The 72,089-nt window shown below is 47.8% G+C and overlaps 1 protein-coding gene across 1 annotated transcript; it reads left to right on the top strand.

Moving 5' to 3' along the window:
* Positions 1–48,672: 48,672 nt before the first annotated feature.
* Positions 48,673–54,570, top strand: LOC148161659 (epididymal-specific lipocalin-10-like). Its single transcript, XM_088020653.1, has 7 exons — positions 48,673–48,712; positions 49,632–49,819; positions 51,612–51,653; positions 52,308–52,447; positions 52,794–52,864; positions 53,155–53,262; positions 54,407–54,570. The coding sequence occupies exons 1-7, from the start codon at positions 48,673–48,675 to the stop codon at positions 54,568–54,570; spliced, it is 753 nt and encodes a 250-aa protein (XP_087876779.1).
* Positions 54,571–72,089: the final 17,519 nt, after the last annotated feature.

Genomic DNA, 72,089 nt, shown 5'->3' with positions numbered 1-72,089 from the left:
AATGTTTTAGTTGATAGTATCCAACAAAAATCTTTACTATAAAATTAGAAGTCAGAATCTTAAAACTCATGTAGTTTTCTATGATTTGAGTTTGTCATTATTAATGGTAATAAGGAAGATTCTCTTCGACCAGTCTAAACCATTTAGATACCACTGCCTCAATACTTCATAATTATTGTGCAAGTTATAGAGTGGAAAGTATCAAGTTCTGTATCTCTTACAAGTAGCAGATACCCTCTGCCCCAATGCTCGCTCACCTCCTCTACCTCTCCCTCATGGCTGCTCGCCTTCTCTCTGTCCTCCCACATAAATTTACCAGCTAAAGAAAGTCTGATCCAATTACAAGAATATTGAACAGCACCCCCTGGCCCCTCCTTCTCCTCAATACCTAACTGGGGTTGTCCTCAAAGGCTCTCTCTCTAAGTCTCTGTAATTATGAGTGTCCACCTGCTTCCGTGTCAATGGTTTATTTGAGCCATTCTCTTACTCCAATCTCCATTCTTAATTATGGGCTGCCCAAAATAGCTTTACAACCAAAAGGACCATAAAATAACAGTCACAATTTTTATACTGTTGTACACACCCCCAATTAACCATCCACTACTGAAGAACGTTTTAATAGCTTCATATAAATTTCAATTCTTCTCCCTACACTCTACTAAAGTCCAGGGTATTCATCACCTCTCCCTGCCATTACTTTAAAAATCATCTGATAAGGGTGCCCAGGTGGCTCAGTCAGTTGAGTATCCAGGTCTTGATTTCCACTGGGGTCATGTCTCGGGATCATGGATCAGGCCCTGCGTCAGGCTCCGGCTGACTGAAGGGGTCAGGGGAGTCTGCTTGGGGCTCTCTCTCCTCCTCTGTCTCTGCCCCCCACCCCTGCTCACTCTCTCTCAAAATAAATAAATACTTAAAAATCATCTAAATCATCTAATAAATCTCTAATTTTCCTGCTCGTCATCCCCTAATTTCCCCTAAAATGATGCATTTATATTCATTAATTCTCCCCCCACCTTCTATGTCCATAATCATTAAAACCTGATGCCAAAACAACTTTAAAAATAGCTAACATGCTGTGTTGAATCTGCAGGTCTTCAAATTTTTGAGAGATTATAGATTCTAGGAAGTATTTTAGTGTAATCATAGAGCCAAACTAAAACACTAGAGAGCAAGCATTTACTGACTGCTTTCAAAAGTCTAACAAGTTTAATATTATGACATAAAGAGTCCCTATTATATGGAATCCTTAAGTATTCATATGGTACCTACTATTAGCCCAGCATCACAGGTAGAAAATCCTGTGATTTATAGAAAATAGCTGAGATTTAACAGAAGGCAGTAAGGCAACTGTTTAGGTCCTTACAAAACCCTGGCACAAAAATCTGTGAATGAATTAGCACAAAGTTCATTTTTAAAAAAAGAATAGGGGATGGGATGCATGGGTGGCTCAGTCAGTTAAGAATGTGCCTTCAGCTCAGATCACGATCCCAGGGTCCTGGGATCAAGTCTCACATCAGGCTCCCTGCTCAGTGGGGAGCCTGCTTCTCCCTCTGCCTGCCGCTCCCCCTGCTTGGATTCACTCTCTCTCCCTCTCTCTACAAATAAATAAAATCTTTAAAAAAAAAAAAAGAACAGGTGCCTGGGTGGCTCAGTCAGTTAAGTGTCTGCCTTCAGCTCAGGTCATGATCTCAGGGTCCTGGGATCGAGCCCCACACCAGGCTCCCTGCTCAGCAGGAAGTCTGCTTGTCCCCCTCCCTGTCCCTCTGCTCCTCTACCTGTTCGTGCACATGCACATTCGCTCCCTCTCTCTCTCAAAAATATAAAATCTTTAAAAATAATAATAACAATGCTGGAGTGGTGGGGGGTGGGAGGGATGGGGTGGCTGGGTGATGGACATTGGGGAGGGTATGTGCTACGGTGAGCACTGTGAATTGTGCAAGACTGTTGAATCACAGACCTGTACCTCTGAAACAAATAATGCAATATATGTTAAAAAAAAAAAAAAAGAAGATCATAGGAAGGGAAAAATGAAGGGGGGGATTCAGAGGGGGAGACGAACCATGAGAGACGATGGACTCTGAGAAACAAACTGAGGTTCTAGAGGGGAGGGCGGTGGGGGGATGGGTCAGCCTGGTGATGGGTACTAAAGAGGGCACGTTCTGCATGGAGCACTGGGTGTTAAACGCACACAATGAATCACGGAACACTACATCAAAAACTGATGATGTAATGTATGGTGATTAACATAACATAATAATAAAAAATATGAATAAAAATAAAAATAATTTTTTTAATAAAAAAAGAACAAAGATTTAGTGGTCCCTCTGGTAGACACGATATATATGAAATAATAAAAAGAATAATATATGATTGAACCCTAAATTGATACTAAATGGTATCATGGAGACTCTACATTCTGTATTACTTTAGAGAAAGAAAAGATAGTCTAGTAGTCAGAGAAAAGATGGGATAGGGTATGCATGTTCAAACTCAGAGCCAGTCACAAGAACTCATATATCCTTATAAACTCTAGAATTTCCCAGATACTGAGCAGCCCCACACTGTTCTTGGTTGGACATAAGAACGGTAGTAAACGAGGGCTCAGGTCTGAGAATGACGACCCTGCAAGCAGTCAGATTCCCTGAAGGTTACTGTTTACTCTTACTACCAGGCTATCGTGTCCTTCAATCATGGCCATACTGAATATATATACTCCCACACTGACAGGCACAGTATACAGCCCAAATACCACAGACCAGCGGACATGATGATCTAAGTTTTAACTACAATGTTTCTACTTGCCTGATTTTCTCTTGTATCTTGTGATGATGAAGTAGGAAACAATGTAGAGAATGGCAAAAAGAAGGAAACATATCTGGAAAAAAATTAACAGTTCATTTACATTTGTGGCATATTTTTTTAATAAATTATAGAAGATACATCTTTGGTATTTATATGCAAGAAGGATTTGATCTATTAAAAAAGTAAAAATTTTTAGGTATTTTGCTAATATAAAGTTTTGATAAAATACTAACTTATATGAACTAATAACTCAAATAGCCCAGTGTTTAATATCATTGCAGAAGAAAAAGCCCAAGGAAGATCTTTCTTTTCATAACTTAACTGAATTGTTTTCAAAATCATATGGAAGTGTAAAGAGCAAGACCAACACCAACAATTCTGAAAACCAAAGTCAATGAGACGCTACTATCCCTTCCAAATATCAAACACACTATAAAGCTTCAGTAACATTTAAAGAGTGTGATGGCACCAAAACTTGACAAATGAAACATCTACTACACAAAATTTATATAATTTGGTTCTACATATAGAAAGCATCACAAATCAATGTGGGGGGAATAATCATTCAATAAATAAACCACATATCAAAATAAACAGCAGTTGAATGAGAAACTTCTTAAATATTAAATTCAAATTAAATTCCATTTAATTTCATGGGAACGATAGGTAAAAGAGGGTGGGTCAAAGAACGGGAGACCTCGTCCCTGTCAAAGACCAAGTGTGCAGAAATACAGTCTCACTAGAGCTATGAACCAGGGTAAAAATAATGTGAAGACTCTCAAATGAAACAATTCAAAGTGACGATAGTCTAGGGAGCACCCCTATGCATAGATTTCTGAAGGACTGTTGGCCACATGACTAAAAAGGACCTTAGATCTAGGTGTGAACAGCCACTGTGAAATGTCATCTAGGAAATGACAAACTAAGAGTGGACAGGAAGACCACAAGCCTCATGTTCTTCCAATACCAGTGGAGTGGGAAAGTGACAATGAACCATAATGACAGTGACCAAAAAGGAGCCAAGAGTCAAAAGCATCAAACTGGCCTACTGCTGGGAGCCCACTAAGAACTCCAGATGGATAAGAGAATGTTAGCACCATCACTACTTCCTCCCAAAATCCTATGAGTAGGGGAAATGGGTCAATAAAGGAAACCAGTTATTGGTGAAGAAATGTAAACGGAGGGGGTCTCCTAAGAAGATGTTGAGGGCGCCTGGGTGCCTCAGTCGGTTAAGTGACTGCCTTCGGCTCAGGTCATGATCCTGGAGTCCCGGGATCGAGTCCCACATTGGGCTCCCTGCTCAGCGAGGAGCCTGCTTCTCCCTCTAACCCTCCCCCATTTCATGTACTCTCTCTCTCTCTCATTCTCACTCTCTCAAAATAAATAAATAAATCTTTAAAAAAAAAAAAAAAAGAAGATGTTGAGTGTCAGGGGAGACTGTTTATAATGGAATGGTGAAGTCTGAGTAGGGCTGCAAGAGCACTAGAAACAGGGTAACTGGGCAGAAACTCCATGACTTACAAGGTTAAAGTCAGAGGGATCGAATGACCAAGGCAATTAATATTTATTACAGAAGCTAAATGAAATTCAATTCATTCAACAATTACTTCTCATGAGCTTACTGTACACCAGGCATTCTTTTCAGAACTGAGAACACAGCAGTGAACAAAACAAAACTCCCACCCTCACTGAGCTTACACTCCACTAAGAAAACAGCCCATCAATAAACAGGCAACGGGGCAAATGACAATTGGTGCAGGATTACGGGAACAGGGAGTGCGAGCTCAGGTGAGGGGGCACGCTTCACTAATAAGGTGACATCTGAGGAAGGACTTATGGGAGAAGAGAGAGCAAGACATGCAGAAATCTGGAGGGAGGGTATTCTGTTCTCAAGGGACAGAGAACAGTCACACCAAGGGTCTGAGACAGGAAAAGCTCTGGTGTGTTCAAACAGCAAGAGAGAAGTAAGAGATGAGGTCATACAGGAGTTCGTACTAAGCGTCAGTTCTCACAAACAGTGAAGAGTTGGTTTTTACCCTGAGTGAGACAGGAATCCGTGCGACGAGACTCTGAGCAGAAGGGTGACAGGATCTGACAGAGGGCAAAAGGCTCACTCTAGGTACAATGTGGAAAGTAACTTAGAAGGGACAGGTCAGAAGCAGAGAGACCAGTTAGGAGACAGAAGACAGGTCACTTGGACCTGTGTAGTAGAAATATCAAAAATTATTAAGTTCTAGGTATGTTTTGAAAACAGAAGACAGGTCACTTGGACCTGTGTAGTAGAAATATCAAAAATTATTAAGTTCTAGGTATGTTTTGAAAACAGACTTGAGAGGGCTTGCAGGCATTAAGGCTTGGCCGAAGAAACTGGAAAGAGAGAGTGGCCATTTCCTGAGTCAGGAAAGATTATGAGTAAAGTTATTTTGTGCTGGAAATAAAAAGTACAGTTTACACTGATGAATGTGAAATACTTATTATTCACTCAGGTGGAGAGGGTGGATGAGCTGTTGGATATACAAATCTGTACAGTCCAAGGAAAGGAGCCTGGCTAGAATTTTTTTTTAAGCTGAGGAGCAGGGGGGACATAAGCAGATAGATAGCTAAAGCCCTGAGACCAGATGAGATTTCCACCCCAGGGAGTGAGTACAACCAGAGAAGTCGGAGAACCAAGCCCCGGAGCTCTCAAATATTTAGAAGTCAACTTGACAGAAGGAACCAGGAAGAGCTAACTGAGAAGCAGCAGTCAGCAGGTAGGAGGCAAACAACAGACTGTGATGTCCCAAAAGTCAAATGAAGAAAGTTCATGTAGGAAAAGGGAATTATCAGCTGTGTCAAATGCTGCTGACAGGCCAAGTTAGACGAGCACTGAGAATTGACAACTGGATTTAGCAACATGGAGGTCATCGGTGACCTTGACCAGAGCTGTTTTTCTGAAGCAGTGAACGTAAAACCCTGACTGAAGTAAATTAAGACAGAAGAAGCACTGAAAATAAAATGTACATAGACAGTTCTTTCCAGGAATTTTAAGGTAAAGGGAAGCAAAAGAAATGGGATGGGAACTATGAAGAGGGCTTTTTTTTTTTTTAAGATGAGAAAAGTTACACATTGCAATAATAATCAGGTAGAGAGAAAAATTATTGATGCAAGAAAGAAAAAGGAGAAGTGCTAAAGCAATGCATTCAAGGTGAGGAGCTAGAAATAAATGTATCCCTAGTCAGAAGGAGGAGGAGCAGAGGACAGAACATTTGAGTTCCACTGCAGCTAGATAAACAGATGCGGGGTAAAAGCACAAAAACATTCCCTTTAGATGGTTTCTATTTTCTTAGTAAAATACAAGCCAAGTTCCTCAAATAAGAGTTACACATGGAGACAGAATGCACACAGGAGGAGGACACCGTAAATGGAGTAGAGAATATGAGGGAATCCTGAGAGCGACGGCAAGATGAAATGGACTTCACAGCTCCAGGCAAGCCCAAGCTGAACCTCCGAGCCAGGCAGGAGGCCTACTGCTGCTCTACAACACGACGGCCTAGCTCTTAGGTGCTGGGGAAGCTGCAGGTACACCAAGCAGAGCTTTGAGGATTCTAACAACGACCCTATTCTCTCCTCCCCTGTACAGCCTACACTGGCAGACTTGTGCTAGGTACCGCTCACTCACTCCTCCAGTCACAGATCTGACTTCATGCCCGCTGACCAACTCCAAGTGCTCTGGCAGTGGTCAGTCAAGACCCAGCATCCGAATTCCACTCTCACAATTTCACCTGATCTCTGAGCAGCCCCTCCTATTTCAGCAATCATCCTCCTTCTCTGATTATTCACCCATTTTCCATCACTAGCTTCCCTTTTCCTGCCAGTCTTTAAACATTATTCTTCTAAAACAAACAAAACAAAACACAGCACACTATTTTTCTTCTCCATGATTTCAGGGCTGAGCCAGAAATCTGTTCTCAATCCACAAACTCTTCACAGGTAACCTAATCTGCTCCCAGGGTTTTAACCATCAACCCCAGAAATCCCTGGACAACAGTGTGAAAACCACTGGATTAGGGTATTAGCAAAAGTAAGTAAAGGGCACCTGGGTGGCTCAATCGATTGGGTGTTTCCCTTAGGCTCATGCTGCAATACGCTGGGATTGATCCCTGCGTCAGGCTCCCTATTCATAAGGGAGTCTGCTTCTCCCTCTCCCTCTGCCCCTCCCCCACACAGCTTGTGCTCGCTCTCTCGCACGCTCTCTCTAAAACATAAATAAAATCTTTAAAAAAAAAAAGTGAAATGAATGGCCATAAATCCTAAGTAGATTGGGGAGGAAAAAAAGAAACCAAGTACAGAATGATGGATAAGTGGAGATGTCTATCAACTGAGGCTCCCAGTAGAACTGCAGGAGACCAAGGAACGTGGAAGAAGAAAAGGTTATGATTAAAGAATGTTTATAGATTTTTAAACTTAGTATTTGAATTTAGAGAACAAAAGTGTCAGGAATTCCAGAAAGTTCATGCAGAAGCAGAAGATGAGAAGGCATGAGAGGTAATGAACAAAATGAAATTAAGAAACCAAAATGCATGGCATAAAATGAAAAGACTAATGGAAAGCGATTCATTTAAGAATGGAAATAAGGCTAACAATTATAAAAACAAATATAAGTATTACTAATTTAAATATAAAAGCCACGCATTAGGAAAATAAAAATACAACTATAACGGATTAGAAAACTCACAGAATGGGTTAGACTATTTTTCTAGTTCCAAAAGTGAGACTAGGAGCAAATGCCTCCCCTAAATGAGTGCATCTTCAACAGAAAGCAACCCAGAGATGAGTGAAATGAAAGCAAGCTGTCGTGATGCCTTTTATTGTCCCTATATCTGGTGGGAACAAAAGGAAATTCCTAACCAAAAAAGGAGAAAGGCGGGGCACCCTGGGTGGCTTAGCTGGTTCCGCACCTGCCTTTGGCTCAGGTCATGATCCCAGGGTCCTGGGATCTAGCCCCGCATGGGGCTCCCTGCTCAGTGGGGAGTCAGCTTCTCCCTCTCCCTCTGCCACTCCCCCTGCTTATGCTCTCTCTCTCTCTAATAAATAAATAAAATCTTAAAAAAAAAAAGAAGAAGAAAGTGATTACAGCTCCTCACCATTAACAGTGAGTAAGATACAGCTGATAAAAAGGGAGAGGAACAGGCTCTCATGGTTCTCTAAGAAGACTGAGCTCTTCCCTCCTGGTCAGGGAGGAAGAGCAAGGTTACTGAAACTCAAGCAGAAACAATACCAGTTGCATGTCTTCTATGCCAGCTAAACTAGACAGCAGAAAATTCAGCCCTCTCGGGGGCCACATGGCTTTAGTCCTGATGATGATCAAGGATGGCTATCCTAGAAACATACACTCTTCCAAAACTGAAACAAGAAGAAATAGAAAATTTGAACAGACCGATTTCTAGTAATAAAACTGAATGGGTAACGAAAAACCACCAACAAACAAAAGTCCAGGACCTGATGGCTTCACAGGTGAATCTACCAAACATTTAAAGAATGGTTAATACCTATTCTTCTCAAACTATTCCAAAAAGATAGAAGATGGAGAAAAACTTCCAAATTCATCTTATAAGACCAGCATTACCCTGATACCAAAACCAGACAAAAACCTGAGGGGAAAAAAAAACAAGCTGATATCTCTGCTGAACACAGAGGCAAAAACTCTTCAACAAAATACTAGCAAACCCAATCCAACAATACATGAAAAAAATCATTCACCACAATCAAGTGGGATTTATTCCAGGGATTCAAACATGGTTCAATAGTCACAAACCAATCAATGTGATACATCATACTAACAAGAGGCAGGATAAAAACCATATGATCATTTCGTAGATGCAGAAAAAGCAACTGACAACATCCATTCATGATAAAAACACTCAACAAAGTGAGTTTAGAGGGAGTAATACCTCAACATAATAAAGGTCATATATGAAAAATCTACAGTTAACATCATACTCAATGATGTAAAACTGAAAGCTTTTTCTCTATGATCAGGAACAAGGCAAGGATGTTCACTCTCACCACTTTTATTCAACAAAGTACTAGAAGTCCTAGCTGCAACAATCAGGCAAGAAAAAGAAATAAAAGACATATATTGCTGAGGAAGTGGGGTGCCTGGGTGGCTCACTCGATAAGTTTCCAGCTCTTGATCTCAGATCAGGTCTTGATCTCAGGGTCGTGAGTTCAAGCCCCACATTGGACTCCATGCTAGGCATGGAGCCTACATTTAAAAAAAAAAAATTGCTAAGGAAGAAGTAAAACTACTACTGTTTGCAGATGACATGACACAATATACAGAAAACACTAGAGACTCCACCAAAAAACTATTAGAACTGATACTGAATTCAGTAAAGTTGCAGGACACAAAATTAATATTCAGAAAACTTGCATTTCTATACACTGATAACAAAGTAGCAGAAAGAGAAATGAAAGTATCAATCCCATTTACGATTGTACCAAAAATAATAAAATACCTAGGAATAAACTCATCAAAAAGGTAAAACACCCATATTCTGAAAACTATAAGACATTCATGAAATAAAGATGACACAAACAGAAAGATACACCATGCTCATGGACTGGAAGAATATTATTAAAATGTCCATACTAAAGCTATCTACAGATGCACTGCAATCCCTACCAAAATACCAATAGCATTTTTCCCAGAACTAGAACAAATAATCCTAAAATTTGTAGAGAACCACAAAAGACCTTGAATAACCAAAGCAATCTTGAGAAAGAAGAACAAAACTGGAGGTATCACAATCCCAGATTTAAAAATATACTACAAAGCTAAAGTAATCAAAATAGTACAGTACTGGCACAAAAACAAGAAACACGGGTCAACAGAACAGGACAGAGAGACCAGAAACAAACCCATATCTATATGGTTAATTAATCTACAACAAAGGAGGCAAGCATATACAATGGGGAAAAGACAGTCTTCTCAATAAATGGTGCTGGGAAAACTGGACAGCTACATGCACAAGAATGAAACTGGACCATTTTCTTACAACATACCCCAAAATAAATTCAAAACAGATCAAAGACCTAAATATGAGACCTGAAATCATAAAACTCCAGAAGCAAACAGAGCTAGCAACCTCTTGGAAATCACCTTAGCAACATAGTTGTGGATATGTCTCCTGAAGCAAGAGATACAAAAGTAAAAATAAACCATTGGGACTACACCGAAACAAAAAGCTTTTTGCACAGCAAAGAAAACCATCCACAAAACAAACAGTCAACTTAATGACTGGGAGAAGATATTTGGAGCAAATATCCAAAATACATAAAGAACTTACACAACTCAATACCAAAAAAACAAACACTCCAATTTAAAAATGGGCAGAGGACCTGAATAGACATTTTTCCAAAAAACACATACAGATAAGCCTCTGTGAAAAGATGTGCAACATCAGGGAAATGCAAATCAGAACCACCTTACACCAAAAACAAACAAACAAATAAATACGACCTCACACCAGTCAGAATGGTTAGTATCAAAAAGACAAAAAATAACAAGTGTTGGTGAAGATGTGGAGAAAGAGGACCCCTTGTGCACTGTTAGTGGGAATGCAAATCAGTGCAGCCACTCTGTGAAACAGTATAGACGATCCTCAAAACATTAAAAAAAGAAATACCATATGATCCAATATTTGCACTACGGGGTATTTACCCAAAGAAAACAAAAACATTAATTTGAAAAGATGTATATACTCATGTGTATTGCAGCATTTTCTACAACAGCCAAGATACAGAGACAACCCAAGTGTCTACCAATAGATGAATGAGTAAAGAATATGTGGCACATATATATAAATAAAATAGAGTATTACTCAGCCATAAAAGAGAATGATATCTTGCCATTTGCAACAACATGGATGGACCTAAGGGTATTATGCTGAGTGAAATAAGTCAGACAAAGAAAGACAAAATACCATATGATTTCACTTACATGTGGAATCTAAAAAAAATGAAAAGCAAACAACCAAACAAAATGGACTCTTAAATACAGAAAATAAACTGGTGGTTGCCAGAGGGAAGGTGGGTAGGAGGATGGGTGAAACAGATAAAGGGCATTAAGAGGTACAAACTTCCAGTTATAAAGTAAGTCAGTCACTGAGATGAAAAGTACAGCATAGGAAATATAGTCAATAATATTGTAAAAATGTTATATGGTGACAAATGGTGACTACATTTATTGTCGTGAGCACTGGGTAATGTACAAAATTGTTGAATCAATAGGTTGTACACCTAAAACTAATATAACATTGTATGTTAACTATACTTAAATTATAATTTTTTAATTAAAAAAAGGGCTAGGCATTTGGGAACTGAATGACCCGGTCACAAATAATCTAATAATGCTTTCAAAATACAATGTTAAAAGCTAAAACTCTTAAATTCCAGGTATAAGATTTGAACCTAAATTCAAACTGGTACATTATAATCAAATGGTACTATCTAGTAGCTTTTCATTCAAGGCCGATAGGCTTCAACTATTTTAGGGTAACCAGAAGGAATGAGTATCATAAAAGAGTCATGGGTGCAAAGACGCTCAAGGACTGTTACCGTGAACACATTTCTGACAAAATCTTGGCAGAGAAATGAGGAAACTATAATTGAGCCAATAATCTCATACCACAGCTGAGAGCCAATAGACACTGCTTTATTTTAAGGTCACTAAATCAAAAAATAGAGATGTTAAGTATCCTTTAACATTACAAGCTAACCACTAAAATAAAATTAAAATTCTTCAAGTTACCCTAAGAGCCAGGAAAACAACAATAAAACAAAGAAAAATCCAGACTATGTAGTAAAAGACAGGAAGACACCAACATTATGAAAATAATAATACAACAGATTAAAGATGAAACACTAAAACCAAAATTGTAAATGAGACAAATGATTAAAAGAAAACGCTCACAGATACAGACATATCTACAATAAAGTGACTCATGCGCTTGGGTGGCTCAGCTGGTTGAGCGCCTGCCTCCGGCTCAGGTCCCTGACCCCAGACTTCTGGGGTGGAGCCCCGCACCGGGCTCCCTGCCCCGCGGGAAGCCTGCTTCTCCCTCTCTTCCTTGCTCTCGCTCTCACTCTTCCTCTCAAAAAATCTTTTAAAAAAATGAAATAAAATAAAGTGACTCAAAAAGATTGAAAACAAAAGGATAAACAGAGACAAACCAGGCAGATGCTAACAAAGAAGCTGTCGTTTTTTTTTTTAATAAGGTGTGAAGACAAAATAGGGGTACTTTATGAACAACAGTATCGCCCACAATGAAGAAAGAATCCTCATGTACCAAAAACACCAAGATAATTTTTCAAAACTGAGTATGAAAGGGAAAATGTAAACCACTACTTTAGTTGGGAGTCTTCAACTCACCATCAAAGAAAAAGCAAATGCAAACCAAATACATAATAATAAATATGAAATTTTTTACAGTAATAATATTGCTCCAGTAAATACATGGCTTTATCATACTCAATGGTATATACCTATAAATCCATGTCCTGCCACCCCAATGTCCTAGCCCCTCACAACTACTGCTTTCTGTTTCTATGGATTTGCCTATTCCGGATATTTCATATAAATGAAAACATAATATGCGCCTTTTTGTGTCTGTCTTCTTTCCTTAGCATAATGTTTTCAAGGTTCATCCATGCTATAGCATGTACCAATACATCGTTCTTCCAGACTTTTTACAAGAAAAATAAAACACTATGTAATTAAAAACACAGTGAATATTTTGTTGCTAGCAGCTGCAAGCATTCCTTTCAGATACATTTGCATATGTTCATTGTTTATAACTGCAACAAACCACCTTTTAAAGAGATAAGAAAACAAAATTAGCAATATTCTATCTCCCAAACAATTAACATGACCTTGAAACACAAGCGGATATCCACTATTCTGTTATCGGCACCATCATAATAAATTGCCCTGTGTCCATCAACTTGTGCTTCAATAAAGGTAAAACAGTATTTCCTCATAAACATCTAACAGAGACCTTTAACAAGGAGTAAATATTCTGTTTTTCAAGATTATCACAGTAAATGTCAAATTCAGTAATGTCATCTACAATATTACACTTTATTACTTATTGAGATTTTTCAGATTCTGTCTAATCTTACATTGTCACCAGCCAAAAGTTCTCTAAAAGAACTTTTAGAGACCCAGAGCATTTGACAAAATCCAATACCCATTTATGATAAAAGCTTCTGAGACCCAGACTCCAGCAAAACGTAAACGAAAGACAGCTTTACCTGAGAGAAGCTGCCACCAGAGCCAGCTGTCACTCACTTTGTCCTTCGTGTTCTACATCCCAAGCACAGCTATTCTACCCACAAAGCCCCCCCCTTCTGAACCCTCACAATACTCCTAGTTCACAGTATTTCAGCACAACCACTGATTTCCATTAAATGTTTCATGTAAATAAAATGTGTCTCCTAAAATTCTTATTATATATAGTTTAGGCACATTAAAGGTACTAATACAAACAGGAACCACCTTATACATCTCTTGAATCTTCCTGAGTGCCTAGATAAATAATTTTAAAATAAACAGAGTAAATTACTATCCTTCCCACTTCTGGTTCCTTAACCTCCATGAGGCCCAGTCACGGCAAAGGGGAGACACTTTGAATAGGATGAAAGACAGAACTTTAAAATCGACTGGACTTGATTTTTCAATATGTGAGAGTGACCATAAAACTATTAGATGAGCCAAAGTTGTCACCAAAGGAAGGGAACAGAGACCCAACAAAGGATCCTTGCAAGCAGCAGTGGGAGAAAATGAAACTGCTTTACAACTATTTCCTACCAAGTTTACCCACACAATAACCAGTTAAGTACGACCTCTGAACGATACTAAGTCTTCCTTCCAGGAGAGGAACAGCTCTCCACTAATTATCTTCTTTGATTTTTTTAAATCAGAGTAGTTTTCCTCATATAGATCAGGTACATGTTTTGTTAGCTTTATACCTAAGCACTTTTTTCTTCATGCTAATGTTAACGGTGTATTTTTAATTTCAAATTCCAATTTTTCATCCCGGTATACAGGACAGCAACGGACTTTTGTGTATTAACGTTGTATCTTAATGTCTTGCTATAATCTATTAGTCCCAGGAGTTCTATTGTTGTTATTAACTTTCTGGGATTGTCTACCTAGACTATCGTGTCATCTCTGAATGAAGACAATTTGCTTTTTCTCTCCCCAATTTGTAAACCTATCAGTTCCTTTCCTTTTCTCACTGCATTAGCTAGGACTTCCACAAAAAAGCAGTGATAAAAGGGGACATCCTTGCCTTGTTTCGGATCTTAGTTGGAAAGCTTTTGGTTTCTTCATTAGTGTGATATTAGCTGTAGATATTTTGTGGATGTTCTTTATCAAGCTGAGGAAGTTCCCCTCTATTCTTGGTTTATTGAGAGCTTTTATCATAAATGGGTATTGGATTTTGTCAAATGCTCTCTCCGATAGGATATTAATAGGATTATATGCTATTTCTTCTTGAGTCTGTTGATGTGATGGATTACACCAAGTGATTTCTGAATGTAGAACCAGCCTTGCATATTTGGAATAAATCCCACTTGGTCGTGGTGTATAATAATTCTTTTGATATGCTACTGGATTTAGTTTGCTAATATTTTCTTGCAGAACTGTGCATTTATGCTCACAACAGATACTGGTCTGTAGTTTTCCTTTATTGCAATGTTTTTGTCCAATTTTAGTATTAAGGTAATGCTGGCGTCCTAGAATGAGCTAGAAGTGTTCGCTCTGCTTCTATTTTCTGTTTGAGATTACAGAGAATTGGTATCACATCTTCCTTAACCATTTGGTAGAATTCACCGGTGAAACCATCTAGGACTGTTTGGAAGGTCAATTGCTGATTCAATTTCTTTAAAAGATACAGGCCTACTCAGATTATCTGTTTCTCATTCTATTACACTTTATTTGATTTCTACCATTCCTTCGTTCTTAAAGTTTCCATCTCTTTGCTTACATTATCCATCTGTTCTTGCATATTGTGCACTATTTCCATTACCACCCTTGGCATATTAAGTAGTTATTTCAAATTCGGGCTTTATAAACCCCAAGTCTCTGTCATATCTAAATCTGCTTCTGATGCTTGCTTTGTATCTTTCAACTGTAAATTTTGCCTTTTGGTTTTTAAATTTTTTCATTAAAAGTCAAGGCATTATAGGGGCACCTGGGTGACTCAGTCAGTTAAGCATGTGCCTTTGGCTCAGGTAAGATCCCAGGGTTCTGGGACCGAGCCCCACATCGGGCTACCAGCTCAGCGGGGAGCCTGCTTCTCCCTCTCCCTCTGGTGCTCCCCCTGCTTGTACTTTCTCTAACTGCCAAATAAATAAATAAACTATTTTTTAAAAAAGACATTATACTAGAGGAGCTAGGGAAAAAACAGCAAATAAAGCCTAAACCCAGCAGGAGAAGAGAAATAATAAAGATCAGAGCAGAAGTCAATGAAATAGAAACCAAAAGAACAGTAGAACACATCAACGAAACTAGGAGCTGGTTCTTTGAAAGAATTAACAAGATTGATAAACCCCAGGCCAGACTGATCAAAAAGAAAAGAGAAATGACCCAAATCAACAAAATCATGAATGAAAGAGGAGAGATCACAAGCAACACCAAAGAAATACAAACAATTATAAGAACATATTATGAGCAACTATACGACAGCAAATTAGATAACCTGGAAGAAATGGATGCATTCCTAGAGATGTATCAACTACCAAAACTGAACCAGGAAGAAATAGAAAACCTGAACAGACCTATAACCACTACAGAAATTGAAGTAGTCATCAAATATCTCCCAACAAACAAAAGCCCAGGGCCAGATGGCTTCCCAGGGGAATTTACCAAACATTTAAAGAAGAATTAATACCTATTCTCCTGAAACTGTTCCAAAAAATAGAAATGGAAGGAAAACTTCCAAACCCATTTTATGTGACCACCATTACCTTGATCCCAAAACCAAAGACCCCATCAAAAAGGAGAATTACAGACCAATATCCTTGATGAACACAGATGCAAAAATTCTCACCAAAATACTAGCCAATAGGATCCAACAGTACATTAAAAGGATTATTCACCATGACCAAGAGGGATTTATCCCTGGGCTGCAAGGTTGGTTCAACATCCACAAACCAATCAATGTGATATAACATATTAACAAAAGAAAGAACAAGAATCATTTGATCCTCTCAATAGATGCAGAGAAAGTATTTCACAAAGTACAGCATCCCTTCTCGATCCAAACTCTTCAGAGTATAGGGATAAAGGGTACATACCTCAATATCATAAAAGCCATCTATGAAAAACCTACAGCGAATATCATTCTCAATGGGGAAAAATTGAGAGCTTTCCCCCTAAGGTCAGGAACGTGGCAGGGATGTCCACTATCACCACTGCTTTTCAACATATTACTAGAAGTCCTAAACACGGCAATCAGACAACAAAATCAAAGGCATCCAAAACAGCAAAGAGGAAGTCAAACTCTCACTCTTTGCAGATGATATGATACTGTATGTGGAAAACCCAAAAGACTCCACCCCAACACTGCTAGAACTCATACAGGAATTCAGTAAAGTGGCAGGATATAAAATCAATGCACAGAAATCAGTGGCATTCCTATACACCAACAAGACAGAAGAGAGACAAATCAAGGAGTCGATCCCATTTACAATTGCACCCAAAACCATAAGATACCCAGGAATAAATTTAACCAAAGAGGCAAAGGATCTGTACTCAGAAAACTATAAAATACTCAGGAAAGAAATTGAAGAAGACACAAAGAAATGGAAAAACGTTCCATGCTCATGGATTGGAAGAACAAATATTGTGAAGATGTCAATGCTACCTAGAGCAATCTACACATTCAATGCAATCCCCATCCAAATACCATCCACTTTTTTCAAAGAAATGGAATAAATAATCCTAAAATTTGTATGGAACCAGAAGAGACCCCGAACAGCCAGAGGAATATTGAAAAAGAAAAGCAAAGCTGGCGGCATCACAATTCCGGACTTCCAGCTCTATTACAAAGCTGTCATCATCAAGACAGTATGGTCCTGGCACAAAAACAGACACATAGATCAATGGAACAGAATCGAGAGCCCAGAAATGGACCTTCAACTCTATGGTCAACTCATCTTGGGCAAAGCAGGAAAGAATGTCCAATGGAAAAAGGACAGTCTCTTCAACAAATGGTGTTGGTAAAATTGGACAGCTGCATGCAGAAGAATGAAACTGGACCATTTCCTTACACCACACACAAAAATAGACTCCAAATGGTTGAAAGACCTAAATGTGAGACAGGAGTCCATCAATATCCTAAAGGAGAACACAGGTAGCAACCTCTTCAACCTCAGCTTCTTCCTAGCAACATCGCCAAAGGCAAGGGAAGCAAGGGCAAAAATGAACTATTGGGATTTCATCAAGATAAAAAGCTTTTGCACAGCAAAAGAAACAGTCCACAAAACCAAGACAACCGACAGAATGGGAGAAAATATTTGCAAATGACATATCAGGTAAAGGGCTAGTATCCAAAATCTATAAAGAACTCATCAAACTCAACACCAAAAGAACAAATAATCCAATCAAGAAATGGGCAGAAGACATGAACAGACATTTTTCCAAAGAAGACATCCAAATGGCCAACAGACACATGAAAAAGTGCTCAACATTGCTCAGCATCAGGGAAATCCAAGTCAAAACCTCAATGAGATACCACCTCACACCAGTCAGAATGGCTAAAATTAACAAGTCAGGAAACGACAGATGTTGGAGGGGATACGGAGAAAGGGGAACCCTCCTACACTGTTGGTGGGAATGCAAGCTGGTGCAACCACCCTGGAAAACAGTGTGGAGGTTCCTAAAAAAGTTGAAAATGGAGCTACCATACGATCCAGCAATTGCACTACTGGGTATTTACCCCAAGGCTACAAATGGAGGGATCCGAAGGGGTACGTGCACCCCGATGTGTATAGCAGCAATGTCCACAATAGCCAAACTGTGGAAAGAGCCAAGATGTCCATCGACAGATGAATGGATAAAGAAGATGTGGTATATATACACGATGGAATATTATGCAGCCATCAAAAGGAATGAGATCTTGCCATTTGCAACGACGTGGATGGAACCGGAGGTTGTTATGCTGAGTGAAATAAGTCAATCAGAGAAAGACATGTATCATATGACCTCACTGATATGAGGAATTCTTAATCTCAGGAAACAAACTGAGGGTTGCTGGAGGGGTGGGGGGTGGGAGGGGTGGGGTGGCTGGGTGATAGGCATTGGGGAGGGTACGTTCTATGGTGAGCGCTGTGAATTGTGCAAGACTGTTGAATCACAGATCTGTACCTCTGAAACAAATAATGCAATATATGTTAAGAAAAAAAAAAGAAGATAGCAGCAGGGGAAGAATGAAGGGGAGTAAATCGGGGGAGACGAACCATGAGAGATGATGGACGCTGAAAAACAAATTGGGGGTTCTGGAGGGGAGGGAGGTGGAGGAATGGGTTAGCCTGGTGATGGGTATTAAAGAGGGCACGTTCTGCGTGGAGCACTGGGTGTTATGCACAAACAATGAGTCATGGAACACTACATCAAAAGCTAATGATGTGATGTATGGTGATTAACATGATAAAAAAAAAGAGTATATGAGGATTCACCATGCTATTTTTGCAATGTTTCTATCACTCTGAATTAATTTTAAAAAATCAAAAAAAGGATTTTATTTATTTGTCAGAAAGAGAGAGAGCACACAAGCAGGGGGAGCAGCAGGCTCCCCGCTGAGCAGGGAGCCCAATGCAGGACTCGATCCCAGGACCCTGGGATCATGATCTGAGCCAACAGCAGATGCTTAACCAACTGAGCCACCCAGGCATCCCTAAGGTAGGTGTTATAATTCCTATTTTCACAGACAAGAAAAGAAACATTAAGGTTCCAAGAGATTAAGGAACTCACCCAGTAGCACACAGCTAGTAAATAGCAAATATATGACTGGAACCTACACTGCCCCAATCCAAACCCAACAAATCTACCTCCTTGTTCAGCTTTCAGCACTGTTGTGCAATAAAGAGAAGCTCAGGCTCTCAATAAAATAGTTAAAATTTGGAGTTTTGAAAGAAAGTATTACACTATGAATAACAACGGTATAGGCCTCAATAATACATCTGATATTCAAATATACAACATCAATAAACTCATCCATGAATCCCATAGAATCACTATAGAATCATGAATTAGCATGCTAGTGAAACAATCCTGCTTGCAGTCCTGGATGGCCAGCTTTTTGTCAAATTCCATATTTAGTTATGGTGCTCTTTGAAAAATACACAGATTTGAGAAAAATTAAAATAATGTTAGATGAATGACTTCTAAAGGCCAAAAACTGTAGTTTAAAGACTATGTGGGGCAGGTGGCACCTAGGTGGCTCAATCGGTTAAGCATCTGACTCTTGGTTTCGGGTAAGGTCATGATATCAGGGTCATGAGATCAAGCCCTGTATCAGGCTCTGTGCTGGGAGCCTGCTTAAGATTCTTTCCCTCTGCCTCTGCCCCTCCCCCCCCACTCTCTCCTTCTCTCTCTAAAAAAAATTAATTTATTAAAGGATATGTGGAATGTTCCTGAAGCCTAAGCCCCGAAGACATGTGAAAAACTGATATTAAGTATCAGAATACTTTAACAATTCTATCTAGAGAATCTATGGCCTACGCAACTGAAACACAAGTTTTATTATGAGTACTGCCACAAAAAGACCCACAAAGAAAAGAAAATGATATTTTATTCCCTCTCCAACTTCAAGTTCCCCTCACACAATTTGAAGTCCATGCAAATTTAATTATACAAAGCTTTTTTTAAAAAAAAAAAAAATTTCTGGCACCACCAAATTTCAAGTCACTCCTGGTGGCGATGGGTCAGCAATGGAAAGACAAGTAAAGTGGGATGACAGAGAAGTAGTTTTTACAATGTCACCTCGGGAAGGCAAATCCGAGCTGCAGAAGGGACCCCACTACCATCTGTGGGGGCAGGAGAAAAACAGGAACATAAAAGATAACAAGTGCTCTGACACAGAGCTAGGGTTCTCCACGCAGCAATCGGGAAAAGTCACCCAAAGCATCCCCCACCTCCAGCACACAAGTTCTTCTGTGCCAGTGGAATGATAGTGAGGAGTTGGGTCCCAGGAGTCAACAACTCTGAGCCAAAAATCAGAAAGACATCTGGATGAAAGAACAGACATAAGGAAATACTTCTCATAATGCATATTATTCAAAACAATCCAAAATGCATCACAAGGATCCCACTGAAATTCTAGGGAAGGGGATTCTGAAAATTCTAACATACAACAGATAACAGATATTAACTGTAAAATTAGAATTTATTGTCTTTATTGTGTACCCTTTTTGAACTGTTTCATCTTAAGTGTTAAAACATTTACAAGGGCTTTCAAAGATAAATTCTGAACTTTATCACCTCATGTGTGTTTTTTCTTATGATGTCTTAAGTTCTTTGAATTATCTTACCACCAAGGTTTTCAGAAAATTAACCTATATTACTATATTTGTATATAATCTTCAAAACCATATCATGAGTAAATATCTACAATTACCTTCTACAAATACAGTGCAGAATAAAACAAAAGCATACAGCTCTCAGAGTATATTCTATCCTACTGTATAAAATTAGCTTGGAAACAAAAGGAAAACTAACACTAGAAATCGTCCTGAAATGATACGGCATTCTTTGGATGCCTATACCTCTCAGGAAATGTACTTCCAACTATCACTTAAGATGGAAAGAATAAAAAGAAAAAAAAAAATCTTACACGCAATCAGAAATGCCTCAGTCTCCTTCAACCCCAAGTAAAAAACTAGAGAGAAGTGAAGTATACTCACAAGGAGAGCGGTGAAGGTCAAAGCCTCCTGATAAAGGATTCTGAGTGGCTGCTGTAACCAACTACCGCAACTGAGCACCTAACATAAATTTATTACCTCATAGTTCTAAAGGTCACAAATCCAACATGGGTATCACTGGCTAAAATCAAGATGTCAGCAAGGCTAGTTCCTTCCGTGATGTGGACTCTAGGGAGAATCCATTTTCTTGACTTTTCCAGCTGCTAGAGGCTATTCAATTTCCTTACCTTCAGAGTGCTTCACTCCACCCTCTGCTTGTTGTCACATCTCCTTCTCTGACTCTGACTCTCCCACCTCCCTCTTAAAGGACTCTTGTGATTACACTGCATTCACCCAGATAACCTAGGACCATCTCTCCCTTAACACAATCACAGCTGCAAAGCCCTTCTGCCATTTATGATAGCATACAGGTTCCAGAGATTCCCACACGAACATCTTCATGGGCTACTGTGCCACCTCCTGGAAGTTCATTTAACCCAGTTTAGCAAAATCAAATACAAAGAATCCTCTATACCTCTATCCTATTCGTTTTTGTTCACCTATGTTATAAAATCAATATATGTCAGCTATTGGATTTGTATCTACTATGCCATTCAACTGTAAGACTTTACGGAACACACTGAGAAAGAGAAAAGCAGCCCCTGACATCTGGAAGCCCTGCTACTATCAGCTAGGCCTTGTTGCTGCTACAAACTGGCTAGCAGCTCAGAGTGAGGCACTCACAGCTAGGTCTTGATGATTCTCCTCTTGAAAATAAACAACTTCAGAGAACATCAACATCAGAGAAGGGCACTCGGTGACCATAATGGACAAAGAATAAACATCACTCTGTAATCATGCCTGAACAAAGCAAAAAACATGAATACCATCCAAATCATAAAGATGACTAAATATCTCCCCACCATGGCTTACATGAATGACGTGCTTCTTATTAACAATAAGTTTTAAGTTCAACCCACCCAGTCTTCTTTCCTTCTATATAAGATTAAGATACTCAATCATAGAATTATCTCTGCTTCCTAACAGCATCCAATACAAATCAAAGCCCCATTTCTTTAAACTCTTTCCAAATCACCCCACACAAGCCCAAATCCTATTTTTAAAAGTTCCTTTCAAATGCTCTCTTATTGAAACACCCCACAATTCCCAATGGTGTGCATTTTCCCTTACTGCAACATGCAATCAACCCAACTTGTCCAACTACCGGTATATTCCTGGTGGTCTTTGGCTGGAGAGCAGTGACAAAGCTCAGAAAAAACTTACAGACCTCCAGACACCTGCATTTCAAATTTAGATACAAGACTGATGATTGGCTCCCATCTTCTGCCCAACCTCTATTCTCAAGAGGGAAGGGCTAAAGTTTTTATCTGCAGTACATGGAGTGAGCCATGGAGATGAAGGCAAGACCCTGGTAGAAAAAGGCAGGTAAACTGACCTAGGGAAGCAGTAGAGAGAGCATGATTCCTGGCATCTCCATTATATCTCCACTCTATGTGGCCAAAAGGAAGCCAAGAAAATTAGAGGGTCCTAAAATCTCCCCTGTTGTAAAAGTCCTAGTGAACCCCAGAACTGCACCAAAAATACTACAGCCAAGTTAGGGAGCTTAAACCATAGCCAGAATAAGGAAGAATTTAAATTGTGCAGCTAGACCCCAAAATTCCCTGCCAGCTAGTTTCACCAGTTCTCCTTGGTCCTTTCATTAGCCTTACAACAAGCATTTTATGTAACCAATCTAGCTGGATCCGACATAACCCTGTTATGGGGGAGGTTTAAACTTTATAAGACTGTAAATATAGTACAGGCTATGAAATCAGCCTGCCTGGATTCAAACTCTCGTTCCATCACACGCTGACTATGCCACCTTGGCTACATGCTGCGAAATACCTACTTCATATGCTTGTTGTGAAACTCAAATGAGATACCTAGTAAGCACTCAATAAATGTTATTTATTATTAATTTAATGAAGGGATTATGAGGCTATTTTGGTACTGTTATGTATTAATCTGTGACCATTTTAAAGTAACAGCTATATCAGTGAAAGTGGCAACATAAGAAAACCAATATGGAACGTACCATCTAAGTAAATGCACTTGAAGAATAGAGTACTGGGGTGCCTGGGAGGCTCAGTCAGTTAAGCGACCAGCTCTTGATCTCAGCTCAGGTTTTGATCGCAGGGTTGTGAGTTCAAGCCCCCTGCTGGGCTCCATGGTAGGTGTGGAGCCTACTTAAAGAAGAGATGGACCAAAAGACAAGTGATGCTGTGCAACTATGGCAGGTATAAAGAACAGGAACATATAAATTACTGTCCATATTTCAGTTCTCCTGCTGGATCCTTAACAAGCTCGAGTCAGTGGTTTAGTATCCTGGGTAACAGTTCATGTGTGCATACTATTTAAAAATAGGTTAATCAAAAGCAGGTCACACATGAACCAATGAAAAATTTGTGTATGAACCAAGGATTATAATTAATCCAATTCTGTGCACCTGAAGTTCAAAATAAAAAGGAAAAAAAAAAGCCAGCAACAGGAAGAAAGAAAATAGATCATTGCCACCTGGTTAATAGGTTTTAGCTACGTAATCATTGAAGTAATTGACAAGAGAACTCAGATATTCATAATACTAAAGACAAAAAAGGATTATTACATGAGTATTTATAAGTTAAACACTACACAATATACAAAAATTAACTCAAAATGGATCAAAGACCCCAAATGTAAGAGTTAAAACTCTTAAGAAGAAAACATAGATAGAAATCTTCATGACATTAGATTTGGTGATGATTTCTTTAATATAACACCAAAAACACAGGCAAAAAAAGAAAAAAAGATGTATAAAATGAACTTCATCAAAATTAACAACTGCGGTGCATCAAAGAACATCATCAATAGAGTAAAAAGGCAACCCACAGAATGGGAGAAAATATTTGCAAATTTGATATTTAATAAGGGATTAATATCCAGAATATATAAAGAACTCCTGAAAGTCAACAACAAAACAACCCAATTCAAAACGGGCAAAGGATTCAAATAGATATTTCTCCAAAGAAGATATACAAATGGCCAGGAAGAACATAAAACAGTGCTCAACATCACTAACCATCAGGGAAATGCAAATAAAAGCCACAATGAGATACCACTGCACACCCGTTAGGATAACAATTATATTTTAAAACAACACGTGTTAGTGGAGAAACTGGAATCCTGGAGCGCTGCTGGTGGGACTGTGAAATGGTACAGCCACTGCAGCAATTTTTCACAAAAAAATTAAACGTAGAATTTTTTTATATGATGCCACAATTCCACTTCTCGGTATACACATACCTAAAAGAACTGAAAGCAAGATTTCCAAGAGGTATTTGTATTTGTACACCTGAGTTCATAGCAGCACTATTTACAAAGGCCAGGAAACAACCCAAATGTCCAGTGCTGAATGAATGGGTAAACAAAATAGGGTTATGTCCATACAAGTGAATATCATCCAATGTCAAAAAGGAAAAAAATTCGGACACATGCTACGAGATGCATGAAACCTGAAAACCTTATGCTGATTGAAATAAGCCAGACATGAGAGGACAAATACTGTACGAGTCCACTTATATGATAACTGGAATAGTCAGATTCATAGAGACATAAGTAGAATGGTGGTTACCAAAAGCCGGAAGAAGAAAGGAATGGTAAGTTAATGACTCATGGGGACAGTTTCAGCTTGGAATAACAGCAAAGTTCTAGAGATGTGCAGTGGTGACGGTTGCACAAGATGTGAATGTACTTCATGCCACTGAATTGTACACTTAAAAATGTTAACCACATGCTATGTATACTGTATCAGAAAGGTAAAACTTACAGCATTACACGGCAAAACCAAAAAAGAGTTAACTAAGAATTGGCAGCATGTCCTAGAAAAAACTCAAGTATCTATGTTCACTCTAAATATGAATCATTTGAGAAAAGAATGCCAAAGACGGGAAACCCAGTGAACGTACTCACTTCTGCACAGCTTCTGTAGAGGGTGGAGTACGTTCACCACCCAGAGGTGCTGGCTCAGAGGAAGCTGGGGTGACAAGGGGCAGAACTAAGGAACTTTAAAATCAGTGCCAAAACTAAGTCGTTTTCAGAGTGGCAAAGGTAATAAAGCTCCTGGCTACTATAACATGAGTCTTTTTCTCAATCCAAATGACAGAATATCTAATTAATTAAAAAGTAAAGCCGAAAACAAATAGCTCAATGGAACAGCATGGATTACAAAATTAAACCCCACGATTATAGTTACCTAAGTCATGACAAAGGTCCTAAATGGTGCTAAAGCGACTGGACACCCAGGTGGGGGGAAAAAAAAAGACTCCTACCTCAAAACATACACAAAAAATAAATTCCAGATGAACTGCAGATCTAAATGGGTGGAGAGGATCAATAAAGCATTTAAAGAAAACACAGAGAATACCTTCATAATTTTGGAATAGGCAAAGATTTCTTAAACAAGACACAGAAAGAACTGACCAGAAAACAATTTCTGTTAAAGTGAACCATATGAAAATTAAGAATTTCTCATCAGAAGATATATCACTGAGTGTTAAAGCATCCACAAAATGGAAAAAAAATTGCAATACATATATTCGACCAAACTATCCTATTCGGAAAACATAAAAGTTGCAAATCAATATTTAAGAGATTAAAGGACTAATTTAAAAATGGGGACAAGACTTGAAGATGCTTCACAAGAGTGGCAAATGACCGTAAGTATATGAAAAGGTACTCAAATTCATGAATCGTCAGGGAAGTGCGAACACAGTTTTTGTGCAGTAAATATGAGACGCTTACTGCAATGGCTTACATTAGAAGAACGTGCTGAGCGTCGGTAAAGAGCAGCCAGCGGGCCCGGCGCGGAGCTGCGGGAGGGCACCGCGGCCGCGCACCCGGGAACCGGCAGGCAGGGGTCCCTCTCCGAGGCACAGCCCCGACCAGAGGCGCACACGGCCGGGCACCAGAAAACACGACGCGCTGCAGCCCAGGCCGGGGACTGCCGGAGCGCCCGTCGCGAGGGCGGAGAGCGGCTACAGCCACACGGCCACTCGCTCAGAGCGCTCTCTACCGCAAGCTACGACTGCGGCGGTCCCCCGGCTGCAGGGTCCAGAAGGGCCCGAAGGAGGCAACGCCACGGCAGAACTTTCCCAGCCGCGGCCCTCGGGGCTGACGGCCGAGCGCGGGGCTGACGGGCGGGCCGGCCGCTGGGCGAGGGGACGCGAACACGTACAACGGGCCCCGGGCCGGTACGAGACACAGAGCCGAGCACACTCCGCGCCGCGCGGCGGAAGGCAACCACAGCGGACGTCCCGGCGGCGCCGCAGCGACGGAACAGGGAGCCCCCGCGCCGCCGCCCGCGCCGCCGGGCTCCCCACGCAAACCCGCAGGGCTGAGCCCACGGCGCTCGGCAGTCCGCACAGCCCGCGCCGCGGCCGGGCCGGGCCCGCCCCCGGGTCCCGACGCGCGCTCCGAGAAGGGCGCCGAGGGGACCACGCAGGTGCTCCCCGCCGGGAGGTCCGCCCGCCCGACGGCACGGCGCTGCGCCCCCCGGAGCTCCGGCGCGGGGGGCCCGTGGAGGAGGCGGGGGGCGCGGGGGCTCAGGGGCAGGGGGCACCCCGCACCGAGGGCGGGGGGCGCCGGGCGCGGCGGGGGGAGGGGCGTGGCCGAGGGCGCGGGGCGACGGGCCCGGGCCGACTCACCGTGGTCTCCCGCACTTGGCTCTGGAAGTGCTGTTCCCGCGCCGACACCAAGTCCTGCCCCTCCATCCTCCCTCATGCCTGCCGCCGCGCCGCCCGCATCCGCGCGCTTCGCCGCACCATCGCCCGCCGGTCCGGGACGGGAGCGGACTGACAGCGGGCCGCCGTCCGCAGGGTCGGCTACCGCGACCCCCGCCGCCGCCGCCTCGGCCCCCTCGACCGCCTCAGCCGCCTCAGCCGCCTCGGCCGCCGCCTCAGGCGAAGCCGCTCTAGCTGCGGAGGGCGGGCGCGGGGCGGGGCTGGGGCGGGACCTGACGTCAGAGGAAGGCGCTTTTGCGTCAGAGAAGCGCGCCGTGACGTCTGCGAACGGGAGCCGCCGAGGGGCGTGGCCTACTGGGGAGAGGAGGCGGGGCCACGCCCCCAGGAAGTGGAGGCCGGAGCCAGGCTGTCAGGAGCAGTACCCGGCCCGGTGGGGACGGGGCGCGGGTCGGTTTGCTGGAACGGGTTCTTCCCTCTGTCGCAGTGGCAGGTGGGCGGCCGGCCACAGTCTCGGTGCAGTTGTTCCCGGCAGAAGGGAATCATCGTGGCCCGGCGCCCGGCAGAGCACTGCGCAGGGTCAAGCCGGTCTCCCACGAAAACCTGGGCTCGGCCAAAGCAGGTCAAAGGCCAGGAAGGACTGGCTTCGGACACGTTTTGGGCGGACCCCTGGAACCCTGGCTTCTGTGGCTCTGCTAACGGGTTTGCCCGCTCGGGAAGCGTAGATAGCCCTGAATGTGAGGCCCTTGCCAACTCGGTAGAGTCGCCTCCCTGCCCCCGGGGTGTTTTACGACCCCCCGGAGACCCTCAGCAGACGTTGATATTAGGGACCTCCAGACCTACCGAACACAGTCATTCATCCCCATGGTACGTTCAGTATCTTTTTTGGATTTTTGCCATGAAAAAAAGTTTGAAGGAATATTTATCATTTCACTTTTGGATTTATTTGACTCTAAAGAAGTCATTTAAATTGCTATTGGCTGTGTGATGTTGGGGGCCATCTCTAATCGAAAATTCTAAGGAAGTAAAAATACCTAGAAATTGCCTTCAAATTATTTTAATGATATATGTGCATTTAGATTTTTCAGTATCTTTTGCAATTTTGAATTAAAAATGTTTTCATGACTCAAAAAAAAATGTTTTTAAGGTCTCCAAAAATCGTGTCAACCCCATATACTGTGCTTATGATGCAGTAGGCTGTAAACTGTTGGTAGTGGGAGGACTCAGAACATGAGGTTTGTTCTGAGGGAGTGCCCCTGCAGCCATAGGCTGATTAGAAACCAGGAATGCTTCCAACTGCTTAAATGCAGTGTTCACTTTTATTTTTAAAATGTCTCAGAATCCAAAAGAACCAGGGAAAGACAAAGTATCTGAGTCTGTTTTTCGAGACACCCGGATTCTGAGAGCTGGGTTAAATACTTGTCCGAAATGCTCTGCATGACTTCTGGGTTAATCTCTCCAGATCAGAGGGTAAGCAGATCAGATTTTAAGATGTAAGGTATTTAGGCGCATTCCACAAAGTGGGTGCATGTATTTCTGCTCTTTCTAACCCAACCTCCAAGCATGTAGAACTTTATGTTTTCTTCATCCGTTAGCCCAGGGTAGGAGGCTTCAAAAATGGCCAGAACCTCACCCCTCCCTATACATCCTCCTGTTTGCCTTGCCGTGTTGCCCCTCCTTCCATCAAGAAGTGGTGTTGGGGCGCCTGGGTGGCTCAGTCATTAAGCATCTGCGTTCGGCTCAGGTCATGATCCCAGGGTCCTGAGATAGAGCCCTGCATCAGCAGAAAGCCTGCTTCTCCCTCTTCCATTCCCCCCGCTTGTGTTCCCTCTCTAGCTGTCTCTCTCTGTCCAATAAATAAAATCTTTTTAAAAGGAAGGGAGGGAGGAAGGAAGGAAGGAAAGAAAGAAAGAAAGAAAGGGAAGGAAATGGAAGGGAAGAAGGGAAGGGAGAGGAGAAATGGTGTTTATTTTCCACCCCCTTGAATCTGGGCCTGAACAGGTGACTTGCTTTGGCCAGAAGGACAGCAGAAGCTATGAAGCTACTTTGAAAAGTGCTTGTGCATCAGGGCTGGTCCCTTCTTACCACCCCTGGGCATCCTCCAACCGCTACTGTGCAAGTAAGCCCCAACCAAGCTAGAGATAGGGATCCCAGTTTTCTCTGGCACCTATCTAACACACTCTTTTTTGCATCCCTCTAAAACATAAATCTTCCCAAAACAGTTTTTCTCCCCTGCTAAATGTACTGCAATGCAGTTATTCTCACTAACTGTAGAATTAAATTAAACTCCTTAACTTGGCATTCAGGAGCTTGACTTTGGGGCCCCACCCCACCCTTCCAGACATCCCCCCACTTCATTCCCTGAAGAGCTCTTGGCTACAGCCTGGCTTCCTCCCCTCTCCAATCCCCAATTCCAAGGGCCAGCCCCTTTACTTACTCCATATCCTCTTTCCTACTATTCAGAGTCAGTGCTACCCTTCAGCGTTCCCACCAAGACCTTCCTTCTCCGAAAAGGGAACCCTCTTACACTGCTGGTGGGAATGCAAGCTGGTATAGCCACTCTGGAAAACAGTATGGAGTTTCCTCAAAAACTGAAAATAGATCTACCCTACGACCCAGCAATTGCACTACTAGGTATTTACCCAAAGGATACAAACGTAGTGATCCAAAGGGGCACCTGCACCCCAATGTCTATAGCAGCAATGTCCACAATAGCCAAACTGTGGAAAGAGCCCAGATGTCCATCAACAGATGAATGGATAAGGAAGATGTGGTTCATATATACAATGGAATATTATGCAGCCATCAAAAGGAATGAGATCTTACCATTTGCAACAACATGGATGGAACTAGAGGGTATTATGCTGAGCGAAATAAGTCAATCAGAGAAAGACAACTATCATATGATTTCACTCATGTGGAATTTAAGAAGGAAAAAAAGATCATAGGAGAAGGCAGGGGAAAAATAAAATAAGATGAAATCAGAGAAGAGACAAACCATCAGACTCTTAACTCTAGGGAACAAACTGAGGGTTGCTGGAGGAGCAGTGGCTGGGGGAGGGGGTAACAGGGTGATAGGCATTAAGGAGGACATGTGATGAAATGAGCACTGGGTGTTATATCCAAATGATGAGTCAATGACCTCTACCCCAGAAACTAATAATACATTATGTGTTCATTGATTTAATTTAAAATAAATAAATAAATTAAAAAGACCTGTCTTCTCCACAAAGTCTTTCCTGATGATTCCAGACACTTCATTCACACATTCATCCCAAACTGTGGGGACATGATGGAAAGACTGCTGGGGTTCCTGGGTGGCTCAGTTGGTTAAGCATCTGACTTCGGCTCAGGCCATGATCCCAGAGTCCTGGGATCAAGTCCCGCATCAGGCTCCCCTGTCAATGGGGAGTCTGCTTCTCCCTTTCCCTCCGTCCCTCTCCCCTGCTTGTGCTCCCTCTCTCTCTCTCTTTCTCAAGTAAATAAAGTCTTAAAAAGAGAGAGAGAGAGAAAGGGAGAAAGAAAGGAAAGAAGGAAGAAAAGAAAAGAAAACTGCTTCAGTCCCTGCTCTCACAGAGGTCACAATCCAAGGGTAAAGCAGAAAGCTTACAGAGGTTATGTTCCTAGCCATTCATTTGGCCCTTAGCACACATGCCCTTGTATCTGTGTCTAGTGACAGTCCACATATAAGCTCTTTAAGGTCTAGAATATCTTTTCTTGCATCTTGTAAACATCTGTGTACTTCCTGCAATACCTGATAGAATGCCTTGCACAAAGTAGACACCTAACAAATATTTCTTGGTCAGTAGGCTGGTTGCCCTGAGAAATTTCCCAGACTTCTTCACATCTCAGTATGTCTTCAAATTTCTATATGGATGTAAATAATTGCCTGGGCCTTGCTGGTGCTTCCAAACTTACCGTTCACGGACATCCGTGATGAAAGGCCATGCTTGTCACTGTGTCCTCTGGCTTCACTGCCATGTCATGTCTTTGAAACTGCTACAATTCCAGGTAATTCCCCTCGCTTCACTAGGCCTTGCTTTGATTTTCTTGGTCATGATGAAATCAAAGTTTTGAGAGAGAAGGTGACAGAGACCATTTTTTTTAACCTCTTTATGCCCTATACAAAACCAAGCCAAGCAGTACTGAGATGTACCCTGTATTCCTTCCAGGCTCTGTCAGAGAGGAGCTCTGTCTTTTTCCCTTAGCCAAATACAGCAAGAGAGATGAACAAGAAAAAGTCCAGAAACAGCCCAGCTATCCCTCTGCAGTGGAACGGGTAAATAAACGGTGATGTGTTCATGCAATGGAATAATCCCCTGGGGTAAAAAAATCAATGAGCTACAGCTGCAAGCAACAATATGGACAAATCTCTGAAACAGTGTTGAGCAAAAGGCCAAACAATGCCTACTGTATGATTCCGTCTGTGTGAAGTCCCAAACCGTGCAAAACAAAACAAGGTATTACTGAGGGATACAAACATGTAGTAGAATTATAGAGAAAGAGGGGCAAGGATAAACTTCCAGGAAGGAAGGTCAGGGCCGAGAACAGCGGGAGGTGCTCAGGGGGCCGCAGAGGTGACTGTGCTCATTGCTAAGACTTGCATCTGGACCCTGGATGGGGCTGTTGCCACTTGCGTAATGGATCCCCCACAGGGGATCCCCCTCACGTCACTGCACCGGGTCTCTCTAACTGGAGGAGCCTGGGTCACGTGGCTACACCCGAGTTGCAAAGGAAGTGAGTATGGGATATTTTTGGCTTCTTTTTTGGGATGGAGTCCCTGCCTCACAGGATATGGGATTCTCATAACATGGAAAGGGGCTTCGGATATGATTCAGCCTAAAGGAATTATTTGGTCCAAATACAAAGTTCTCTGGTGCCCCAGCATAACCAAAGTATAAAATTTAGACTCTCTAGAGAAACAGATGGACTTTAGGGTTTTGTTAAGTGATAACCAGCCAGCGCTGTGCTGGAGACCAGCTCTCAAGCAGCAGTTGTTAATTTTTAGGAATTTTGTGAGCCAATTGTTAAACATAACCATTATTTCAAGCTAAGTTATATAAACTTACATTCAAATTATATTTTTAAGGGACGCCTGGGTGGCTCAGTCGGTTAATCGTCTGCCTTCGGCTCAGGTCATGATCCCAGAGTGCTGGGATCGAGTCCTGCCTTGGGCTCCTTGCTCAGCACGGAGCTTGCTTCTCTCCCTGCTTGTGCTCGCTCTCTCTCTCTCTCTCTCTGATAAATAAACTCTTTTTTAAAATTTATATTTTTAAAAGGTAGCAAATATTCAAAAGCCATCATGTCTTCATTATCTTATACTTCACTCTCCGCTGTGCTCCTAAAGTTACTTCAGTCTACAGCAATGTGTTACTCTTCCTTCAGTGACCTCACTTTGGCAGCTGGAATCAGCCATGGTGGGAGCATCTACGCCATGGAAATCAGCAAATGATACAAATCAGGGCCCTTTTTCCTCCCCCTTGTAGAGCAATTTTTAGTTATAGCATACCATGGAAGCTGCCAAAGTTTTGGAAATCACCTAAGTGAAGATTTTCCATATTGGGAGCTAATGTCAAACAACCAGCTGATCAAAGTCGGTGTCCTTGGAGGGAAATTGAGGGGAATGAGACACTCGTGGCTGATCGTCCCAGGTGTCTGGAGAGGTAGAGGGCTCCTACAGGGAAAATAGGATTTTCTCAGGAAAACAGTTCTAACCCCATGAGAGTACAACTAGGTTTCACATTGATCACAACTCACCAGTGGTTTGTGTTTTTGTTGGTTTTCTAAAGGGCCAGGATGAAATCACTGTTCCCTGTCACGGGAGAAGCAGCAAGCAGGTCCAGGTGCAGAGAGGGGGTAGACCTTGTGGGAGGGTATCAGTCCCCCGTAGACGCCACCACAGTGTGCCCCAGACCGAGCAGATTAACAGAATCTTAATTTCTCCAAGCTCTGGAGGCTGGAAGCCTGACTTGAAGGCGACAGCGGGGCTAGCTGTCCTGAGGCTCTCTCCTTGGCGTGTGGATGGCTGTCTTTGTGTGTCATCCGTCTGTGTGTCTGTCTCATCTCTTCTTACAAGGACACTCATTTAACTTAATCACCTCTTTGTGTTTTTTGTTTTGTTTTGTTTTGTTTTGTTGGGGTTTTTTTAGAGAGAGAGAGAGAGAGAGAGCAGGGGTAGGGGGTGGTAAGAGAGGGAGAGAGAGCAGCGAATCCCAAGCAGCCTCCATGCCCAACGTGGAGCCCAAGACAAGGCTAGATCTTACAACCCTAAGATCACAACCTGAACCAAAATCAAGAGTCGGACGCTAAACCAACTGAGCCACCCACGTGCCCCAACGGAATCACGTCTTTGAAGACCCCATCCCAATTAGAGCCGCATTCTGAGGTCCTGGGATCAGGATGTCCACATGTGAATTTAGAGGGACACAATTCAGCCCAATAGGGAGCATGTTTAAGTTCTCTTCTGACTGTCTGCTTTTCTGAGGGAAAGAAACAGCAAGATCGTCCTCCAGAGGGAAGAATGTAGTGTTTGAGGTCCTGGGAGAGAAGAGGTATGACATCGTCACCAAGGGGCAGGCAGGAGTGGACACAGTCATAGGGTACTAGCAGGGGCAGACACAGTCGGGGTGGGCGGGGGTGGACAGAGCCCCCAGGGGGCGGGCAGGGGTGGACACGGTCACTAGAGGGCAGGCAGGAGTAGACAGAGTCATAGGGTGCGGGCAGGGGTGGACAGAGTCACCAGAGAGTGGGAGGTAGTGGGCAGAGTCACCAAGGGACAGACAGGGGTGGGCGGAGTCACTAGAGGGTGGGCAGGAGTAGGCACAGTAGGGGAGTGGGCAGGGGTGGACAGAGCCCCCAGGGGCGAGCAGGATGGATGAGGAAAGGCACATCATTTCCCGGCAGCACTAAGCTCCAGCTTGGCACCAGACCCCAGCATCTAACGGCCCCCTCTGCCCAGTAGCACCCTGGGCCCTGCTCTCCAGTTACTGTGCTCAGTGCTGACCAGCGTTTGTTAACATCAATAGATGAACTGCGACTTTGAAACCTAGAGGGAATGGTGTTTATGAACAGTGTCAGACATCCGAGTACTGGATTGGAATACCAGCTTTACCACTTCTTGGTTGGATGGTTCGGGGCAAGTCACTGATCTGCTTTGTGCCCCTGTTTTCTCATCTGTAAATCAGCTGGAAATAATGAAGAGGCTTCACTGGCGTTGGTCATTGTGGTGAAATGCCATATCCACGAAGTGCAAAGGCACCCGAAATTTAGCTGTCATCACCATCGTTGTCTGAAAAACCAGGACCTCAGCATGGACTGCGCTGACATTTACCTATTGGGTTATGTACCCACGAAATAGTCACAAATTTCAAGGAAATTCATGGCAAACTTGTAACTCCTACACAGGGGATGAAAGACAATGCTTACAGTGGAAGAGCGGAGCTTCAATTTGCCAAGATACTGCGTGGCTGTGGGTATCCAAGAGTTGGGACTTAGAAGGACCAACCAAAGGAAATGAAGGGATGTGGACCTGGCGTTGGCAGGGGTGGGTGTGATTACAGGGAATCATGGGAAATATAAGTCCACAGATAGAAAGGGCATCCCCTCCTCGACTTGCCCTTCAACTCTGGTGTCACCTTCTGATTTGGACAAGATTCTGTCTTAGGTGAGTCACGTGGTTTTCACCTGCCCTGCTAACTGTCACTGAAGCAGGAATAAAGAGATGATCAAGGTCGCTTGCAGAGGAAAGGAGAGGGACGTGAGGAATTCACGTGTGGGGAGAATTTGGTCTTATTCACCTAGTGTGCCATCACCTCACTGTGGCGCGCATCACCCTTTCCACAATAATGTATCAGATGCCACAAGAAAGGGGGACCCGCTAAATTCCAAGAGAAGACACCTGTAGACATCTTTAAAGGTTTTCCCCTTGCAGTATCCACACAAAATGGCCTGATCTCTGACTCAGAAACAACTAGAGGAGGCGCACTTTCTCACCAAGGTGTACGTCCGGTGGCAGGGAGCAGAACAGCAGTAGGGATGGCGGCCTGGGCCAACAAAGCAGGAGGACCAGGAGGAGACGGGACACGCCGAGGCTGGTCGGGGATGAATCAGGAGAACAAGGCGTGTTCTTGGACTCACCACAGCCATGGTTTTGTCATGACGACGTGCCGGCCTGAATATCTCCCTGCGGCTCAGCAAAGCCTGCTGGGGCCTGAAGCCAAGGTACAGAAACTCTCTGAGAAAACATCCTTGGCTGGCAGAGCCAGCTCGGAGACGGCTCTAGAAGGAGTTAAGTGCTCAGGCAAAGGAGGCTGACCTTCCTTCCCCTTTTTATGATAGCTTGTTAACTCTTCTGTCTAAGGAAAATGAAAGAAATGCTGAGGAACATATATTGAAGAAGTGAGCCCTTCTCCCCTCTCCCTCAGACCTGCTCTCTGGAAAAGCCAGGGGTGAGGACCTCTGCCCATTCCCGCACACAAAGAAGTATTTGTCACCCAGGCCAGAGCTATTTTGCCACTTGATACTTTTATTTGACAACGTATCTCGGCTACGGTACCACATCACTATGTACAACTCTGTTTCATGCTTCCCACCGCTTCATCAGTACTCCATTGACTAGGACTTTTTACATTTATTGATCTAGTCTTATGTGGATAGACATTTAGATTGTGCGGTTTTTTATTTTCTAGTCTTATCAGAACAGTGCTATACTGTATATCCTTTGTACATATATTTTTGCACGCCTGTAGGAGTCTTGGGCGCGAGTGGGCCACTGGAGAGAATCTCCTCCGGTTTGCTCCAGATGAAGCCAAGGCAGCCCAGGCGCTTTTGGCAAAGGCTGCACGGGGCCCAGGTCCATCACGGCAGAGGGCTCCCGGGGCACCTGGGGGAACCGAGCCAAAGCTGGCTGGGAAGGGACTGGGTCACATTTGAAGTCTTCCCTGGCCACTGGGCCTGGGGAGGGAGACTGCCCTCAGAGACCTTGGGGAATTCACGCAGACCTCACCCAGGCCTCCCTCAGAGCTGCCGCCCCCGGGACAGGCCCACTGTGGGTAAATGAAGTCAGCAATGCCAGAAGGGAGGGGTCAGCCGGGACTCTCTCTTGCCTATTCCAGCGGCTTTAGAAAACACTAATTTCGGGGCGCCTGGGTGGCTCAGTCATTAAGCGTCTGCCTTCGGCTCAGGTTATGATCCCAGGGTTCGGGGATCGAGCCTAGTATAAGGCTCCCTGCTCAGCGGGAAGCCTGCTTCTCCCTCTCCCACTCCCCCTGCTTGTGTTCCCTCTCTCGCTGTGTCTCTCTCTGTCAAATAAATAAACACAATCTTAAAAAAAAAAAAAAAAAAGAAAAGAAAACACTAATTTAGCCCCTGAGCGCCCAGGCTCCATGCTTGAGAACTGGGCCTGGGAGGGAGGGATGGCGGCAGGAGGGGCGGTGGCGGGAGGGGCACAGTCCAGGTTCACTGTCATAACGAGCAGTCACTGAACAAGCACCAGCCTCCAGCTGTCGGCTGTAACCTCAAGGGCGTGAGGCAGGCATCTCGCCCAGTGTTACTTAAGGAACTAGAAAGGCTTATAACATATAGCTTGTAACACTGACAAAAATATCTTGGTTACCTTTTGCACTCCTGAGCTGTGGCATGCCTAAACATCCTGCTGCTTATGTTCCTCTTTTATCGTCTTTCTAACCCAATTTTCAAGTGAGTGTCATAAAAATCACTCTATCCAGGAAGTCAGCGCCGTAATCTCCACGACATAAACTTGGACAGCAAGATACAGAATGCTGTTGGGACACCCTGATGTGCTCTCACAATGTGCTCCTTCGGGAAGTTACCAGCAGCTCAGCGGGACATGAGGATCCACACCGGGGAACGGAACAGAGGAACCGCTCGGCTGTCGCTGGGGACACGTTAGGTTTCGTGAGAAACTGCGATCTGAGAGGACACAGAAGCATTACGCCATCGGCGCAGGTCCTGCTCATTCGTGCGTTTGCCTTCTGGGAAGGTTTCTTTGACCATAAAACATCAAGACGAGCACACAACCAAAACATTAGCCCGAGACCCTGCGCGGCTCTGTTCTAATGTGATGTATGGCACAGCCGAAGTTCCCCAGTCGTTGTTTATGTATCTGCGTGCGCGTCTTGTCTCCGTTAGTATCAGCCCTCTAAGGGCAGGGCGCGGCCCCTGTAATTTCTCTCCCTGGTGTTGCTTCGGTTCTCCCTGGGCTGCGCAGGAAAGGCTTGCCGTAGACAACGACTCGGAGGTCACAGACCATCACAGACGCCTCGAAATGCCTTGCTTGCTCACCTCATCAAGAAATCTTCAACTGAGGCAAAATGCCCTCCGAGCTGGACACTTAGAAATTCAACACAAGAACCACACACACACAAGCCCTGGTTCGGAAGATGCTGCCGGTAGAGAGGCATAGCTTGCCGTTTGTGTGATGGGCGTGCTGCACGCCTGGGCTTGCGGTGTTGGAAACATTAACGGGAGGTTGGGATCCATCCCCGACAAAGGCTGGTACCTGGGCTGCAGCCTCGGCTCCCCCACCTCCCCCTGGCTCCACCAGCCGGGTCCCACCAGCCTGCACCCCGTCCTCTTGGCAGAGGGGCCCTGAAGGAGGCCGTCGGCGTCCCTGGGAGCCCTGGCGGAGCTAGGGGGCAGTCGTGCTACGTGAGCCGCTCAGGCGGCTGGGGACTTGTGGCCTCCAGAGTCGGCTCTCGGTCCCCTGTCCCCAGGGCTCCCAGGCTTTGAGCTCAGGAGCCCATCACAAGTCAGAGTACGGACATCTTTTGGACCAAAGATGACACTATTTATCCTGCTTATCTTTACACTTCATTTTTCCTTCCTCGTGGACTTAGCCCAGATCTTAGGGCGACGTCTTATAACGGAACCGAGGGACGATGTTACACAGAAGGAAGCTGAGGCTGGGAGGGGTCCGTGCTCAGCATATGGTCCTCTGCGTGGTCTTGTCCCAGCACAGGCCGGGCGGCCCGCTCCTCCGTCCTTTTGCTGCCCGCAGGCTCTCCCCCTGGGAGCCCAGCCGAACCAACTGCACGCTTCCCTGGGGAATAGGCCTTGAAGTGGGATGGCCTCCCCAGCGGGGCCTGAACAGCCCATCACTAAGAACATTCTGCTGGTATGTGGTACTTTACTCATTATTTAAATTCACAGTAACCCGCCAAGATAAACTATGTTATCACCCCTTTTCAACAGATGAGGAGTCTGAAATATATGGTGATTAGCGCACCCAGGCTGGCACAGAGAATGAGCAGCAGAGGCAGCTCTGAATTCCTGACCTCTGTCCCAAGCCCAGAGCCCTCTGTGAAGTGCCCCACGGCCAGTCCAGGAGAAAGGGAGTGAACGGGGGATGGGACAGGGGAGCATAGACCTGTGGATATAGAAGCGGCTGCAGCAGAGACAGATGTAGCTATGGATCTAGAGACCATAAACATAGTTACCGTCATTGATACACTGTGACTGTCGATCCGATGGTTATGGATGCAGAGGTAAATATATGGTCATAGATAGACATTGACAAAGATAGAGACAGATACAAAGTGCTCCTTTGAGCTGGCCAAATTAAAATTCTTTTTTTTTTAATTTTATTTATTTGACAGAGAAAGCTAGAGAGAGAGAGCACAAGCAGGGGGAGAGGCAGAGGGAGAGGGAGAAGCAAGCTCCCCGCTGAGCAGGGAGCCCGATGCAGGACTCGATCCCGGGACCCTGGGATCATGACCTGAGCCAAAAGCAGACGCTTAACTGACTGAGCCACCCAGGTGCCCCCCAAATTAAAATTCTGAGATGCAACTAGAAAGCCTGGGTCTAGAGACTGTAGCTCCTGGCTTCCTTCAGTCCACAGAACTCCTTGCTGAAGGGACGCCATGCCAGGGAGTGCAGGACGCTGGTTCCATAGACTCAAAGGCATGATAAAATTTCCCTCTCTCTTGTTCATCAAAATCAACATTCTATGTAGTTGGAAAATTTTGGAGCTTCCTGGGACAGCGTGGGAGGGTAGTTTATAAATAATTCTACTTTGTCTTTATATATGCAAGGATAGAAGGGAAACTCAAAAAAAAACTGTAAAAATATTTGTTTTATGTTTTACTATTATAAAATTAAATTATAATTTAAGAGCTTCAATACATTTCTAACCATGGTAGATTTTAAGGTAATTATGTGTCTCTTCAGTAATATATTTGCTATCAACTTATTACATAAAAGGATTGCTTGTGAATTCAAAATTATTTTTAGATTTATAGCCCTTTCAAATGAAAAAGGGGTTTTTCAGAAATACTTCCGATTTCCAATGTCTGGTGAATCTTCCATTTGCCATCAATAATGCCTCCAAGAGAAATCCTCCTTCATATAAATCCAACCTGACATTCCTATAATGCACAGTGCAAGAGAGTGCTCTTAGGGCAAGAAATAATATCTCTGTGAATTATATTAGGCCAGCCTGTTGAAAACATTCATCCCACAATTTATGAATTCAGATGCTCCCGGAATGTGCTTTGGTATTCTAAGGAGATGTAGGTGTTTTCATTTTCATTGGCTGTCTTGATAAATGTTTATTGTGGGCACTGAAAACTGCTGATCTGGAAAAACATTTTTGTACTCATTTGTTTGCCTGCCTCTAATGTTTATTACTCACATTATCAAAATTGTACATCTCTATTATGCAGCCTAAGGTTGTTTCGTTATTGTGATTTTTCCAACATAAAGCAGCATCGGTGGAAGCCTCGATGTGCAATGTCCGGCTGTACCCGCGCCTGGGCTGTCTGTCCGGGGGGAGCTTGGGGAGCACAGAAGCAGAGGTCTGGCTGGAGACACTGTCCTGTTTAGTGTCGTGTGACTTCATGTTGCTTCATGTGCTGTGCAGTGTTGTGTTGCATTACGCTGCCCATGGTATATTGTCTTACATCATCCAGAGACCATAGAGGCACGGTTGCAATGCAAAAAATAACAATTTCGTGTGGACTGAGGACAGAGTAAGTGTTTGGGCTAAATGATACATACCGTCCACACTGTCTACATTCACAGGGCAGTTGGTACTCTCTTCACTATCTGTCCTGTCACTGTATCGTTACAATATGGGGTTTGATGGGGCTCCTGGGTGGCTCAGTCGGTTAAGTGTCTGACTCCTCCTGATTTTGGCTCAGGTCATGATCTCAGGGTGGTGGGATGGAGCCCCATGTCGGGCTCCATGCTCAGTGGGGAGTCTGCTTGAGGTTCTCCCTCTCTCTCTCCCTCTGCCCCTCCCCCTACTCGCTCTCTCAAATAAATAAATCAATCTTTAAAAAGAATATGAGGATTGATTTGTTCATTTGGTTGTTTTAAAAGTTAAAGTCTGGCAGAGAATCATAGGGGAAGGGAGGGAAAAATGAAACAAGACGAAACCAGAGAGGGAGACAAACCGTAAGAGACTCTTAACCTCAGGAAACAAACGGAGCTGTTGCTGGAGTGGTGGGAGTGGGAGGGATGGGGTGGCTGGGTGATGGACATTGGGGAGGGAGGTATGTTCTATGGTGAGCGCTGTGATTTGTGCAAGACTGTTGAATCACAGACCTATACCTCTGAAACAAATAATACATTATATGTTAATTAAAAAAAAGAAAGAAAGAAAGAAAAGTTATACTGATCACATTGAAAAAAAAAAGTTAAAGTCTGGGATCTCAAAACTTACCCAGCCTGCTGCCTCTGGATGTCTGTGTGTGTGTGTGTGTGTGTGTGTGCGCGCGTGTGTGTTTTGAAGATCCCAGGGAACTGGGATGCTACAATTTATCTTCATAACCAGTTCTAATGCCCAAGCTCCCGAGTCAGCAGCCTTTATCAATACAAGTGAGGAGGCTCAGTTCCTCTCAGGCTGCACACTCAGTTCTTCTTACACTGATGTCTGTCTTGCTTAGCTCCTGGCCTACTCCTGGGAGTGGGATTTAACCTGTTATTTGAATAATATTTATAAGAAAAAGCATGCAAATAAACATGTAGCATTAAATGAAGAATTATTTGTGAAAGCCACTCAATCATTTCCTGTAGTTAGGTCACTGAAAAGGAACCATACACTATTCATTTTCTGAAAGATTTGTTTCAGAAGCATTAGAAATCCAAGTGGGAATAAATCAGATTAATTTTCAAAATTAGCAGGGATAAGCTTTATTCTGAAATCATGTTCTCTTTTAATTAAATTCAAATCCATTTATTTGATTAGTTTGTTAATAGTCTTGTTTGAATCTTCTGTATTCATATTCGAAGTTTACTTATCAGTTACTGAGAAACTTGTGTGAGTCTCAACATCTTTGAGGATGTGTCTACTGCTTTAAATTATGTCAGTTTTGCTTTATATATTTTAGAGTATGTTATTAGATGATGCGAGTGTAGGGTTACTAACTTACTGTTGGATTGATCTTTATCTGATAATATTTCTTCTATGTGGGCTCATAATGTCTATCTTCAATAAAATGATACCAGCTTTCTTTATTTTTATTTCTTTATTTTAATTCCAGTTAGTTGACATGCGGCGTTATATCAGCTTCAGGTTTCCATACGTCACCCTGTGCTTAACACAAGTGCCCTCCTTCATCCCCTTCACCTGTGTCCCTCCCCCACCCACCTCCCTCTGGTGAGCGTCAGTCTGTCCTCTGTTATTAAGACTTGTTTCTTGGTTTGTCTCTCTCTTTTGCTCTCTCTCTCTCTCCCAGCTTTCTTTGATTAGTATTTGCATGGTATACAATTTTCATCCTTTTACTTTGTTTTATTTAAAAAAAAAAAACTTTTCTGGGGGCGCCTGGGTGGCTCGGTTGGTTAAGCATCTGCTTTCAGCTCATGTCATGATCCCAGGGTTCTGGGATCCAGTCCCACATCAGGAGCCTGCTTCTCCCTCTACCCGTGCCCCTCTCCCCTGCTCATGCTCTCTCACTCCCCCCTCTCTCTCAGTAAATAAAATCTTAAAAAAAAAAAAACCTTTTCTTTTGAAATAATTATAGCTTTACAGGAAATTGCAAACTTAGTATAGAGGGGTCCTGCTTATCCTTCACCCAGTTCCCCCCAGTGGTTGCATCTTTCTTTTTTTTTTTTTTTAAAGATTTTATCCATTTATTTGAGAGCGAAAGAGTGAGCCTGAGGTGGGGAGGGGCAGAGGGAGAGGGAGAAGCAGTGCTGAGAGGGAATTTCATAGCAGTCAGTGCCGACTCAAGATCTCAAATTAATAATCCAAGTTCCTCGCTCAGGAAACTAGAAGAAGAAGAGCAGAATTAAACCAATGCATGCAGAAGAAAGGAAATAAATATCAGAGCAGATCAGTGAAACAGAGAATAGGAAGACAAGATAGTAAATCAGTGAAAGCAAAAGTATTCACCAATCTCAGGGATGACAGAGGGGACATTACCGCTGGTCCCGAGCCATTGAAAGGGTCATTGCGGAATACGCCACCGACAGCTGTACCCCAGCTTAGATGAGATGGACCGATTCTTCCCAAACCACAGACTATCCAAACTCGGTCAGAATTAAACAGATCGTATGAATGGTTCTACAAACAGTAAGGAAATGGAGTTAGCAATTTAAAATCTCCAGGAAGGAAATATCTAGGTCCAGATGTTTTCAATGAAGAATTCCTTGAGACTTTTAAAGAAGACTAGTGTCATTTTTACAGAGTAGTTTCCAGAATATAGTTGAGGATGGAACACTGCCCAGGCTCGTGTTAGGAGTCCAGTTACTATCCTCCTGTCAGCACAAGAGAAAGACAGCACAACAAGAGAAAACAAATATCCCTTGTGAATAGAGACACAAAAAAAATTCTTTGAGAAAATAATTGCCTGTTGATATCCACAATATATATAGAAAATTCGACATCATGATGATGTGGGGGTTATTCCAGGTACTTAAGGCCCATTCCGACATTCTAAAATCACCCAGTGTAATCCACTCTATGAACAGGTTAAAAGAAAATTATAGGATCATATCAACATGTGACTACATCCAACACCCATTCATGATAAAAACTATCCACAGTTTGGATTAGATGGTAATTACCTTAATTATATTTAAAGGGCATCTGTAAAAACATAGAGCCAACATCATACTTAACAGTGAAATTCTGAATGCCTCTCCTTTCAGACTGGGAGTAAGTCAAGGATGTTTGTTCTTAACCACTGTTATTTAACTGACATTTCTAGCTACATAGAATAAGGCAAGTAAAGGAAAATAAAGGAATTCAGATTGGAAAGGAAGAAACAAAAATGTCCCCATTTGCAGACGACATGATTGTGTATATAGACAATCCCAAGGAACTGATGAAAAACCTGGAACTAATGATAATGAATAGGTTCAGCGAAGTGGCCAATTATAAGATCACCACTCAAATACCAATCCCATTTCCAACATGTGGAAACTGAAATTAAAAATGAAGTACTCTTATAGGCAGTACTAATGAAAACAAAATCTTAGGTATGCTGAAAATAACTGTGTTCATGAAAGTAATCAAAGACACTATAAAATGCCAGTTTTCCTAAAATTGAATATAGGTTTAATACAGTTCCCATTAAAATCTCAGCGAGGTTTTTTTTTTTTTAAGAGATTTTATTTATTTATTTGACAGAGAGAGAGACAGCGAGAGAGGGAACACAAGCAGGGGGAGTGGGAGAGGGAGAAGCAGGCTTCCCACGGAGCAGGGGGCCCGATGCGGGACTCGATCCCAGCATCCCGGGATCATGACCTGAGCCGAAGGCAGATGCTTAACAACTGAGCCACCCAGGTGCCCCGAAGTTTTGTTTTTTGTTTTTACTTTTTTAGACACAATAAGCTTATTCTAAAACTAATTTGTCAAGGCTAAAATGGCAAAAACGGCCTTCATAAGGAGAATAGAGTGAGAAGGGTCACTTCCTGATGTTAAGGCATACTACCTAGCTTTATTTACCAACACAGTGTGTAAGAAGAAATAAAGATCAGTGGAATGGTGTGGAGAACCCAGAAATAGACACTCCCAAAGGCTCAAGTGATTTTTTTAAGAAAAAAATTCCATTATGATAACATTAAAAAGAATAAAATAATTATAAATAAAATAATTGTTAAGAACGAGCAACAAAAGTGCAACACTTGTACTTTGAAAACTCCAAAGCAGTGTCAAAATATACTAAAGGAGACCTAAGTAAATGGAAAGACATCCTAGATATCATGGATTAGAAGTATTAATATTGTTAAAATGGCAGTACTCCCCAAATTGATCTACATATTCTGTGCTATCCCTCTCAACATCCCAGGTGACTTTTTTGCAGAAATTGACAGGCTGATTTTAAAATTATACGGAAACACAAGGGACCCAGAATAGTGAAAAACAGTTTTGAAAAAGATGAATAAAATTTTAGTATTCACACTTTTCCATTTCAAAACTTTATTCAACGTTAGAATAATCTAGACAGCATAGAACTCGCAAAAATTCAGAATTGAAAGTTCAGAAACAAAGCCTCAAATTTGTGGTTAATTGCTTTTCAACATGGGTGCCTAGAAAACTCCATGGGGTAGAGGGGTATATTTAGGTGAGTGCTCTTTTTTTTTTTTTTTGGACCCGGTACTGTTGGTGAGATTCTCCCATTTTGTTGTGGGTAGCCGTAATTCATTCATTTTGTCGTTACATAGTATGTCTTTTATCCATTCTACTGTTGCTGGATATTTGGGTAGCTTATTAGTCTTGCCTATTAGAAATGATAATTCCATGTCATACTTGACTCAGTTGGCACACGTTGCTAGTGTTTATATACCTAAAGAGTGGAATTGTTGGGTTTTGGATTGTGCGATGTTCCACTTCAGTAGATACTGCAAATGCTTTTGCAAGGTAATGTATCCAATTATACTGTAATGAGCGTGTGGAAGAGTTCCTGTTGCTTCACATGTTTGCTGACACTTGGCATTGTCAGCCTTTTTAACTTAGCATTTCCAATATTTATGTAGTAGTTGTGGTTTTCACATGCATTTTCTGGAAAAATAAGTTGGACACCTTTTCATAGGATTTGGGGAATCTTTCTTATTTGGGAAGAGCCTGTTAAAATCCCTTGCCATTTTTCTTCTAAGTTATCCCTTCTTTTCTTAACTGTTTATGGGCCATTGTGTATTCTGGCTGGGAGTTTCTTATTAGTTATATGTTGCAATTATTTTTTCCTCCCTGGTGTGCTTTGTTGAAGAGATGTTCCTAATTTTGATTAAGTCCACTTTATTAATCTTTTCATTTGGAGTTAGTTGGGGATTTTGGTTTTGTTTTTTAAATTTTTGTTTGTGGAGAAGGAGGAATCTTGTTAGGGTTGGTGGGGAAGAAATTACTCTCTGCCAAAAAGTTGTGAAAATATCTGTAATATCTTTTAGGGCTTTATAGTTTTGACTTTGACATTTAGAAGCAGAAATCATTTGGAATATATTCTTATGTTTTGATTGATACAGAGCTTTAGTATTTATTAGCTCCTGTCATCTCCTATAGATACCTAATAAATTAGTTTCTCAGTACTGTTTATTGAGAAGACCACAGTGTCCTCGTTGGTCTGCAGGAGCGCCTTTCTCATTAATCTAGTGTCCATTCTTATCTGGGCCTCCCTTCTGGAGTCTCTGTGTTCCCATTGGTATAATTATCTATCTTAGAGGAATACCATCTTGTCTTCATTGCTCTACTTTAATATTTTACTTTTGTTACACTGTGGAATCCACCTTCCACGTTTCTCACATTTGTCTTGTTCATTCTTGGCCTTGGCATTTCCCTCTAAATATTAGGAATACCTTGTCAATTCCTCTCAAAAAACATGTTACGATTTTGATTGGGTTTGTGTTAAATACATATTACCAGTTGATGGGCACATGACCTCTTTAGATTCTGATTTTGGAGAATGATGTATTCTGTGTGTTTAGGTTTTATTTAACTTTTTTCAATAATGTTTGATAGTTTTCGTTTAGAGAACTTGCCTTTTGTTAGTTATAGTCTCACCTTAGTTTTTCTTATTGCTGAAATGGGCGTATTTAAAAAATACTTTCTTGCTTGTCATTACTTCTATTTCTATACTTGTTTTCTAGGTCATTAATTTCTGTGTTTATATTTGCTTACATCCTTGTACTTTCTTTGGGGTTCATTGGCTCCCCCTGCCCCTGCTTTCAAGTGGACATTTAGCTCGTATTTTTAGCTTCCTTTATATATTGTATGCATTGAATTGTGAATATTTTCCTCTTAACATTTTCTTTTGGCTCTGGCAGAATGGTTTCACACACGTTGCTGCGTTGAGTTTTTATTATCATTCAGTTAAAAATATTTTCTAATTTCCGTTGTGATTTCTTTTTTGACCTAAGAGTTCTTTAGATCTTAATAATTGACCTTTCTTTATTCATGTTAGAAAAAGGTAGCTTTATCCCACAACATATCGTTTTCACCTTTAACGACTTATATTTGTTTTTATTGCTTGCTTACTGACAGGTAATCCATTTCTTTTTCATGTGTGGGTAAATCTTTACTTAGGTCTCCAAAAATATAAGTACTTCATGAAATTGTGTTCTTATTATATATTTTTCCTTTAGTTTGATACAGCTTTTCCAATTGACAAAATTATTAGTAATGATTAAATAAATGCACGAATAGCAAATACTTGTCTAAATTTATATGCTGTAAGTCCCTTTGAGTTTTTGTCCTTTTCTGCTTTATAAAAGAATATCTCTCAAATTTATAGGGTTGACTTTTTTGTCTGCTCAGTTGTACATTTATTCATTTATTCAACATTCAGTAAGTGTTTTATTTATGATGTGTTTTGTTTTGTGTTAGGCTTTGGAAGAATCCTATTCTCACTCTCGAGGGTTAGTCTACTAGGGAGGACATAATTTATTATAGGGCAAAAACTGCTATATTGTATGTATGAGTTCAGTTAAAGAGGCCACAGAAAAGGCAATATTTAACATTTTTCAGAAATGGAGACGTTTTCAAGTCATCATAAATGCTGTTTTCATGGTTTGTTGACGGGAAAGAATCGTTAAAAAGTCCAACTAAAGGGCGCCTGGGTGGCTCAGTTGGTTAAGCAACTGCCTTCGGCTCAGGTCATGATCCTGGAGTCCCAGGATCGAGTCCCGCATCAGGCTCCCTGCTCGGCAGGGAGTCTGCTTCTCCCTCTGACCCTCTTCCCTCTCATGCTCTCTCTCATGCTCTCTCTCTCAAATAAATAAATAAAATCTTTAAAAAAAAAAAGTCCAACTAAAAAATGAATTTAAATATAAATTATACAAATTGTTAAAACAAATTATTAATGTTAATTGCTTCAGTATAAATTTTAATTATAACTTTTTTTAGTTGTTTTTACTAGCTATTTCTACTTTGTAATAGAATGGTATTACTTTATAAACTTGCATATAGATAATTAGTGTTTTATATTACTCTCTGCAGAATCAAAGAATTCCATTGGACATGGTATTTCTTAGGACTTCAGAAAAGCAGGTATTTATATTTGTATTTAAATTGCTGATCATTTAGTATTTTAGCAGTTTAATTTTCATTTTGAAAGGTAAAAGTTAAATTTATTCTTATAAAAAGTTTTCTTCGAATGATAATACATTGAATTCATTAATTCTAAATCACATTTAACTGTTGATATTTAAAATGAAAATCTTTATATGTTTGTTTTAAAAAATATAATCCTATCAATAATCCTATCACAACCTTTATATCAAATGAGTGCTTTTGTTCAAAGCTATATTGATAGCGAAGTAATTAAATGATGTTGCTTGAAATTTGATTGCTATTCTGTATTTGCAGTTTTATTAATTCAGCAAACGTTTATTTACCACCTACTATGTGCCAGGCACTACTTGTCTCTTGGGATACAAAGGGGGCTAAGATGGGTGGGGGAACAGAAGAGGAAGCAGACAGTTTGTGTAGGTGAGTTGAAGTGGGCTTCGCAGGATACATGATATTTATATGACCTGAGCTCTCACCAGTGAGGAGAAGGTGGAAAAGGGGAAATGAGACGGAAGCCTCATGTGGTCAAGCAGAAGACCTGTGTGTTGGAAGTCAGGAAACTCAAAATCTAGTCTGCTTTGGCCAATTTTTAATTATATGACCTAGACACATGGTCACCCATTTTCTTAATGTCTAAAATGATGAGAGGTTTATCAGGTAATACCCAAGTTCCTTCTGCCTTGCATTTCTGACTGTGAAATAAATAGTATTTTTTTCTCTTTAAATTTTTTTATTGTTCTGTTAATCACCATACATTACATCATTAGTTTTTGGTGTAGTGTTCCATGATTCATTGTTTGTGCATAACACCCAGTGCTCCACGCAGAATGTGCCCTCCTTAATACCCATCACCAGGTTGACCCATCCACCCACCGCCCTCCCCTCTAGAACCCTCAGTTTGTTTTTCAGAGTCCATCGTCTCTCATGGTTCGTCTCCCCCTCCAGTTCGCCCCCTTCATTCTTTCCCTCCTGCTATCTCCTTCTTTTTTTTTTTTTCTTAACATATATTGCATTATTTGTTTCAGAAGTACAGGTCTGTGATTCAACAGTCTTGCACAATTCACAGCGCTCACCATAGCACATACCCTCCCCAATGTCCATCACCCAGCCACCCCATCCCTCCCACCCCAACCCTCTCCAGCAACCCTCAGTTTGTTTCCTGAGATTAAGAATTCCTCATATCAGTGAGGTCATATGATACATGTCTTTCTCTGATTGACTTATTTCGCTCAGCATAACACCCTCCAGTTCCATCCACGTCATTGCAGATGGCAAGATCTCATTCCTTTTGATGGCTGCATAATATTCCATTGTATATATGAACCACATCTTCTTTATCCATTCATCTGTCGATGGACATCTTGGCTCTTTCCACAGTTTGGGTATTGTGGACATTGCTGCTATAAACGTTGGGGTGCACGTACCCCTTCGGATACCTACATTTGTATCTTTGTGATAAATACCCAGTAGTGCAATTGCTGGATCATATGGTAGCTCTATTTTCAACTGTTTGAGGAACCTCCATACTGTTTTCCAGAGTGGTTGCACCAGCTTGCATTCCCACCAACAGTGGCAGGAGGGCGTCACTGCGCACAGTGCTGCATGTAAGCCCCCCCCAGCAGCCAGCAGGGTTACCGATTAGACCGCCCGACAGCACCCACCACACTCGGTGCTGCACACGGCAAAATGCACACTGTCCTCAGCGGGACACGGAACATCCTGCAAGGTGCAAAAAGTGCTCGGTCACAAAACGAGGAGCGAAGCATTGAAGAGAATCGCTCTCACACGAAGCACGCGCTCCCACCACAGGGAGCGAGGTGAGAAGGGCAGCGACGAGGCACTTCGGGAGCCCCACAACCACGTGCGGACGAAGCAGCAGGCCTCTCAATAACCGGCGGGGCCGAGACGTGTCTGCTGAGCTGCATGGAAAGGAGAGTACCACAGGCCAACATTCATGGGACGGAGCCAAAGTCCTGTTTCGAGGGAAACTTAGACGGTAAATGCCTGGATAGGAATAGAAAAAATCTCAAGTCGGTGCTTAAATTTTGACCCTAAGAACGTACAATACCAAGAAAAGGACAAAAGCGTGAAACCGAACGCGAGTCCTTTGGGAAGAGCACCACAAGTGCATAAAGCATTAGCTGACGGACCAAACTCAGAAGGTGCGGTGGGGCAGAGAGAGGGAAGGGGAGAGGCACAAAGACTCTAAAATCAGGAACGGAAGAGGAGGGCTGACAGCAGAATAATTCAGACACTGAAAGCATTTTAAGGGAACACTAGTAACAACTGCTTGCCGACAGTTGAGAGAGCTTAGATGAGACGCACGCATCCTTGAAAGACACACACTGGAAAATTTTCTTTTTTTTTTTTAATGTTAAAAAGATTTTATTATCAGAGGTTGGAAGACAGAGGGCTCACCCTGGCGTGCCCCGCGGTGACCCTGGGCCTCCGTCTGGGGTGGTGCCCCCGAGGGGACATGATCGGTGGAGGGTTCCCCCCCCGGCATGAGTTGGGACAGGCACTCGCCGGGCATCTGTCCCTGAGGCCCTCTGTGCGCTGGCTCTGGGGTCAATGGGACAATGCTTTCCGGGAGGGCCTCTCGTGAGGTCTGATGCTCCGCCCTGAGGGGTGCACGTATTTCCTAGGCCTAGGAGTGTTGAACTACCAGGGGCTGGGCACCAACTTCAGGGACTACACCATTGTGTTCACCCAGCTAGAGTTCAAGGACGAGGCGTTCAACACCGTGGAGCTGTACAGTAAGTGGTGGGCACCACGGGCCGGCCCCATGAACTCCCTGCCACGGGCGGCCACGCTGGGCAACCTCCCGCTGACTGTGCTGAGCCCCGGGCCTCCAGGGTCCCAGAGCAGCATCCCTGCCCTTCGGCCCCCTGCAGGAGGGGTGGCTGGGGCAAGGGGCACACGTGGTGAGGGCTCCCCTCCCGCCCCACAGGCCGGACAGAGCTGGCCAGCCAGGAGGCCCTGCGCCTCTTTGCTAGGTGGAGCCAGTCCTGGGCTTCCTGTCTCAGCAGCAGGCCACATTGAGGCCGGACCGTGAGTGTCACCCGATGCCCACGAGCCCCTGGCTGACTTCTGTGGGTCTTGGGGTCCCTCCGAGCCTCAGGGAGTCAGGCAGGGTGGGGGTGGGGAGCTCTACACGGAGTCTCCTGCTCCTGCCCAAAGCCAGGCCTGCAGGGCCGGCCCCGTCTCGGGCGAGGCTGTGGGCAGAGCGGGGTGGCCGCGGTGTGTCCTGGGTGCCCACCCTCACAAGTCCTCTTACCCCCCAGTCACCTGTGCGCACAAGGCTTTCCAGGTCAGCTGTCCTCCTGAGCATCACCCCAGATCCGACACCCCAGAGCTCTGCCCCGAGAAGGCCTGGGGACCGGGACGGGGCTGACACCCCTCGAGGTGAATCTGGGGTCCTGCAACGCTCTGCTTGGGTTTCAGTGAATGCATCGACCTCCCGGTGGGACTGTGCCCGCCGAGTCCTGTGAGGCTGGCCAGGCGCTGGCCTCCTTGCTCAGCCGCCTGGGAGCTTGGTGTGGGGCGGGCTGCTCTCAGGACTCACGGCAGTTCCAAATAAAACGATCCCACAAGGCCCTACAGATGCCTCTCACCTGTGTGCCGAGGGCGGACGGCAATGTCAGACAGGACACTGCCCTCTCGGGGCTCCGGTCGGTGCAGGGGGAGGAGGTGGGCGTGGGGCTCACCGAGGGCTGGGCCATACAGCCCAGAACCAGCTCTGGGTGGGGGGCACGTGGACGTGGGTCTTGGCTCCTGAGTGGGGGCTGGGCTGGGGGCAGCTGCTCCGCAAGCAGAGGTCACCAGAGTCCCTGGGCTGGAGGGAGGATTGTCTGTCTGAGTTAGAGCAGACCCTCGGGAGTCTGGACAGGTGCGGGCTGACTCAGTGGGCGTGGGTGCCCACCAGGGTGCGTGGCTGGGGTGCCACAGTGTCCAGGGCACAAGAGTGTGGCTTTCCCAGGCCTGGGGCTTTGGGGCCAGGGCAGGGGGCAGGATTCCAGAGGGACTGAGCCTGTGGCTCCTCCTGTGGTCTGGTGGGGCCGTGCCTGACGTCGTGGCGGAAGCTGGGCTGGGGGCTGCCCCTCACTCACGGAGAGGGGCGGTGCGTGCAGGCTAGGGGTGGGCACGCTCACACACACCCAGCAGCCCTGTCTGGGAGCACCTGCTCGGGACGGAGAGCCCTGCTGTCACGCTGGTGCCGTCTGTGCCCCATCGTCACCGTGGTCCTGCTTCTCACGTGCAAATATCTCTATGAAGTGACTCACAGGGACGCCTCCCGGCTGCTTGCCTCTCTTCCGCGGGGGCTAGGATGGGAGGCCCAGGGGTCTCACAGGGGAACACGATGGCCTTCAAATTCAGGCAGCACCCGCCAGGCCGAGCCCCTAGGCCGCCCGCCTGTGTCCCAAAGCCCCTCTCCCCCCACATTGACCCACCCCAGGCTGGCTCAAGGCTCTGGGTTGGCTGGACGCCCACGGCAGGGTCAGGTGGGTGGGGAGACTTAAACTCAGTGCCCCGGTGGCCGAGGAAGGAGGGTGACAATGGGACCAGGGAGGCTGACGTGTGTGCTGGTCTTGGCGCTTATGCCTGCTACGGGGTCCCGGCCGCAGGGACAGCTACCCAGGGAGTCCCACAACCTCAACTGGAACAAGGTGAGCCACACACCTGCGTTCCCCAAGGCTGACAGCCAGGCCGACCGGGGCCAGGCATGCAGTGTGTGTGGTGGCTGGAAGATCACTCCCTGAAAATCTCCAAAGGGCCATCCTGGAACAGGGGGCAGTGCCGCGAGGGCGGAAGGGGTTTCAGGCCCTGGCCTCTCTCTGAGGAGCTGGTGGCCACGCAAGAGGGGGGAGGGCCGAGGGCTCCAGGCAGGTGCTGCCTCAGGGCCCCAGGGATGCTAGGTGGGCAGAGGCCGAACGAGCAGAGCGTGTTCCAGAACAACCAGATGGCTGGCAGGTGGAAGGTTCTAGTGGAGGTGGCCGTGGGAACTGACTCCCCGGGAATGTGGGTTTGTGGCAGGAAGTCAGAGGGATGGGGCCGAGGGCCGAGCTGGAAGGAAGGGGGAGGCCTTTCACGGGAAGGGAATTCCAGCACATGGTAAGCACAGCCCAGCCCTCGGGGCCCCAGCACACCCGGCACCTGCCCGCCAAGGCCCAGAGGGGCAGCCGGGGCCCTGTGCAGGGGCTGTGCCGACCTGTGGGTGCTGGACCCGGCCCGGGCCTCAGGCCAATGTCAGTGTCCGGTGGCTTCCTGAGGGCCCGGCTGGGAGCCTGGCACGGGCAGCTACGCCAGCACGCTCTCCACAGTTTTCAGGGTTCTGGTACATTCTGGCTGTCGCCTCTGAGGGCCAGAGATTCTTGCCAGGCAGAGACAGGAGGAAGCTGGGGGCATCGATGTTGGAGGTCCACAAAGCGGGCCAGCTGAAGGTGGTCCTTGCCTTCAGCCGGTGAGTGGACCGGGGTGGGGGCCCAGCACACTCTTCACGGAGCCCTGACCACAAACAGCCCAGACATCTCCCTGTCAAGAGGGGAAAGGGAGCCGGGGGCGGGGGGAGCCAGACCCACGATCACCCGCACATCTGACAGACCATCTCTGCGGCCCCGAAACCCTTCCTGCCCCTAAAAATTAAGGCCTGATTTTGGGAGAGGCCACCACGTACACGGGAGCACTCGGCAGAGAGTGGGTGTTCCGAGGGTTTCCCTTGAGCTGTGGGACTGACCCTGCACCAAACTGGAAAATTCCAGGAAACCAGAGCCAACAAAGGGCTCCCGCCTTGCCCCCCCCCCCCCCAGGTCACAGGGGTGTCAGTCACACACATTAATTCTGCGGAAAGATAGGAAAAAGGCGATGTTCAGGAATACTTGTGCGTATGAAGGCCCGGGCCTGGAGAGAAAGACCTGGGGGTGGGCGTGTCCCCGGGTTCAGGGCCACAGGCCCGGGAGAGGCCGCTCCTCTGTCCCAGGGCTGGGTGGATGGGATGGACAGCGGCCCACGGGGCGGGCAGGCAGGCCACGGTCCCAGAGCCCACAAGCATGCAAGTGCCCGCCTAGGCCTGGAAGGTGGTTGGGTGTGTGGGAGGGACTCCTGACCCTTCCCAGTTGCCCCTGCTGTGCAGGCCTGATCGGGCGGCCCCACGCTTCTCTTCCGGTCCAGTGAAGGGGGTCGAGGGCTTCCACGTGCTGTCCACCGACTACAGCTACGGCGTGGTCTACGTGCGCCTGGGCCGGGCCGGCCGGACCTCTAAGACCCTGCTGCTCCTCAGTGAGTCCAGTGGAAAAATCTGGGGAGGGGGCGTGCGGGGTGCGGGTCAGGTGGGGGACGGAGGGGCGACAAGCTCAGAGGGCAAGGTATGGAAGCACCTGCCTCAGCTCGGGCTCCCTGACAGAGCGCCACAGACCGCACCGCACGGGCGCCCGCGATGGACATTGATTGTCACGGCTCAGCGCGCCAACCCGGCGAATTCCGGGGAGGTCCCCATTCCTGGTTTGCAGATGGCCGCCTCTTCACTATGTCAAGTGTCGGGGAGAGGGCTCCGGTGTCTTCCTCTTCTTATACGGGCACTGACCCCATCATGAGCACCCAGCTAACCCCACACACCTCCCAAGGCCCCAGGACGTCACACCATCCCTCTGGGGCTCTGATGGATGAATTTGGGGGGACACGAACACACATCCATTCCTGTCACGGCCCTTGCGCTGCGGGCTGGCAGGAAGTGGGAGGTAGGAGGTCAGGGCCGGGACACACACAGCAAACGGGTGGCCAGGTGGGCGGGCGGAGCGTGGCGCCCGGACGGGGGGACCGGGTGGGCGGGTCTCTGGTGCGGCTGCCACGGGGCTGAGTGCGGGCGGCCAGTGCACGGGCGGAGCCCAGAAGGCAACAGGCCCGGAGTGGGACTGACCCTCTGCATGGAGGCAGGGGACCCCTGGGCTGAGGGCAGGATCGGGGGAGCAGGGGGAGGTGGTGAAGGGAGGGTGGCGGGGAGCTGCTGTCCAGGGAGGGGTGGGGGGAAGGGGGCACAAACCCACTTCGGGGCACCGAGGCCTGCAGGACAGCCATCGGAGAGGTCGGAGGGGTCCCGTGGAGTTTCCGTGGAGGAGGGCGTGGCCAGGAGCGCAGCGGGAGGGGCATCAGGCTCCGGCCCATGGGTCCTGTGAGCAGAGGGGCCTCCCCAAGTGGCCCTGTGTGGTGCCCGCCTTGGGGCTGCACTGGGGACACCCCCTACCTCGGAGCACAGAGGGGACAGAGGCACACTCCCCATCACCCGCCTGTTGCCCCCTCCCTTGGCAGCACACTGGCTTCTCTGTCCTGCCAGCTCGGACGGCGCTGCGGTGGCCACGGGCTCGGGGACAGCCCCAGAGGGCCAGAGCTGGGGACTCTGACCTTGTGACTCTGCTTTCAACTGCAGGCAGACAAAGCAGGTCCAGCTTCCCGAGCATGAAAAAATTCGTAGACATATGTGAGATTTGGGAGCTCGCAAACGGTGTGACTGTTCTCCCAAAGATGGTAACAGACGGCCACGGGCCCTCCCGTGCAGGCCAACAGCACGCCCGGCCCCCATCCATCCCGTAGAGCTCAGTGCTTCTCTCCCTCCTGCAGCCTCGTGTGCCCACACCATCCTGCCCTGAGAGCCCGCGTCCACCCACCTGTCCCCTCGCGGCTCCACCCGCGGTCCCCCTTGTCCCCGGGAACATCGCTCAAGACTGCAGGTGTGCACAGCCAATGGCCTATTGGGACGCGTTGGAATACCCCAGGCCACTGATGGGGTGAAGTCCAGGGCCATGGCCGTAGCCCAAGCGGGATCCTTTATGATCTTGGAGAGATGGGGATAGGAAGGGGGTAGGAGGGCAGGTGTTGTCCAGGCAGGAGGATGCCCGACCGGACCCATTCTGCCCACGCCCTCCAGATTACGTGGGGGAAAGAGTCTGCCACACTTCTCTGCTGGGAAGTAGACCACGGCTCTTGGACCAATGTCGTCCTTCTGTATGCGTCCCACAGCGCGTCTGCCACCAGTCCCCGTGGGCCCTGACGTCCTACACTTCCTCAGGAAGTCTTCCACTTATTCGCCCAACATTTCCAAGCACCCGTGACAGGCCAGGCATGTGCTAGCTGCCGGGGAGAGGCAAACTGGCAAATTCGGTTTCAGAGATCTGATGCCAGGACAGGCTCGCACCAGCGCAGCCGCCCTTCACACGACCGCAGACTCGGGGAAAAGTGTCTGGAGAGAGTGCAAAACAACGGCAGGTCTGACTCATGCCGGGTGGAGCAGGAGGGGTCAGGGAGGGCTTCTCGGAGGAAGGGACATTCGGAAGAGAGCTGAGGCACAGAGGTAGTTAGGGAAGTTGGGTGGGCTTCCGCGGAAGAGGAGACCACTTGTGAAAAACCCCAGAGTGGTGGAAGCGGAGGGAAGGGTGAGGGGGGGGAGAGCACAGGCCGTGGAGGGAGGTTCAGTCCGAGGACAGGGAGCCCCGGGCAGGCTCGGGAGCTGAGCTTGGAGCCCAGGACCCCCAAATGGAGATGCCACGTGGGGGGCTGGAGTTCAGAGGACAGAGAGATGTGGGAGCCGGACACGTGGAGTCACCAGTATGTAGTTGGCGATGCAATTCGCTGGTGCAGTTAGGGCCACCCGAGGAGAACACAGTAGAATGGCATCAGTCAGCTACTGCCACGTAAGGACCACCCACAGGATCTCTGTGTTATGAACCGACACGAATGTACTTAGCTTTCCCGTCTGGGCAGCGTGGGGTCAGGTGGCGCAGGCCGGCCCTGCTGGGCGGCGGGGGTCTCCGCAGCTTGCGCCCGCCTTGGGGGGTGACTGTCCGTGACTGGTTCGCGCCGGCTCTGCTGCCATTGTCCCCCTCCCACCGAGGGCGGCCACGTCCTGCTCGTCTCACGGCCACGCCGAGGCCACAGCAGGCGAGGCCACAGCAGGCTGGGAGGAAGGGCTCAGCACAGGACTGCATTTCTGCCTCAGCGGCTAAGTGAAGCATGTCGAGGGGCCAAACCCCAAGTGCAGAAGGGCCTGCACAGGGTCTGTCGAGGGTCACAGCCCTGGGCACGCGCAGGAGCCCAAGCTGAACCCAGCTCTGTGTCCTCACACAAGGGCTGCACCCAGGCCTTGCGTGGGGTGTGGGTGGCGTGGGGTGTGAGGGTGTCACTGTATAGATGGGGCATGGGGGGGGTCAGCATTGAACAGCTGGGGGAGGGGCCCTCGCGGCTGGGGCTCTTGTCTGAGGAGGAAGTTGGGTGAGGGGACCCCGGCCATGGTGACCTCACTTCCCTGACAACAGAGCCCATCAGAATTTGGAACCCAGGTAACCAGGAACCCACATTCCAGAGACAGCCCCCGGCCCAGCTCATTACATTGCAGATAGTGAAACCAGGATGTTCACGTGCTGTGTTCCCAGATCCGGAGGTTGCCGACGGAAGAAAGCGCGCCCAGCAAATGCTGTCTCAAGATGTCCGTTCAGGGCTCCCCACCGCCTCTGGCCGTTTGGTCGGAAAGACCACAAGGTGACACCAGGAGTCCCAGGGCCGGCCACCCAGCCCCACAGGGTCTAATCCACCTGTGCAGCCCCAGGTCCCTACCCGTGTGTGTGTGTGTGTGTGTGTGTGAAGAGGGGTCATGTAGGGTGGGCTAACCCCATTCAAGCGCAGGCTGATGAGGGGTCAGATACCCAGTGGGCAGGTCTTGTTCAAGGTCAAGTGTGGCTGGGTGGGATGGGGTGTGTGCGGATGCGAGCTTCTGCCCTGGGTTTATCCCAATTGCCCTGGAGCGGGGGTCACTGTACCGCGTGCAGGGCTGGGCACGCACAGGTGTGTCTGATCTGGGAGCAGGAGGGGGACAGGGCAGGGGGACAGGGAGGCTGGCTGGGCAGGGCTGTGATGCCTCTGGGCCGGCTACCCGTCCCTGTCTTTGCAGACCACGGATGAAATCGGGAGGAGGCTGGCGGACAGCCATGACAATTCCGGGACCTGGGGCATGACCCCACAGGGGTCCCCAGGAGCAGGTGCTGCGGATTGTGGGGAAAGGCCTCCGACACCACCCAGACCACTGTCCCTGGTGGTCATTGACTGGATTGTGCTCCAGGAATGGAGCCCACGGAGACCGAGCTCGAGGCTGAGAAGCCTGGGGCGGGGTGCCTGTGGGTGTGTGGGGACGGGTCGGGGCTGGCCCCACAGGGAGGAGCCCCGAGAGGCTGGTGTGGGGCCAGGAGCAAAGACTGTGTGCAGAGCACCCAGCGGGTGGACTGCAGTCGGGGAGACGTCCCGGGGAGGGCACCTTCCTGGCTGCGGCTTCTCTGGGAGGCTCTGGGCTGGGCTCTGTCTTGCAAATACCCACGGAGAGCAGGCACAGGGGTGAGCTTTTCTCCTCTCACAGATGTTCCACGACCTAAGGAGCTAGAGCCGGCTCCAACTCCATCAGCAGCTCTGCAGGGAGGGGTGGTGCCTGCAGAGACTTCAGCAGGAGCCCAGGAGCCGGCAGTTGACCCGGCACCTGCCCACGGAGAGCCGGACGCTGACCAGGAAGGGCCTGCTCGAGAACCTGTGCCCGGAGAGCCTGCCCCTGTTCCTGCCACTGTTCCTGCCAGAGCCAGTGCCCCTGTGCCTGCCCCGAACTGTGGCCCTGCTCCTTCCCCAGACCCCGCTCCTGCCCTGGATCCTGACCCATCCCTACCCCTGCCAGTGCCCCTGTCCCTGCCCCTGACCCAGATACTGCCTTGGTTCCTCTATATGCCATTGCTGCAGACCCTGTCCCTCCCCTTGCACCTGCCCCTTCCCCTTCCCCTGTTTGTGCTCCTGTTCTGGCCCCTGACCCAAGTCCTGCCCCTTCCCCTGCCCATGCCTGTGTCCCTGTTTTCGCCTCTGACCCAAATCTTGCCCCCACTCATGTCCCTGCCCCTGCCCGTGCCCCTGCAGCTGCCACTTCCCCAGCACCTGCCTGTGCACATGTTCTTGCCCCTGCTCCGGATCCTGACCCAGCTCCTGGCCTGGATCCTGCCCCTTCCCCTGCCCCTGCCTCTGCTCCGATTCTTGCCCCTGACCCGGGTTCTGCCCCTGCACCTGCCCCTTCCCCGACGTGTGCAACTGTTCTTGCCCCTGACCCAGCTCCTGCCCTGGATCCTGCCCCTTCCCCTGCCCCTGCCTGTATTCCTGTTCTTGCCCCTGTCCCGGGTTCTGCCCCTGCAACTGTCCATTCCCCTGCTCCTCCCTGTGCTCCGGTGCTTGCCTCTGACCCAGCTCCTTCCCCTTTCCCTACCCGTTTCCCTGCCCCTGCATGTGCACCCATTCCTGCCCATGACCCACCTCCTGCCCCTGCACCTGTCCGTTCCTCTACCTGTGTCCCTGTCCGTGCCCCTGCCAGAGCCAATGCCCTTTCCCCTGCCTGGGTCCCCATTCCTGCCCCTGCCCCTGCCAGAGCCAATGCCCTTTCCCCTACCTGGGTCCCTGTCCCTGTCCCTGTCCCTGCAAGAGCCTATGCCCCTTCCCCTACCTGGGTCCCTGTTCCTGCCCCTGCCCCTGCCAGAGCCGATGCCCTTTCCCCTGCCTGGGTCCCCATTCCTGCCCCTGCCCCTGCAAGAGCCAATGCCCATTCCCCTGCCTGGGTCCCTGTTCCTGCCCCTGCCCCTGCCAGAGCCGATGCCCTTTCCCCTGCTTTCCAGCACCGCGGGCCCTTCCCTTGGCCCTGCCTGTGCTCCTGTACTTGCCCATGACCCAGCTCCTACCGTGGATCCGGCCCCTGTCCCTGCTCTTGTATCTGGCCCTGCTCTTGCATCTGACCCTGCCCCTCCTCCTGTTCCTGCAGGGCTCCCAGAACCACAGCCAGAGCCCACATCCTCGTGGGGAGAGCCCCTTGTACAATTCCCCTTATTTCCATCACCCGACCCTGATGCCCCGCCAGATTGTTTCATCCCCTCCCACTGTGTTCTTTCTCTCTGGTACATATTAACTGTTATATTATCTTTCCTTATCCTCTACGCTGTTTATTATTTATTTTAAATAAAATTAATTGTTTTCTGTTGGACAAGTCTGCAGCATTAATTATATTCCCAATGCTGTGCCACCGCACCACAGAACATTGCTGCACAATATCTGCTTCCGCAAAGGACACCCTGAACCAGAAGGCCTTCCTGCCCGTTCCTCCCCGAGCCCAGCCCCTGGCGACCCATAAGCTGCTTTCTCTCTCTGTTCCTTTCCTGGGTGTTTCCTGTACGTGGAATCACGCAATAGGGGCCTTTGTGTCTGCCCCCCTATTTTCAAAGGGAACTCGTTTCCTTCTGTGTTTATTGGACACAGAATTTCCCTTATTCGATATTGAAATGCCTGGGGCTTACAGATCAGACGTAATCAGAGAGGCCACTTTAGGAATTATGGGCACAATCTTGGGGCCGAGACCCCTGTTCCTGCTGGGACACCTCAGCCTGACCCCAGACAGGACAGGGCTGGTTCCTCCTGTGGCCCACACAGAAACCAGGGAAATGCAGAAAGCTGGAAGACACACCCCAAAAGGCAATGCATTGCTCACAACCCAAGGCCAGAGAAAAGTTTCAGTGGACTCTGGTCCAAACCATGCTCCAAGTCACTGGGTTCCACAGGGAGAGACCACACGCATGCAAGTCCAAGTGGGGACAGGCACGGGGGGAATCAGAGAAGCGGAGCTACCAGGTAAGGACTCTGGGAAAACAAAAAACCCTATGGAGGCAGCGCTGGTCACCCTCAGACCGGCAGGTGTCTGGTCTGGGGACCAGCAGCCCTGGGGAGAACGTGAGGAAGCGGAGGTCCCCTGGAGGAAAGGGTGACGGCACCCCTGTCTGGGAGGACAGTGCGCAGCACCCATCCCAGGCTGCAGGTGCACCCATCACCTACTGTGGGCAGCTCAATCCCAGCCTGTTGAAGGGAAGACCCGTGTCCATAATCCCCTATTTGCAACAGTATCCATAAAGGGGAGTTTGTGGGTCAACACGTATACAGTGTTTAAGGTACAAGTCTCGAATTCCAACATCCATGGTCTGCTTGTCCACCTTGAGCCTTGTTTGGGAAGCAGGGGTGGGGACGCCCGGGGCTGTGACCTCTGGGAGGGGTGGGGAGGGGGAGCTCTGAATGGAGTGACCAAAGCACACGGGGTGACCTGCCTAGGAGGGACCCTCTCGGTCCCCAGCCCCTCTCCTGACCTCGTGCACGATGGCGAGGGTGCGATGATGAAGGTGTTGGCCCTTGGCTGGCAAGATCCGTAGCTGGTGTCGGAGCTGCTCAGGATCCACACCGGGCTCTGATCCCAGAGCTGGAGCAAGAGCTGAAGCTGCAGCTGCCCCAGTCTCGGGAGCTGCAGCTCGCATCGCTGTTGGACCTGGCTCGAGCTCTGGGGCAGGTGCTAGAGCTGAATCCCCCTCCAGAGATGATCTAGTTCCGGTTCCGCACTTGGATAAGGCTCTTGAACCCACAAACGGCTTTCCTCCCCTGCCCATCTCATGGATGACAAAACTCGGGGCGGTGACGGGACCGGCTACATGGGGGTAATGGCTACGGGGGGATTCAGCCCAAGGATCCTGCATGCCCTTCACCTCGTGCCCCATAGAGGTCCGTCCTGAGGTGCCCGACAGGGGCAAGGGCCTGAACCGCTGCTCCCGGCACCTGATCCCACCTGATCAGAGACACTCCCCTGGGTCGTGAAGTCCTCGTTTGACCTCTACTCCGGCCAGCCCCACGCGAGCAGGGACCGTGCGTCCTCACTGCTTGGGCACCATCTCCAGATGGCGGACTGGCCACTGCAGCGGGGTTGGTCACCACTATACCGTCGACGTGGATGCAGGAGCAGCTACAGGCCCAAAGCCCGCTCCGCAGCTCGAGGCATTTGATCTTCTGTTGCGGTGCCACTGCTGGGAGCTTGGGAGCCCGGGAGCTGGAGCCAAGTGCGCCCCAGTGTGAGTAAGCCCGCTGGAACCACGGCTCCATCACCAACTCCAGAGCTAGAGCCACTGCAAAATCCGAGCTGGCCCAGCTCCACAGTCAGCTGCGGGTGTTCCCCGGACACGGAGCAGGCGCTCGCTCCCCCTGCAGAGCTAGAGCCAGTGCGCTCCGCGCAGCAAGCCCCAACCCAGGACCCGCTGGGTTCCCTCTTCCCTCACAGACTTCTGCAGTTCCTCTGTGATTCCCCAGCGCTGGGACAGAGCAGACACTGCACCCACACCACCCCCTCCTTGGGTTTCCAGTTCAACAGGAGGGACCACAGACAGATAGAGGCGTGAGGCACGCTCCCCTGAGGAAGGCAGGGGTGCTCACACCCGTGATGGAGGGCTCCCTCTCATGCAGACTGCTGGCCCCTCGCACCTGCTGGCCACACCTGCCCCTGCCTGGATGTCCAGTGTGGGTGGGCTGGGGGGGCCTGACCTCTGGATGGAGCATCCCCAAGGCTGCCCCAGGGGGTGTGTGGAAGGGCAGGCCCGGCCACTGACTTTGTTTCTTGCCCACCTACCTCCAGGGCCATCTCCTCCGTTCTGGGCACATGGCTGGACTAGACTCGGAGGACTTCTGTCAGCCAAAGACGTTCCCTGCCTCAAGCAGCTGGTGGCCCATGTGCAGCTCAACATGCCCTGTTCCGACCTGGAGCACCAAGCCCACCTTCTGCTGACCCAGCTGGAGCACGCAGAGCCCACAGTGGCCGAGCCTGAGGGTGAGAACACCGGGGCTGGGTGCCTGAGTGTGTGGGGGGAAGGGTCAGGGCTGGTCCGACAGAGATGAGCCCCGGAGGCTGGTGTGGGGCCTGGAGGAAAGACTGGGCTCCGAGCGTCCAGTGGGTGGACTGCAGTCCGGGAGACGTCCCAGGGAGGTCTCCTTCCTACCTGGGGCATCTCTGGGAGACTCTGGGCTGTGCACGCACAGGTGTGTGTCTGATCTGGGAGCAGCAGGGGGGCTGGGCAGGGGGACAGTGAGGACATCGGGCAGGGCTGTGATGCCTCCGAGCTGAGTGACAGTTCCTGTGTTTCCAGAGCCCCATGGAAGCTGGCTTGGATTCTGCCCCTGCACCTGGCTCCTCACACGAGTTAGGGACACAGGTGGAGCCTGGCTCTAGCTCCTGAGATGGTGGAGCAGCTGAGAGAGGAGAAGAAAAGCTCAGCCCATGGCTCCTCTCCATGGGCCTTTGCAAGACAGAGCCCAGCCCAGGGCCTCCCAGAGAAGCCGCAGCCAGGAAGGAGCCCTCTCTGGGGCGTCTCCCCGCCTGCCATCCACCCGCTGGGCCCTCTGAGCCCAGTCTTTTCTCCTGGACCCTCACCAGCCTCTGGGGCTCCTCCGTGTGGGGCCAGCCCCGACCCGTCCCCACACACCCACAGGCACCCAGCCCCAAGCTTCTCAGCCTCGGGCTTGACCTCCATGGGCTCCGGCTCCTGGAGCACAATCCAGTCAATGACCACCAGGGACAGTGGTCTGGGTGGTTTCGGAGGCCTTCCCCCACAATCCCCAGCCCCTGCTCCTGGGGACCCCTGTGGGGTCACGCCCCAGCTCATGGAGTAGGAGGAAGTGTCTGCCAGCCTCGTCCCCATTTCATCTGTGGCCTGCAAAGACAGACACAGGTAGCCGGCCCAGAGGCATCACAGCCCTGCCCCGCCAACCTCCCTGTCTCCCTGCCCCGTTCCCTTGTTGCTCCCAGATCAGACACACATCTGTGCGTGCACAGCCCTGCACGCGGGACACTGACCCATCCCCGCAGGGCCATCGGGATAAACCCTGAGGCAGAAGCACGCATCCCCCCACACCCCGTCCCACCCACCCAGCCTTGACCTTGAACATGACCTGTCCACTGGGTATCTGACCCCTCATCAGCCTGCTGTTGAACGGCTTGGCCCGCCCCACATGACCCCTGTTCACACACACACACGCACACACGGGGAGGGGACCTGGGGCTGCATACATCGATTAGACCCTGTGGGGCTGGGTGGCTGGCCCTGGGCCTCCTGGTGTCTCCTTTCGGTCTTTCCAGCCAAATGGACAGAGACGTCGTGGAGCCCTGACACGACATCCCCAGCGAGGGAGTGTTTGCACAGTTTGCTTTCCTCAGCCTGTAGCCTCCGGTCTTTGGGATGCAACATGCAAACATGTTTTTGGTTCGAGGATCTCCAACGAAATGAGCTGGGCAGTGAGCTCTTTCTGGAATGTGGGTTCCCGTGGCAGCACTTTGTGCATCATGGGGACCCCTGGCATTCAGCCTGGCAAGTTACCCCTCCCCACGCCATGGCCCCGGGCATGATTCCTAGAGTTCGCATAGGAGCTTGCCTGTCACAGGGCTGTGACATGGCTCCGCTGTGGCTTTGAACCCAGGTCAACCTGACCCAAGCCTGAGCTCATGCAGGAGCCTGAGGAAGTAGCCTTGAATGGTACAGCTGAAAGTGATGGAAGCTTAACTTTTACTGAATCTAAATATTAACTGTTAAATGTAAAAATCATAAAACCTGTAACAGAAAAGGGTGAAGGGTGGGGACTCCTGGGTGTCTCAGTCGGTTAAAGCATCTGCCTTCGGCTCAGGTCAGGACCTCAGGGTCGTGGGATCGAGTCCTGGTGCGGGCTCCCTGCTCAGCGGGGGGGTCTCTCTCTCTCTCTCCCTCTGCTGCACCCCCTGCTTCTGCGCTCCCTCCCTCTCTCTAAGAAATAAAATGCTAAAAAAAAGTTTCTCTTGAAAAAAATAAAAAGGTTCGGTGACAGGTAGACCTCGGCAGAGTGGCTCGAGCCATGGGCCGGAGCTACGGCCGATGCCAGGGATGCCCCCGGCTCCTGCCGTGGAACCAGCCCGGGACCTGAGCTGGAGCTGCAGCTGGAGCTGGCTCCGTCCCCGGTGGTGGGGCTCAAGCTGGTTCTGGAATGCACTCCAGGGCTCAGTGAACTCTCAGGCTGGCATTGTTGCCAAATTTGGTGGAGGAACCGGCAGCAGAGAGGACTGCTGCACTGGAGCTGGTCCAGGCGAGCAGGTAGAGGGGCCTCTAGCCCGGGAGCTGCCGCCGGGGGGGGGCCGTCGTCCGCAGTCGGTGCAGGGGCTGCTGTGTGCGGTGGCTCTGGCTTTGTGGGTGGAGGTAATGCTCGCTTGGCGCACGTCTGAGTGTCTGCTCTAGCTCGCTAGTTGGTAAGCGCCCCTGTGTTTGTGCAGCGGGGGCAGGAGCTGGCTGCAGGGGCAGGGGGCTTACCCACACTGGGGCGCACTTGGCTCCAGCTCCCGAGCTCCCGACAAAGGCACCGCAGCAGAAGATGGAAATGCCTCGAGCTCTGGAGCGGGCTTTGGGTCTGTAGCTGCTTCTGAGCCCCGTCAACCCTGCAGTGGTGACCAGCCCCGCTGCAGTGGCCAGTCCTCCATCTGCAGATGGTGCCGAAGCAGCAGGAGGAGAGAAGATCACCACCCTGCCAGGGTGATCACCCTGTGCTGATCCCCACCGCCTGTCCCTGTGCCTTTCACAGGAAACCCCGCACAGCCTCCCATAGCAGCACTGAGCTGCCTTGAGAAGTGGCTCTCGATCTCGGGCTGGCTCTCACTCTGGCAATGATGCTGGATCGGATGAGAGAACTGGTGTGCAGTTGGCTTTGCTCCGGACCTCATGCCGGAGCGGGTTTTGCCTGTGGACGGGGTCCACGGGTCGGAGCAGAGGGGCTCTCGTCTGTGGGGGCACTGGCTCATGCTCTCGAGCTGCTTCCATGGCTGGCTCGAGTCAACTCGGGGGTACGTTCTAGTGCATCAGATGGTTCTAGATCTTAGCTGCCGCCAGGGCTGACTCTGCCCCATGCCTCCTGCAATGTCTCGTGTTAGAGATGCTCTAGCTCTGTATCGCCCGCTAGCTGACTGCGGGTGAGTAGGACCTTAAGACAGCCTCGGAGAGTTTTTCAGGACCTAGAATTCACAGCTGTTAGGATCAGGTCACTTAGTTAGACACAAAAGTGGTTAATATCGTAAAGGACAATAAACTATATCCTTTGATGTTCTATTTTCTTCCCGGACCGAAATTATTTGCTTCTCTACCGGCAAAAACCTTCACGCAAATGTCTAATTTCACTAAGTTGGGGACCTCTACTAAATAGCAGTCAGTTGAACGAAGTCCATTTTCCCAGTCTTCGGGTGGCCTGTACCCTTACGTGAGAAGAAATGACATGCCAGCCTCCTTTCGCCTTATGTCCAAGCTCGGGCGGTCAGTATTCTCTTTATTCTCGCTCAGCTGGCAACTCTGGTTCAGAGGCTAAACATGGCCTTTGGAGCCTGGGTTCGAGTTCTGGCTGTGAGCCAGGTCAGCTGCGTACCCATGGTGTGCCTCGGGGTCCTCCTCTGCGGAGGTGAGGGACACTCACGACGCGTCATTATGGCCAGTGATCACATGGTCTTCTATCCTTTCACTTTCTGCTTCTCCATATGAGGCCTCTTAGACCTCAGGCATATATCTGGATTTGGTTTGTAGTCCAATCTGACAATTTGACTTTTTATTGGTGTACTTAGTCGGCTTACATTTAATGTACATGCAGTGACATTCAGGTGTAACTCTACCATCTTATTGGTTTGCTCTTTCCTCCATCTGTTCTTTTTTTGAAAACTCGTTCCATGCCTTCCTAAAGATTATGCAAGTATTCTCTGTCACTCCAGTCCCCTCCATTAACGTGTTATTATGCCTTCTCTCATTATTCCTTCAGGGACTGCTCAAGGGAAGTGCTGTCCCCATAGAAACAGTCCATCCCTGCGCTGTCGGGGCATGCCCCCCTCCCGTTCCCAGATATTAGCAAGGCCCTGGGCCTCCGTAACAGGGGTTGCAAGCTTTGCCTGTAAAGGGCCACATAGGCTTTGTAGGGCCTCCTCAACTCCACCATTATAGCTTGAAAGCGGCCATAGATGATATGTTGATAAAATAGCATGGTTATGTCTAAACAAACTATCTTTACCAAACAGATGACAGGTAGACTTTACCTGTGAGCAGTGTGCTGTGACCCCGGCTTTATAGCCTCAGCATCTCTGGGTAGGGGTTGGGGGGGGCATCTGGCTCCTGGGCTCCCCTTGGCTCCAGTACTACTCTTCCTCTTCCGGTCTCTTTGAGCCTGGAGGTGAGAACGGTTTCCTATCTACCTGTCCCCGGAAGTCCCTCCAACTGCTTTGGTTTTTTATTCCCACCCACACATCTGTAAACAGTTCCTCCACTAAACTCTTCAACTGAATGCTGCAGCAGGCCATCCAGCTCCTGCAAAGACCCTAACGGAACTTTAGGCTTACAGCACGCACGTATTCATTCCACTGTGGCCCAAGTTGCAGCCAGCAGTTTGCAGATTGGCCTCCCTGCCCAGGAAGAGCCTCCTGCAGGGCAGACGCCATGTCTTAGTTATATTTGCATCCCCACCACACCCATCCCTCACCTGGGCACAGAATGGGAATGAAGAATCTTGGCTAAACTGACCTAAATTAGCAATGCAGAAATGGAGCCAGGAGAGGTCAGCATGTAGAAAAAAGACTGGAGGGGTTCTTATTTAAAGTGGGTAGGTTGTGAAAGAGAACTATCCAGGAGAGAGTGAGTTAATGGAGGAGAGCCAGAGGATTTGTCTCAAAGTTATCACAGAAGGGAAACATGTAAGGACCTGGTGTTACAATGTTAAGTCTTCAGTGTGGTTGAGCTGTTGTGTTAACAGTGTCCTCTGTGGAGTGTGGTCGAGCACTTGGTGTAACAAATGTCAGCTGTTGAAAGAGGTGAATGTCAGCTGCCGCAGTGAGTCGGAGTAAGGAAAAGAATGAGCACAAGTTCATTTTGCACATAGGAGGCCACGGCGTCATTTGAGAGGGGTGTCCACAAAGTGGCCTATATTCAAGCCACATAAAAAGCAGCGAAATAGCAAACTGGAACCAGAAAGTTGGAGCAACTACTCAAGAATATTAACTTTTTTAAAAATAAGTTTTTAAATGGAGAAGGTAATACATGAAAATAGTCAAGATGAGACTAGAATTTAGAAGTTTATGTTGAACACATTGCTTCAAACACATAGTCATAATGGATTTATAAATTATGGAAACAGAAAACAAAAAGACACAGCAGGGCTCGAAAACACCAAAGTTATTGGACCAGAAACAGAGGTGAGAGTGGCTCCTGTCGGCTGGTTTCTGGGGCTGGAAGTTGGCCACCGGAGAGGGCAAGGGGCTCACCCCACAGGCTTGGGTGAGGCTGTCCTACGTGGTGTAGGAAACTAAACCAAACAACCAACAAAACCCTGTTGCTGACAGCTGCCTAGGGCTTTTGAACACAGTGGGGGCTTAGGAGTACAAAGACAGAGACCCAAACTGAAGACCAAGAATGAATACCACTGCCTGCAGACCCTGCATCTGACATGCTCTCCCTGTTATTGAAAGCCTTGACATGCCACGTGGGACCCCGTTCTGGGCTGAAGGTGGAAGCGATGGCAAGGCCACTGACTAGGGAAGGGTGAGGAGCAGGAGGGGAAGGGGGAAGAGCCGCTATCTCCTGCCCGCTGCCCGCAAACCTAAATTCCAGGACATGTGAAGAAACCCAATGCTAAGAAAGTTAACAAGTCAACAGTCAAAACATTTTCTTCTCCTTAGATAATTGAAAGTAAGAAACAAAAGACAGAAATGAAATAAGAATAGATGGATAGGAAAAAGGACCAATTAAAATCTTCAAAGTAAAAAATAAAAGTCATTGAAATAAATACCTCAAACTATCACAAACAAAACGACCTCAAGACAAAATTAATAAAGGCTGTTTACCCATCAACTTGCAGCAAGGGAGCCCTTCTGATGTCACTTTCAAAGGTTTTAGAAAGGAAATTGAGTTTTATCAGGTAGAAGGGGAAAAGTCTTGGACTGGGAAGCATCCTATTAAGGTGGGATTTTGGAGTAGAAGAGACTTCAGTTTGTCTGCAGGTACTTCTGACCGTCCTTGGTTGTCTGAAGGGGGCCAGGAAGCAGTTTGGGCAACTTCCAAGAAGACGGACTGTGGGATGCTAGGAGAGACAGGTGTTCTGCAGGGGGCTGCACCTTGGAACCAGTGGGGCCGCTGGGACTCTTTAGAGTGAGTCTCCTCTTGAGAAGTGACCCCATGATAAAGGTGCCTCCAAACCGACTCTCAAGGAGCATTAAGGAAATGACCACCTACTGGGGTGGGTTAGAAGGAGGTCTCCAAGAACACCACTACTCCGGTAGCATTTCCATCTTGGAACAGAAAATCTATTTGCCAAGACACATGACCCTTGAATAACTTTTTTTTTTTTTTTGAGAGAGAGGGAGAGAGAGAATGAGAGAGAGCATGAGAGGGGGGAGGGTCAGAGAGAGAGGTCGACCCCCTGCTGAGCAGGGAGCCTGATGCGGGGCTCGATGCGGGGGGCTCGATGCGGGGGGCTCGATGCGGGGGGCTCGATGCGGGGCTCAATGCGGGGGGCTCGATGCGGGACTCGATGCGGGACTCGATGCGGGACTCGATGCGGGACTCAATGCGGGACTCGATCCCGGGACTCCGGGATCATGACCTGAGCCCAAGGCAGTCGCTTAACCAACTGAGCCACCCAGGCGCCCCTGAATAATATGGGTTTCTACGGGGGTTTTTCCCAATAAATAAACATAACAGTGCTGTAAATGCATTTTCTCTAACTCATGAGCTCCTCTCTAACATTTTCTTTTCTTTAGCTTTTTATCCTAAGAACACAGTATGTTATACACACAACATACAAAACGCGTTCATCACCGTTTACTTTACCGGTAAGGCTTCCGGCCAACAGCAGGCATTGGAAGTCAAGTTTTTTCGGTCAACAATTATGACTGAGGGGAGCAGGCACAGCTAACTGTGTCGGTCCTGGGTCAATTACATCGCGGACAGCTGGCTTTATTTTTGATCAGAAGAAAACCTCAATTTTAAAGCAGGGAAAGAGTTCAGACCACACTTCCAAGCTATGAATCAGTAACAAACTTTAACAACAGGAGCGCGAAGTTGAGCACTCTCTTGGCTCGACTGTTGGCCCACTCTTTGGAGGCCACTTACGGGAATCGTATTCCGTAGGTGCGGGACAACGCCGCACACACCTGCGCGCAGGGGAAGCCCGACAAGGCGGCGAGTTAAGGGACCGGGAAGCCCCCGGCGACCGGGAAAGGCAGGAGTCCGGGGGCCGCGGCCGCCGCCGTCCCCGGACACGCGCACCTGGGGCACAGCCCCGGGCCGGCCTCCGGCGCGCGCCCTCGCGCACGCGCACGCGCCCAGCCCCCAGCGCCCAGAGCCCGGGGGCGGAGCCGCCGGGACACACCCCCTCCGCGCGCCGCGGGGACGCCATCGGGCCGGACGCGGGACAGAGCCTCTTAACGCCGCCGCCTTTTGTGCCCTCCCTTCGCCGCAAGCTGTCGTCATCAGGCTCCGACGCTCTGTGAAGCTCTCGGGCTCCGGCGCTCGCATTGGCAGAGCTGCTCCCGCCGGGCGACCTGACGAGACCCACAAGTGAGTCCATCCCAGGGCATGCCATGCACGTTTGGCCCGGGGCCAGATGCCCTGACTTACTTCCTGAGAGGGCAGTGCAGCATGATCCTTCATGATGTTATCTAGCTGCCGTCTACTAAAAGGTTAGAACACAGGTTGTCCAGCCAAGCAGTGGTCCCTGCTACCGGCCCCACGGCTGAAATCATACTCCTTCCTCCACCCCCCTTTCGGGCTGGTCTCTCCCAGCTCGAAGCTTGGCTGGTCTGATGTGTTTGTCCCGCGGTTGCCTTGCCTCTGCTGGGCCATGGGTGCTGCCACTGTCCACTTAGAGTTTACCACTTGGCATGGACGTGGAAGTGTCCCAGTGAACCTGCCAGTTCCAGACATTTCTGTCCCGTCCCCAGTGAGTATCAGCATGCCTCGCCCTTCATGGAGTTGGGGTTGACTACCTAGCAGTACAGTAAGTCGGCTCCCCGAGTGCTCGACCGCAGGCATGGGAAGCCTGACGTAGCCGAATGTAACCGTGGCTTCCAGTGTGGTGGAGACGTAGGCAGAAACGTCCCCCCAAGCAGGGACCGGGATACCCCACCCCGCAGAGCCGGTATCTGCAGTGAGAGGAAGCACCGATCGTGCTGGGGCTCACGGGAACAGCGGCGACAGGGCGAGCATGCTCTGTTCTGCGGCTCCTGGAGCTTGTATTCAAGGTGCTGGGGACCCAGGGCCACTCACGGACCATCGCTTCAGCACAAACCGTGCGTCCTGGGGGACAGTGACTGAATCCTGCGGGATTCTGGCCCAGGGTGGGCACCTTAGCTCAGCCATTAACACGCCTTCCCACCCTCCTTACTAGGTCGCTGCTTCTGGGTGATGGGGTGAGGGTAACAGCTGTGAAGCCAGGGTCATGTGCCGACGTTCATACCTTCTTTACTTTGAAATAGGTCTCTTGGTAGAAAACAATGTTGTGTGGAATCCTGTTTGATGGTCTCCTACAGCACAATACACTGCTTAAAAACGTAGCTGCTTCAAACCATGATTTATAATTTTTTTTCACCCTTTGGGGGGTGGCAGGCCCCGCGTGGCCTTCATGTGGTTGCAGTCATATGGTGGCTAAGGCTGGCACCATCTGAGCCCTCTTCCCTGGGCCGGAAGGCTGTGAGAACTGGGGCTGCAGATGCCTCTTTCTCTGTGTTCGGCCCCGACATGGGGCTAGCTTGCGGTTCCTCACAACACGGCCGTCCGGGATGGTGGGACTTCCTACATGTTGGCTGGCTTCCCGAGAGCAAGTATTCCAAGAGAGAAAAACTGGAAGCCACTTGAGGCCTAGCCCCAGAAACTAGCACGGCATCCCCTCTGTTCTATTCTGTTGGTCAAAGAACCCACCTAGTTTCAAGGAGAAGGAGCATGGATGTCACATTTTCAAAGAATTTGCAGCCATCTTTATCTTCCGCGGACAGTACGTCAATAGATTGGGAACTCCCTAAGCACTGGGGTGCTGGGAGACAAGGCAGGGAAGCCCATGCTGAAGGATCTATCAACTTCTGTAAGGACGAATAACTTTTCTTCAGAGGTGGAAGGGGTTTGAGGTCACTGGTCTGCCCCACAGCTCTTCTCCTGCCAGCCTTCCATCCACGCTCTTTCCCAGGCAGCCAGGAGGGTGCCCAGTGAACCGGAGGGGCGTCCTTTCCTCCAGGCGTGCTGCACCCTGGAAGTGTGGTCCCGCTGGTCAGCATGCTGCCGCTCGCCTCCTGCCTTCAGGGGTCTGGAGCTGAGGAGCCAGCCCTGGTCCGTGTCACGTGGCGGGGATGAGTACCCCACTCTCCTGCGGTCTCTTACCCTGTCCCACGCAGGGGGGACACTGGTGGACACTGGTGGGCACTGGTGGTTTCTGAAGTGTCAGTGTCCCTCTTGTCCGCCTGGCCCCAGTGAGTGAGTGTCTTAGAGCGTCTCCTCCATTGGGTGGAGGGGAGAGAGGTGGGGGACCTCTTCTCCCGAACAGTGTCGTCCTGATAAGGCAGAGCCTTCTAGGACTTCTGCCCACCCTGATCCTTTCCCCACATGGACAGGGGTTGGCAGGGACAGGCAGCAGGTTTTAGTTTTGGCCACTGTCTTCAGAACGTGTGTGTGCCTGTGTGGTTGGTTCGTGGGGGGAGCGGTGCATTCTCTCAGCCTGGCGTCTCAGCTGCCATCAGGCCCACAGCCCTGTTCAGCCGTGTGCTACCGTATATAAAGTGCTCTGCAAACACACTTCAAACTTCCCCAGCTTCATCCAGACTGCCACCTCCGTGCCCCTCTGTGGAAACTCGCAGCATGGAGCCGTGGGCCCACTAGCATTAGACACGGTGGCAATTTGCCTAGCTCCTGAGTTTGTCGTATTCTTAGTGCAACCAAGCACCTTTAATTTGCATTTTGGGAGGTTTGACTGCTGTGAGAGTCAGCCTGTCCAGCAGCCCAGGGCAGGCGGCTGTGGGGACGTGCTTCTTCTCCACTGCGGTTTTGTGATTTGGACCATCTGTCTATGAGTGGGTCACCAAGCACGGCGCAGAGGGACTGACCTCAGGCTGGTCTGGATGTTGGGTTGGTTGGGGGGAAGGAAGCTGCGTCTGCAACACACCTACTAGGTGCTACTGCTCTGATTTTGCTCACACTGCCTAGTGTTAGACCCCTGGCTCCCCATCT

Source organism: Eumetopias jubatus, unplaced genomic scaffold (assembly GCF_037043125.1).
Source record: "Eumetopias jubatus isolate StellerSeaLion01/CBP00866 unplaced genomic scaffold, mEumJub1_p1.0 scaffold_99, whole genome shotgun sequence".
NCBI classification, from domain to species: Eukaryota; Metazoa; Chordata; class Mammalia; order Carnivora; family Otariidae; genus Eumetopias; species Eumetopias jubatus.
This window is presented reverse-complemented; position numbering and strand designations above follow the sequence as displayed.

Bases quoted from the DNA above. Each gene is read 5' to 3' on its own strand.
- LOC148161659 (XM_088020653.1), top strand. From the start codon at position 48,673: ATGCACACTGTCCTCAGCGGGACACGGAACATCCTGCAAG. The intron at 52,865-53,154 runs GTGCGTATGAAG...CTTCCGGTCCAG, and splicing joins GGCGATGTTCAGGAATACTT to TGAAGGGGGTCGAGGGCTTC. The intron at 53,263-54,406 runs GTGAGTCCAGTG...TTTCAACTGCAG, and splicing joins TAAGACCCTGCTGCTCCTCA to GCAGACAAAGCAGGTCCAGC.